The sequence below is a fragment of the Mustela nigripes genome, chromosome 7 (genome assembly GCF_022355385.1).
Source record: "Mustela nigripes isolate SB6536 chromosome 7, MUSNIG.SB6536, whole genome shotgun sequence".
NCBI classification, from domain to species: domain Eukaryota; kingdom Metazoa; phylum Chordata; class Mammalia; order Carnivora; family Mustelidae; genus Mustela; species Mustela nigripes.
In genome coordinates, this window is record NC_081563.1 from 137023807 (window position 1) to 137094442 (window position 70636).

The following is a 70636-nucleotide window of genomic DNA, read 5'->3' on the forward strand; positions in this document are numbered from 1 at the left end:
ATTACTCAGTGACTTTGCTAAATGTGCGGCCAGGTTGCCGACGGGCAGCCCAGCACCAGTATTGATTAGAGGACACAGTTTATTACCCGGTGGAGGCGAGGCTCGGGCACGTAAATCTCACGCTGGACGTAGCTTGTCGACAGCGTCCAGGTGGGGGGACGGAATTTTATTTGGATGAAGCATTCGGGCCATCAACCTCTTTCCAAACTTCCCCCGTGCCCTGCTTGTGTTTAATTGAATTGCTTTTCCTTTGCCAAGTCTCCCCGTGAATACAATCAGGGACTCCTCCTGCTCTAACGGCAGAAGTGGATGGAAGGTGATTTTCACCTTCCCTGCGTTCCAGAATGACACCATGCCTTGGGCTTGCCAAGCAGCATCTGGGGGCTCAGCCACAGGAGGATGTGGAGCCTCTTTAACTCTCGCTGGCTTCAGGTCGGGTCTGACGGCTGAGCCACCCTCTCTTCCCTTGTGTGGCACTGGGGAGAGGGGGTCTCGAACACTCGGTGAGAGAGAGAAGCCATAATCCAGGTCAGCCGGTGAACCCAGCGCCCCGGAAATTGCTTTTACAGTCATATTCGTAATCTCAAGGGGAGAGACTGTCCCCACTCCGTCGTGTCAAGGGTGCGCCTCCGTCCACCGTTTCCCTCACTTCTGTCACCCCTTCAGAGTTGGATCAGTCTGTTTTTTTGAGATGTGGGGGGCAACAGGAGAAAGTAAGAATAAAAGGGGGGAAAAGACACAATAATGGGGCTGTTTCCTTCCACACAAAAGCTAAGGAACACCAAGTACATGCCGGGCATTTTGCCTTTCCCATCTCTAGTCCTCAGCAACCGAGGAAGTGTTTGGGTTACCTTTTACTTTTTATTTTTAGATAATTTTAGAGTCCTAGGAGAGTTGCAAAAATAGTCTAGAGCGTTCCTGTCAAACCCTCACCCAGCTTCCCCTCGTGCTCACACCGGAGTGGATTTAATCGTCTCCGAGGAGAAAGCTGAGGCCCAGAGAGGTTAAGGAACCTGCACAAGGTCACAGAGCGTGGTGGGATTTGAACCTAGATCTGGCTGTTGCATCACCTGCAACACCCCAGCTCCCTGTAGAGAAGGAACAGGGGCTTGTCCTGGAACCGCAGCATCAGGAGCTGCTCTGGAGGTCTCCACGAAAGGACCAGAAGGAAGCCAGAACCGCACTTAGGTCCAGGAGGGACCCTGCCTTCCAAAGGTGCGGAGGAGCCAGGACCTCCTGGGGGGAGCAGGGAAAACAGGACAATGCTGAGCTCCTCGCCAGCCAGCAGCCCGGCCTCCCCCGTCCCCCTGCCCCTTCGGAGTCTCCTTGAGTCTGATGCTGCGGGCCTTCTTCCAGAGCCCGTCAGCTCCCCGCACGTGTGACGGGCCTCGTGTCGACACGTCTGCTGGCAAATTTGATGGTGCAATTAGCAACGCTTAACCTTGAGAATAATGAGCCATCACCAAAGAAAAAAAGTTTCTCATGCGCCAAGCTCAACAGCCGGCCTTCCGGCAAACACCGTTCGGATGTTCTGGGCTCCTAATGAGCGCGGAGCTGCGGCTGGTTTCAGTCCGTGGACGAACGGGTCAAAAACAAACGCCATCCATCACGCACGTCCCGCCGCTGGGCTCGGCGTTGGCTTTGCTCTCCGGGTCCTGTCCAAACCCCGGAGACACAGGCATCGCTGTGACCTTCAGAAAGTCAGTTCCACATTTTGATAGGGTTATGGATGCGCGGGAAACTGCGGAAGCAGCACAGAGAGGTCCCACCTACAGCTTCCCCCAAAGGGTGGCGTCTCCCGGGACACCGGTCCCACGTGTGTGTGCGTATTATGTGTGTGTGTGTGCGGTGTGTGTGTTGCACGCGCATAGAGTGTTCTATGCTGTGAGAAGACCAGACTCTGGACAGGCTGAAGGGACTGGCCCCACGGGACGCCGTGGGTAAGGGGCCAAGCTAAGACACATCAAAGTCAGGTTCCAAAACCACACCTGCCCCCCACACCGCACCCTGTGAGGCTTTCCAGGGCCGCCCCCCCCATCCCCGCCCTCCTGACTGCGAACAGAACCGGCTAGGGAAGACAACTTACTTGCGGATGAACTTAGCCCTTGAAAAACTACACAGCTCATGTGTGGCCAATGGTTAAAAAGTCTTTGTGCTAATTTATCTCCTTAAAGCTGGACACAAAGGGCAGAGCTTTAAAAAAAAAGCATGGTGCAAAATCTCTTCCTGCCTGTGAGTGGCTCCTGATGCGATGGGACAGGTGGAGGGTTTATGTGCATCTCCGGCGTGGTCGTGTGGACAGAAGCACGTGGCTGCCTGATCTGGGACTGCCAGGAGCCCGGACAGCGGCCGGGCCACGGGAAACCCAGTTTCCCACCGCGAGGGAGCGGCCCCCACACACAGGAGGGAAAGGGGTCGTTCGCATCCTAGGACTTCAAATTCATAGCAAATCGTGAAACGAATGCACGCTGGGGACTTGTCTTTGTTCTTGGAGCTGTTAGGGATTTAAGAGGTCATTGAGCTACCATAAATAATAATAAAGTTAATAATCTCCTGTTTTGTGCTGGGGAGATACGGATTTTTTTGGGGGGGAGGGTAGGGGGGGAGGTGTTTTAATGGCTCTGGGGAGGGAGCTTGAAATCATTTCCACCCAGCAGAGTAGGTGGAAACTTACTGCAAGTTAAATTAAAAAAAAAAAAAAAAATCAATAGCGTTTCAGGTGATTGTGAATTAAGGGTTATTTGCTGGGGCTTAAGGCGATTCAGGTTAAAGCCTGAAGATGATCGATGGACAATTACCATCACAGAGGGGGTCGCACACCAGCTTGCTGCCGTCATGGGGGCCGGCAGGGGTGGCGGGGGACGAGCAGGTGGCTCGGACGGCACCCCTCCGACACCCAAAGAGTACAGCGTGTGAGCACATGTCGAACCCGGAGAATCAGGACTCGAATGCGTTAGGAAATCTGTTGGCGGGCTCCTCTGCCCCTCGAAGACCCCAGCCCACTGCCCTCTCCCCTTCCCGCCCCCACCCCCCAGAGAGGAAATGAGCCTGCTCCCCTTTCAGACCAGAGCAGACAAAGACAGACGTGCGGACCCGAAGCTGCCTCCATGCCGATCAATCCTGGGGCTTTAATAACTACAATTTTCTGATTTGAAGGCGAAACCAAATAACCCAGAGGAGTAATTCAGGCCACATGCGGCCTTTTCCTGAGAAGGAGCACAAATTGATTTTTCTGTTATAAGCCCAATTTTGTGCTGCTCATCGACCCCCTCGTCACTTCTGAGCTCCCTTTCTTCCGCTCTGCTCGAGGTACAATTAACAGAGGAGCAGAAAGTTTCTTGCTTCCTCATTCTCGCCTTTGTTGGCACGGTTTTGCTTCCGTGCTAAGGACACACGGGAACGGCCGCAGCCCTGGCTGGCCTCGGGAATGTCACTGACCTTTTGGGGTCTTGGTTTCCCCACTGCCACGGTCAGGGGGCTGGAGGCTGCTGAGCTGTCCCGCTTTGCCCTAACGCCGGACCCTACAGAAACAGCCGCCCCTGCGTCGCCCCGGGCGGCGGACTCAGAATCTTCAGGGGTCAGTGCCTCTCCGGCCCCCCACTCTACTGTTCCTCAAAGAGGACTTGAGAGTATAAACCCAGCTCAGACTTCCCCAGGGACTGCCTTGGAGTGAAGCCAGAGTTGGGACTGTGGCCACACTGTCCTCCATTCTCTGTCTCTGCCTGTCCCCGAGTCCCTCTGTTCCTGCTTACTCTGCAGAGCCATCCTCGCCTTCTTTTAATTGGTGGTTCTCTCCTAGTTGGTTCCTGCCCCAGGGCCTTTGCCTGTCCATTTCTTCTGCCTCAAATACGCCCACGGCCAGCCCCATCGCGTTCTCGGCTCAGCTCGACTGTGCACTTCACTTTCTCCCCGGCCCTTCCCAGGGTCCACAGCTTTGTTCTTTTTGTTCACCTGCTGGTGACGGTCCTGCCTGATGGGGACCTGTTCCTGCATCCCCTCGCCGCCATGCCCAGCCCCCTGGCCGGCAGGCAGGAGGTCTCCCGGAGCGCCCTCTGGGTGGGTGGTTGGACGCGTCTGGGGATCAGCCCAGTCTGGGAGGTGCTGGAGCAGAGCCAGACGCTCTTGAAGGGCCTTTTGCTGCTATGACATTTTACAGGTCTGGGTTCGTCTCTCTCAAGCTCCTCATTTTGTACAGGAGGAAGTGGAGGGCCCGGCGGGGTTGATGATAATGAGAGGTTCCTCTCACAGCTATTAGTGGGGCCCTTGGGTTGCCCCCTCTCCACGCTGGGGGTGCCACCAGACGGCGCGGGATCTGAAAAGAAGAGGGCTGGGGGCAGGTGGCTCCTGAGGCGAGGGACAGGACCACCGGCCTTGGTGGGGACCACGGCCCCGAAGCGAGGAGCTGAACTCAGTGCGGGGAGCCTGGCCTCTGCAGCTGGGGCCACGCAGGTCCTGAGAGAGAAGGGGTCTGAGGCAGAGTGGCTCGTCTGTGGCTAAGAGCATCCCAGGCTCTTAGATGGGCCCCCAGCTCAGCTCTGCACATTGAAACATTCTGGAGGCACTCCGCCCCTCCCCTGGGGGCCCCGGTCAGGAGGGCTCCTCGCAAGGCACCGAACCCAACCCGGCCAAGCCCCTTGCCCCCGAGGCTGGGGTTAGGACAGGACGACTTGTGCATGTTCTCCGGGCCCCAGGGGTGACCCTTCTTCCCTCCTCTCCCTGCCGCTCAGCTCCCGAACACAGGGAAGAGGAGGAAGCCAGCAGGGGGTGGAGGACCACGATTCGTGCTCTCGTTTTCCTGCTCTGGAAGGTTCTCCTGCTGTCTGGCTATGGATGGGACAGCCGACTGGGGCCCCCACTCGGGGTCCAGGTGTGCTTTCTGGGACCGGCCACCCAGCCGCGAGCTCAGCCCTCATTTCCAGGCGGGGACAGGCTCAGGCCACTGGGGTTGGGGGGAGCCGTGCCGTTGCCGTGCAGGGACCACCATCCATACCGCTAGTGCCAGGAAAGCGCTGGCAAGGCCCAGCCGGGACGGAAGCCTGCTGGACCCCAGTTGGTCGTTATGGAAACTCTCTACCCCAAGAGGTCACTCAGCTGCAAGTACAAACAATTTCCCAAAAGGTTTTAGCAAAATTCAGGGGTGACAGGCATGATGGCACGGTTAGGGGACAGTGGGACGTGGCCAGCCCCGGGGCCAGTGAGGGCGGCGGCCACCCGTGCACCCGGCACCCCTGCCCGGCACACACAGCCCCCATCCTCCCCCAGCGTACGGGGCTCCGGACCAGAGAGAGTCGGGAGGCAGCACGCGGGCTTCCCCTGGGCTCACCGAGCACGTCCTTCCTGCCGGGCAGGATACCAGAAAACATCGCCGAAGAGGGGCTCTGTGTGATGACAATAGTCAGATAACAACAGCTGTGTGCTAGTAATGGACCGTCAGGTAGTAGTGCTTAACGGTATTTAACGACGTCACTCACAGTCGAGCGGCATTCCCCTTCGTCATGGCGAGTGACGTAGAAGACCGTTACGCCCCAGGCCATCTCAGTTTTGAGACCGATAATGCTTTTTTCTTTCTTCTGTTTTTTTAAAGACTTATTGATTTAAGGGTGAGCATGCAAGCAGCGGGGAGCAGAGGGAGTGGGAGAGAGACTCAATCAGATGCCACGTTGAGCGAGGAGCCCAGGGCGGGGCTGACTCCCCGATCCTGAGATCCGGCCCCGAGGCACAAGCAAGAGTCGGACCTTCACCGATCGCACCCGCAGATGCCCCTAATTCTAGTCAAAACCCCACAAGGCCGGCACTGTTATCAACCCCATTTAATGGGCGGGCCGAGCGTTGTGTTTCCTGATGTCCTTTCATTGCATCAAAAACGTGACCGGGACACAGTGCCGAGCAGGACCTCAGAGTTCCCGGGAAGCGGCGTCTCTTTCTTTCACGGAACATTCATTCAACAAGTATTTACTGAGCCCCTCCTGTGTGTTTCCTATTGCTCTAGAGAGCGGTGACGGTGGGGGGGTGGGCAGGCCAGCTTCCCCCTGAGATCGGTGCCGCTCCCCTCCAGGGCGCATCCCTCGTTTGCTCTGAGAAGCTTCCTGAACGTGCGGGACACAGCCAGGCGCCTCCTGGGGGTGCGCAGAGGCTCTGGACCTCCCCAGCATTTCGCGGCACCTGCTTGTTCTGCCTCTGTCTCTCCCTCCAGAGCTGGGAAGCCTCCACAGGCCGAGACTACGTCTTCTGTCTTGGTGTTTCCCAGGCACGATAGGCAAGTCACGGACTATCTGTTGGATTTTATCACTAAGAAGGAAGCTCCGGGAGGGTTGGGTCTGTGCTGGTCAGCGCCACAGCCCCTCACGTGCTGTCTGGTTCGTAATGGGTGCCAAGTGCGAATTTATCGGATGGATGACCGGACAGAAGCAGGGATGGGGGGGTGAGCGCACGGTCTAGGAGTCAGGGGATGGTCGGCTGTCGGGTGGATGGAAGGACGGAAGGACGGACGCACGGACAGACAGACAGGCGGATAGACGTCGACAGTTCAGCGGAGAAATGGACGAAGGTCCGGATCGTTGACCATACGGATAAACAAAATGCTGGTTAACAGGATAAAGGTTTCGATGATCAAACTGTCGGTTGAAAAAGTAAGCATGATGAACAGAATGCTTCCCACCGGCTTGTTTCTTGACAGAGAGAGACGGACCAGGCTGGCCATAGGAAGGACCCCCACCTCCCCCACAACCCCACCTCCGTCCGGCTCACTGACTTGGTCGTGCTGGGGCTCGGTCCCCATGTGGAGAAGCCCCGGCGTGCGGGAAAGTCTCCTGTCCTAGCTCCCCTCTCAGGACGCTGAGCCCTTGCCTCCTGTGCGTGCAGACCACTGATGACAAATCGTGACCGCCGGCCTGGATTTCCTGGGCTGGCTGGGGAGAAACGGGTTCTTGGAGTGCGAAACCCGATGGGCATTATCCCGAGACCTCACCTCCCAAGCTTGCTTGGCCAAAACAAGCCACGTTGTTTTGTCTCTAGGGCTCTTTCCTGGCTCTTTCCCAGGGAAGGGCTCCTGCAATGTGGCCGATTGCACAGGCCCAGCGTCCATGTCCTCTGTCTGTGTCCCGACGGCGTGGGTCTGTCCCGTTTTTAGGAAGAGAAAACAGGTGGTGAGGAAGGGACAGAGCACCAAGAGTCAAGCAGCCCTGTGGCCTGGAGGACGAACTGGGCTCGCCCTTGTTGGGTGGGCCTGGACAGCCACCGCCCTCGTGGGGTAGGCCTGGACAGCCACCCTCTTTTCCACATGTCCTCGGCAGCACTCACCCTGGCCTCTGCCTGGGAGGGGCTGCTCGGTGCGAGGCTGCGGGGCGTCGACAGGGGTGGGCCCGGCGGGGGGTGGGGGTGCTCTTGTCCCGCAAGGTCAGGGAGGAGCAGTCAGAGCCTCTCCCTGTGCAAACACGGTCCGTGGACTGGCTAAACCTGCCAGGGGGACGGGGACTCAGCGGGGGTCAGGACGAGGGTGTGGGACTTCTGCTAGCCCGGTGGCACGTGGAGGGCCTGTTTTCACTCATTCATCATTCACTGGACACACGTCTGTGGCGCGCGGGCCTGGGCTCCGGGCCTCCCCACTCTCTGAGGGGAGCTCCCGCCGCGCGCGGGGCCCCCGTCACCAGCCAGTCTGCCTCTGACCTCACTCCCTCCGGTCCCCTCACGCCCCTCACTGCGGCCACGCTGCCCCTCCGGCTCTTCCTCTCCTCCCCCCCACGCGCCCTCTCTCTCCACCCCTGCACTATGCTCTGAGCACTTGAGACACATTCCTCACTTGCTTAAAATCCCCCTCCACCCCGGGGTCTGGGATGTGTGAGGATGGCGGCTTTGCCTTGCCCCGGGCTGAGTCATGGGTGCCGGCCCTTGGTAGCTGTCGAGGGAGTGCGGGGACGAGGGCAGAGGGCGGCGCCGAGGGCTCTTCGAGGAGAGGCGGGCACAGGCCTTCCCGGAGGAGGGACGCTTGTCGGTGGATCTGGGAGGGGTTCCCTCGGGACCTGGCATTTAAATGGATCCTGAGTGATGAGCCCCAGCCAGCCTTCCGGGGCTGAGCGGAGATCTTCCCAGCTGCACGTGGGCCTCACCGATGGCCCAATGCCAAGGCCAGGACCACATACCCAACAGAAGTGCGTTCGTAAGTTCACCAAGGGTTGGGTATTGAATATTCATAGCAGCGTTTTCCGCAGGAGCTCAAATGGAGTTACCCGGATGCTGGGATGAAGGAGGTGCGGTCCATCCGCGGGACAGGACAGCGCTCAGACCGGCCGTCGCCGCCCACAGCTCCCACCACGGCCATCCCACAGACACGGTGAGTGAAAGCAGTGAGACTGACGTGGTCCAATGGTTCCACTCGACACATATGCAGAACAGGGAAGGCGAACCAGTGTGAGGGGTCAGGATGTGGCTGCCCGTCGTACGGGGCCGATGACCGGAGCAGGGACAAGTGCTTCTGAGATCTCTGTCGTTAGATTTTGTGATGTGGGGCTGGTGAGGTGGGGCTGTGCAGCGCGAGAACCATGGAGCCGGGTGTCGGGAAAGAGTTTCAAGAGGAAAGCCCCCACTTTGGGTACTCTGAGAGGCAGAGCCATTGTCCTCCGGGGTGGGAGCTGGGCTGCCCCTGCCCCGTGTCCCCCAGCACCTCAAGACCAGGGCAAGCCATCTGCCTTCATGGGACTGTCTCGCCCCTGGGCTAGCTCCCTCTTCTCTGCCCCCCTGTCCCCACCTACGACCGGCCAGGTCCGTCACCAGGGCTCCTGACCAAGCTGGTGGCCACCAGCGCTAAGCTTCGGAGCCTGGAGAGAAGGAAGCAGAATGGGGGGAGCCCCAGAGCTCCAGACACCTGCTTTCTGCTTTCCCTGCACACTGCAGATTGGAGACCCCGTGTAGACAGGGAAGAAATTCAAATGGAAGTTATTGAGGAAATCATTTTGGGCCCCCGGGAGCTCCCCAGGCTAATTTCTGAGCAAGAGGTCGCCACCCAGTGCCTGTGTTCAGCCCTGGGCAAGTGTGGGAGGGGACAGCTCATGAAGCCACCCTGGCCTGAGACTCGGGAAACCCTAATCAGGTGTCCCCCCGCCCCCCGCCTCTACCTAGCAGGTGCCTCCCGCTCCAGCCCAGAGTGGCACCCCAGGAAGATTACGTTCTCTACAGTCAGTTTCTATTGCGTCGCTGATATTATTAACTCTTCTGTTCAGTGTCAGAAATTTGCATGGTAAGGACTTTCTGGAGTGTTCTTCCAGCGTGGGGGAGGGGGTGGAGAGAGCGACTGCCTCCCGCTCACGGCTCAGCAGGTCCGGCCTCATGATAGCCTCTCCCTCGCGGTCCTGCCATGCATTTTAATGTAGTTTCGTATGTAGGGTTGGCATTGTGGAAAAAGAGCATAATTTTAAATTTATAATATCCAGAATCCAATTTACTCACCCGATCTCTTAATGCGGTTGGCTGCTCGAAGAGCACGCCGCCGTCATTCCTCTGCGGAGCTGGAAGCTCCGGCCCAGAGTGACGGCAGAGACAGGCCTGCTCGGAGGGAGAGCCGAGGCCGCGCTGGTCCACGGTCGAGGGGGGCTGGCGGGGAGGGCGAAGCTCTGAGGTCTCGTGGGCTGACAGTCAGCCGCCCGGCTTGTTTCCCGGGCAGAGGGCAGCTCCACTCGGCGGCACCAGGGTCCCCAAGCATGTGGATTTTTTTTTTAAGTACGTTTTAAGTACGAGGAAAGAGGGCACCTGGGGGGCTCAGTCAGCAAAGCGTCCGACTCTTGGTGTCGGCTCAGGTCATGATCTCGGGGGTCTTGGGACCGAGCCCTGTGGCCGGCTCTGTGCCCAGCGTGGAGTCTGCTTGTCTCTCTCGCTCCCTTCTGCTCCTCCCCCTGCTCATGTGCGTTCTCTCTCAAATAAAGAAAATCTTAAAAAATGGAGAAAGAAATTACCAAGAAAGAAAAATAATGACCAATGCGTCCCCAGGAGCCCAGCGTGGGTCCCCCCCTTGCCTGTGCAGACAGGCTCCCCTAGCTGGGGCACGTCTGCAGTCCAAGCTCGGTATGGTGAGCCAGGGGTCCTCGGCAGCCCTCCTCGGGGACAGCTGTCAGCCCCTGAACTTTAGAACCTGAGCGCCTGCTGGAAGCTTCCTGCTGAGGGTCAGGACCCGAGGAGCAATTCCAGAACCACCAGCTGCCTCTGCCCCGCCACTCCCCTCAGCATCACCCCCGGGGACAGCTGGGAGCCATACTCCAGTGATAAAGATATTTTACTGTGGCCTTCTTAGTCTGGTGACACATCTTCTTGTTTGATTCTGGGGATGGAAACAGTCGATAGATTGATGAAGGCCAAATGACCTTGCAGGTGAGCAGAATCCCCGTACCCCCATCACCCTCCGTGGTGCTGCCTTCACCCAAATGCTAATGATTGTCCTTTTGCATTGATTTATGGGGGCCCTCCCTGGTGTGTGTGCACCGCACGGCGTGTTTGACATTTCATGGTCTTGCCTCACCAGCCTGGGATCCAGGCCCAGCAAGCCTGCGTCCGGGGCAGACGCTAACCGTTATTTAGAGCTTGATCTTTAGCTGACACAGCGTGCTCACACACAGCGTCCTTAATTGACGGAGCAAAAATCTAATCAGGGAGAGCGTACGCCCCAGGAGTCTCATAAAACAGATCGCCAATGGGGTGCGAGCCAATCAATCCATCAGTCCCTAGTACCCAGCCTCCGTTCTCCCCCGCCCCGGTCACTCGGCCTGAGCTATGTGCTTGAAGCACTCACACAGAGGCCCCCGCGTCCGAAGAGCTGAGAATCTCGACGGGCTTCTGAGACCCGCTCACGTTGAATGGTGAGCGGTCCAGGGCACTGGGCAGGCCCAGCCGGTGGAGAGGGCAGGGGGGCAACGAGAAAGTCCGAGCACTGCTCTGGGAACGAAGAGCCATCTGCAGAGCCGGAGGGAGTGGGCCAGAGAGTGATGAGGGAGAAGGTGACGGGGGAAGGGGTCCACCCATGAACCCCAGAGTTCTTGCACAAGTATCTAGAACCTCGCCTTTCTTTCCTATGGGAGGGAGCTCATGACCCCCGTCTCCCTGGGCTATTGAGAGTTCCTACTAAGGCAAGGGTTGGGGGGGGGGTCACTTCTTTGGAATTGTCAGGAAGGAGGAGACACCACCCAGAGTTGGGGCAGATGGAGGGGGCAAAGGGTGAGTAACCATTCAGAAGCCGAAACGAGTGGCCAGGTGGGGACCCAACGCAACAGCTCCGCAGGGATGTCTGCATCTGGAGGCCCAGCCCCAGCACAGGGGCTGCGTGAGCCAGGCAGTGTCAGCCGTCGCCCAAGGGCTGCTCCCAACCTGAGACTACCAGGCGCGCTCTGGGCTACCTCTCTCTCCGCAAAGAAAGTTCCTCCTCTGATAACACAGACCTCCCTTGGCCGTGATGTGTCGCTCCTACAGGAATTCCAAGGCCAAGAAGCGGCACACGACTTTCACCTTATTAGGCAGTGCAACACCCACAAGAATGGAGCAGAATGGTTCCATGCACATCGGCCACATCGGCCAAGTGGCTGTGAGTCATTCTCAGTGTTCTCCTAAGGTTTAAGAGGCACTGATGGAGAAGCCGGCTAGGTCTGGCCTTGGGAAATGTGCAGTCGTGTCTCCCCACCACCCCCCTCCCCCGCCACGCCTCATGTTTCGAGCTCATTTGAGGTAGATTTACACTTAGGAAAACGTTCGGATTTTGAGTGTGCAGCTCTGTGACTCCTACTGGGTATGCACCCACCGAACCAGCTTCCCTATCCCGCCGTCGGGAGTTTCCTTCGCCCTAGAAAGTTCCTTTCTCTCGTTGCATCTCAACCTCCCTCCCCCATCTCAACCCTGGCGACCCAGAGGCAGTGGGTGTTCTAGTCTCTAGTACCGCCGGCGATTTTGCCCGTTCTTGAACTTCGTGTACGTGGGATGACACAGGTGTCCGCGTTTGCATCCGGCTTCTTTCACGAAGCATCATGCTTGCGGGGCCATCCGTGTTGTTGCGACTGTCAGCAGCGTGCTCTCTTTCCCTCGCACGGATTCCCGTGTTGTTTGGAGGTCCCTCGGTCTGCTCACCTCTCTCCTCTCGGGAGCTACTTGCGCTGCTTCCAGCGCGGGGCCGTTAGGAAGGAAGCCACTCGGAGCGCCGTTGTGCGTTTGTCTTGACTCTCCCGGGTAAATTCACAGAAGTGGAATTGCTGTGTCGTGGGATCCCGGTGTGTGAAACTTTACCAGGAGCTGTCAGAATCTCCAAAGTGCTGTGCCATTTTCCGCCTCCGTCAGTGGTTTCTTCCTGGGTGTTCCGTATCCTTGCCAGTGTCGAGCCAGTCGTGAGACAGAAAGGGAGGAACACTGGGACACGGCAGACGAGGGAGGGGTGTGGATGGGAGGTCCCTGAAGAGCTTGGGGGGGCGGCAGAGGGGAGTGGGAGGCCCCTGGGGTGCAGGCGGGGTCGTGCACGAGGGGGGACTGAATGTGGGAGATCGCGCGGGACACCTGGGCTGCCTGGGAGCGCTCGCGGGCGGGCAGAGAAGGTCACCCCTTGCTGTTCCAAAGGCAGCTGCCAACACCATGCCTCCCATGTGCTCCCTACGGACCTGGACCCCGTCTGGGCAGGCTTCTCGCGATCAGGGTTGCCCCCATTCTGCAGATGAGGAAACCAAGTCTCGGGCCCTAACAGTGCGGAGTGGGGAGCCGGCCCTGCAGCCAGGCCCGCTGGTTTAAGGCTGTGATGACCTTGCTGGGTTAGGCTGCGTCGACAGGAACAGGCTGCATCGACAGGCACGTGAGCCCGCCGGCGTGTGGGAGAAAGGCGCACGCGGGAGCGCAGCCCAGACAACAAAAGCGGAGCGAAGGGAAATCAGTCTCTGTCCTCTCTGGCTCTCCAGCGACCTCCTCCGAAACAACAGGAGGTAACACTTCCCCGGGTATCCTTGCGGGGATGTTGGACTCCTGCAGACGCCGCACGTATTTACGGGTAATGACCTTCTTTTCACTTTCTATGCAAAGAGCCGAGTCTCGCACGTGGTTTCCGTGTTTCGCTTTCCTCCTGTAGCTGGTGTTGGGGAGACAGTGCCACGTCTGAGCAGAGAGGACGGACCCACCGCTGGACGGCTCGCAGCTGCATGGGGGTGAGCTGCCCATCCGGACTCCGGGATCTCCTCAGCACTTCGGCGGGTGCGGGACAAGGTCTGTGGGATGGAGTCCTAGAAAGGGAGTTGCCGGACCACAAGGTGGGTCCATGTTGAATCTGCACGCACACTGCCAGCGGCTCTTGAGAAGTCGCGGCCTCTGAGGGTGCCAGGCAGAGCGGGATGTTGTCAAAGTCGGTGACCAGACCTGACGGATGCCTCGTTTGCTTCGTTCGGACCACGAGTGAGGCTGGACAACTTTTCATACACTTTCAACACCAACGGTCACATCCTTCCCTGTGACCTCGCTGGTACGGTCCTTCGAAGGGCGCAGCTGTGGCTTTCTCCTATCCTGCTCCTCAGGTCTCCTTGTGTGGGCGACGGGGGTGGATCCAGGGTCGGGTCGCATGAGGGGGAGCAGGGGTCTTGGACCCCCAAACCAGCATTGCACCCAGCTCTGTATGTGGTCTTACATAAGACGAGACGTTTGCCCACCGACACGTGCGGTTCCCGTCAGAAGGAGGGGTCTGGATCAGATAGTCCTGAAAAATCTATGAATCTCTGCTTATCAGAGACAGTTGTGGCTGGCAGTTTGCTATCTACTCAGAAGGAAATGGATCTGAGCTTCAGAAGAAAGAATTTAATTTAGATACTGTGGAAAGCTTCCTGATGTCTCAGGATATTAAACTCCAAAATGAATGATGACGGTCAGGGCAGAATGTCTTTCCAATACAAAGAGCTTCAAAAACAAGATGACTCACTTGTCCTCATACAAAAAGTTTCTCCCTGGCTCTGAGATGGGAGTTGGGAGCTACGCGGGGTCTTTGCAGGTCCCGGTGCACGGGGCTCTACCGTCCCTACCGCTGCGTGCCAAGTCGACTGCCGATGCTTGGCCAATTACCTGTTTCGCCGTGAGCTCATGCGTTACCTAACTCCACGATTTGGTTCATTACACGTGTTAGAAGCAGACACGCTGTCAGACCTAACTTAATGAATTACTAAAATTAGCATTATTGAGAGAACAAACCACGAGGGTACTGCTGGTTTTAATCAATAGTTCGAGGGAGCACGGTTAAAGAATGTCAAAACTCAGCGACACTGTCCCGGAGCTCTGCCTTCAACACTCTGTGTCTGGCGTTTTTAAGGTGCAAAGTGTTTTGGGTGAGGGCGCTTTCTAGTTAAGGGCAGCAGAAACCGCTTTGAACACCCATGCCCTCCCCGCGGCCTGACGGACGACGCGGCAGGGGATTCGCCGGGGCCTCCCGCTCTGGTTAACAGAACCCAATCCGCATCATCTCACTTCTTCTTAATGACTCGGGGTCACGCTCATCACATCCGTTATTAATGCAGAGGGCTGACCTCGCACTTTTCAGAATTCTAGAACATTAGTATGATTTGGGGGGACTGGGGGGTCTCCTCTTCCCTCTCGGCCTCCCCCCTCCACCTCTCTTTCTCTCTGCTCTTTACCAAGCCCCTCCTGGGCCCTGGGCACTGCTCTTCCCGTGGGAATTAGTGGTGATGGTCTAATGGGAGAGGTGAGAGAAAGTTCCAGAAAAGACGTTTCCTGGATGGAGAGACGCTCCCAGGGAAAAGTTGCCTGTGTTAAGTGTTGACTGTGGCCAAGGTCAGGTCAAGGGCTTCAGAGGTATCACCCACCTGGGTCTGCCCATCCCTGGGGGGAGGTTTCCAGTGTAACTCCATGGAGATTTTTTTTATTTTTGTGGCTGTGGGTTTCCTGACCTTAGCAGGTACGAGAAAATACTCCGCTCATCCAAGCTGGGTTTCACGGGCAGTGTTGCTCAGAACCAGGTTATGTTTCTGAAAGGAGCCGGAGCTGCTTTACAGGAACAGGCCCTGTGACCCGCCGCCCAGGAGGGCGAGGACGGGGTCCTGGAGGCGGCGCGCAGACAGCCAGGTGTGGGCAGTGCCCAGGCTCCGGCAGGCTCAGAGCGCACTGGCCCGAAGAGGCTGTTTTCCAGCCCAGCTCTCGGGCTGAGCCCAGAGCCGGGAGTTCTGTGTCCCTGAGCTTTTTTCCTTCCTTCCTGGGGGTCGGTACCAGTGCTCTGTTGAGAAGTCATGGCTGGTCCTTTCTTTGTGTCTCAGGCCCCCTGGACTTCCTTCATCCAACTCTGTGTACCCAACCTGGGCAGCTGGCGTCGCCAAGACGGGGTCCACGGGACACACTTGTCATTTGGGAAGACGGGCAGGACCCAGGAAGCACGAGGAGCGGCAGGCAGCTTGCATGGAGGCTGGGAGCCTGTGCTCTGGGCGGGGGCCTGGGTTTGTGTCCAGGCTTGCTGAGCCCTACCCAGGTGGTCTCTCGCCCCTCTGTGAAATGGGGGCAGGGGTCATGTTTGCCGCCTGCTCCCGGGGCAGCCTCGGGTCCAAGCGGAGTGGAGAGGGTACACTCTGAGCCGAGCACACGGCAGTGTCCACACGGCCCGAGGAAAGAGTCTGTTCTTCACCCATTGCTCTTGTCCCCTCCTGGTTCCTGGCCTGTGGGCCCCTCTTTTGCTTGGCCAAGGACCTGGAAACTGGAGATGGCTGAGTTTTTCGCTGGCCCTTTGGGTTTGGCCTGTGTCCGAGGCTAGAAAGACATTCCAGGGACAGGCGACGGGCCAGGGCTCCAAGGAGAGGCTCGCTGTGGGGTGAGCCCCGGGACAAGGTCCCCTGCGGGCAGAGCCAGGAGCAGGACTGGGACCTGAGAGCAGACACGGCCGCCTCCCACCTCTGTTCCCAGAGCCTCCTCTATCCTGTGCAAGGGTGGGGGCTCGGCAGGCGGGGTCATCCCCACCCCGACCCTGCTCCGGCCCTCGTTCTGACCGCTCAGGCATTACCTTCCCAAGGAGAATGAGCCTGCCAGCGGCCAAGTGCAATAAGAGAGTCAGTTATCGAGGCAAGTGATGAGTGATGGAGCTGCTCGCCCTGCCCCCGACCGGTGCCCGCCGGCTCCGCTGCAGCCCACAATTACACCCTAGGTTTGCAAGCTTTTCCGCTGTAAACGGTTTGTTCTTTTTGGGGGGCGGGGGGAATCCGTGCCTGTGTGTGTGTGTGTGCGCACGCTTATACATAGGGGGTGGTCTGGGACAGCTGCAAAGCACAGACCTCCAAACCCCCCATGCTTGCTTTGGCCGGCCGCTCTGCTCTGGTCCTTCTCCTGGGCAAGCAGCAGACTGTTCTGGGAAACCATCTTCTCCATGATTTACTGAGCGACGTTTTGGGAACAAGATTAATCGCTAAATGTTCTATCCACTGAACCGGCCCTCCGCGCCAAAAAGTCTGGCAGAAGGAGATGGGGGTTTGATGACCAAGGGCTTTCTCAGAAGTGGTCCTTTCTGGAAGCAGAGCGCATGCACGGGGCACTGGCTGATGGGCCAGACACCTGGGTTGCAGAAGTCAGCAGTTTAAGTTTCTGGAAAGAACGTGGTGATGGGGGTGGTGGGGGCGCTGGGCTGACCTTGCTGCTTATCGCATGTGCTCAGGGCAGCTGTGCCTGGGCTGAGGGCTTGGGTGTGTGTGTGTGTGTGTGTGTGTGTGTCTGAGTGTGGACAATTTGTCTCTATCCGCCCTCCCAGTGGACTTGGGATTTGTACCAACGCGGGTTTGAGAATCTGACCCAGCCACTGGGGGAGATTCTTCAGCCCCTCTGTCCCTGCCACACGCAGGGGCAGATCAGAAGATACAAGGGACTTCTCTGAGGCTGGAAGTGTGGCCATCTTCAGTCAGGATCTTGTCTCCAATCTGAAGACCACCCCACCCTTGGTGCCACGCCCACTCCCTTCCTGAGGCTGTTCCCCCGTCGCCCCCATTAGGAGCTCCTCCTTCTAGGCCTCTGGGCCTAGCTCTGGACCGAGCTCCTCCTGGGAAGGTGGGTGGGGCCGGTGAGGAGAGGGGACAGGGGGAGCGGGAGTGGCTGTGGCCAGTCTGGAACCAAGGGCAGGCTCCCTTTCCAGAAAGACTTGTGCGGACAGAGGGCAGAGGGCTGGGGGCAAGTTCCTAGGGCACCTACAGACCAAACCCAGCTTTCTTCCAAGAACCAGCAAGCAGTGCCGCTTGCTAGGTGACCGGCCCTGTCCTCGCCTGCCCGGAGCCCACGCCTGAGGTCCCTCTTTGAGGCTGGTGCCGTCACTTACTCCCTGTCTCATGTCCCTGTCGCGCATGTGATGCTCCTTCTTGACACTCTTTGGCTGGCCCCACCCTCACATTCAAACGCGTGGGGCTTGGGCTTTAAAACTCTCACCCATTATTCAACGTCACATGCTTGTCCCACACCTGGAACTGACTTCCGGAGCGGACACTAGGGAGGAAGGAGAAGGCCCGGCCCCGGCCCCGCGCTCGGGACACGCCCCCCACGCCCGCCTGACGGGTCGCCAGGGCTTGCGCCTTGGACTCCCAGGGACATGATTTCCTGATATTTGCTTCGAAATCGATTCACCTTTAAAAAGGAACTGGATAGATCTCTTCACCAACGAGTGGGAGTGGAAAATTGTTGCTCCTTGCCATATTAAATAGACGGTAACCATGAAAAGAAGGAAAATGGAAACAAAGTATTATTAAAGCTGGCTAGAGGCCTGGCCCGGAAAAGGCTCTGAGCCCAAGGCCTGCTGTGTTTCAAAGGGAGGTTTGGGAGGACTCGGGGGCCACAGACTTACTAGGTGGAGATTTTTCTGGATGTAATCCACAAGACGACAAGAGTTAGACAGGAAACAACTTCTCCTTATGTGATTTCTGGATACAACAGCACATGTTAGCAAACTCAGACCAAGTGCAGCCCTTTAAGTCCCGAGGGGAAACTGAGGCATCAAATGGCAAAGGGAGAAGCCCTGGGTCCGGGGGAGGGAGGGTCCACACTTTTCTGCTTCATTCCCCACCCCCCATGCCTCAATTTCTCTCTTTTCCCTGGACCCAGCCTCAGTGGGATCAGGTGTCAGAGAAGAGCATCGAGCCCCAAACTCAACCCCATGCAGGCCCCCTCGGAGCCCACCAGAACCCCCTCCAGGCTCTTCCTTTGCCTGACGGTGTCTCTCTTGTCTGCCGAAGAACCCCCGGCGGTCCTGTCCCTGGACACCTGATGTCAGCGGGAAAGAAACATGCATCTTCCAAAATCCCTCCGGAAAACCCAAAGGGGAGGTTTAAGCCGGAGCTGAGCGGGGTGCGGAGGGAGTGGCCACCCTCAGGAAGGCGAACCTCCTCGACCCCGACAAGTCATCTAGTTTGGCTTCTTGGCTGCATGGACAGTGCTCCTTTTCTCTCTCCCTCGTTCGAGTGTCCTCCTGTTTGTAGACTGTTCCAGGGCCGTTGCCTGGAGGCTCGTCACCACAGGGGGACTGCAAGGGGGTTCGGGGCTCCGGTTCCGGGGGGATGCTTTCTTGAAGATCACTCCAGCACCCGCTGTTTAGAGCCACTCCCCCCACCCTTCCAGCCCCGGGACACTGTGGGGAAAAGACATAGGTGCCTTTGTGGCCCGAAGGGGTCTTTGATGAGGGGATGGGAAAGTGGGAAGGGGAGGGTTGGGGGCCTCGATAAATGACCCCAAATGATTGATGCCCTGGAAGCAAGGGCACGAGCGCCCCCTCCTTTTCTTTCTCTTGTGAAAAACACAGAAGTTGGCTGTGGAAGGTACAGCTTCCAAACCTCCAAGGGCTTCGTCTGGGAGATAAAGGACCACAAAGAATCCAGTCTTGGCTGAAATAGTATAAGGATAAATGCGGGTTGGGGATGCCGCCTTGGTGGTCCCTGGAAGGGCCTACGTTCCAGGAAAGGACATTTGCCAGCATTGAAAAAACGCGCCCTCCTGCTCCCCGACCGTGTGCGTGGGCGCCCGACCCCAGGCTTTGACGTGTGGGGACAAGAATGGGGGTGACGGGGCATCATTTCTCAAATACCATCTGCGGGAAGCAGGACACCTTGGTGAGGAGGGAAGACATTACATTTCGGCTTCCGGTTTTCTGTCCCCGGGGCCCTTCTGCACAAAGCAGGTGCCGGGGTAGGTCACCTCCACGGCAGGAGTCCTCTAGGACTGCTCAGGGCCCTTGGGGGCTGACCCCCCAGATACCTGCTTCTTCCCTGCTTCTGGTTGGCTTGGAATAGGGGCAGTCAGGGGACACACATCATCAGAGCCTGCCCTCCTGAGCTGTGGCTGTGCCTGTGGGGCTAAGGGACATCAGGAATGGCTCCGGGCCCCCCAAGACCCTTCCATGCTCCTGGCTGGAGAGCCCGGCCCCAGCTCAGCCCCAGCCTATGTCCCGCACGGTGACCAGGGGCCCCTTCAAGGCCCAGATGGGCCGCAACACTCCTTGGCCAAAAATTTCTCAACGTCTCACCGGCTCCTGCTCGGTATGATGTGACCCCAGGACCCTTATCCCCGAAGGTGATGACGTAAGGCCCTCCTGCAACGCTAGTGGGTTCGTCTCCTGGGGCGGCTGCCACAGGACCCCAGGCTGAGGAGCTCGAAGCAACAGGTACTCATTCTCTCACAGTCTGGGGACCAGAAGACAAGTCAAGCTGTCACCAGGGCCCCACTCCTTCTGAAGGCTACAGCAGAGGAGCTCCCCACCTCCTCCAGCTTCTGGGGGCTCCAGGCGTCCCGCGTGCAGCTGTGTCCCTCTGGCGTCTGCACGTCCCCTTCTCTCTTCTCTGCCTCTCTCTCTAATGAGGACACTTGCCACTGAGTTTAAGGTTCGCTTGGACAATCTAGGATGAGCTCATGTCAAGATAATTAGTTTAATTACATTGGCAACATCCCTTTTCCCAAACAACGTCACGTTCCCAGATTCTGGAGATTCGAACGTGGGCTTATCTTTGGGGCACGTTCGGCTCGCTACAGCGGCCGTAGCTGGAGCGGGTGCTTCCCCCTGGGACCTCCCAGCAGCAGACCCAGAGACACGGCTTTGAGCTGAGCAGCGGGTGTGGGAGGGGCCCCCAGGAGATTCCCCCGAGGAGAGGGAGGAAGCCAGACAGACAAGTAATGGGGAGGAACACATGCCGGTCATGGCAATGAGCAACCAAAGCTCAGTTTCTGCAGGCTGATCTCCAGGAGGTGGTTGAAGCAGGCCCCCAGCGCTGCCCCCCAGAGGGACAAGGACACCGAGGGCTTCAGCTTTCAACTCCCACCACCCTCGGCTGAGAACTGTGTCTGGGCGTGACAGCTCCTTAGGACTTGGAGCCGGAAGAAAGCCCCGGGCAGAGCCCACGGACCCTAGAAGAGTAGTTTTCCCTGATCCCAGAACCGAGTAGGGGAAGCCAGAGGCTCCCGGGTCAGGGCCGCCTCGGCTCAGCAAGGTGACAGAACGCACAGCTCGGCTCTCCCACTGGCCCCCGCAGTCGCGCAGAGCAGGTCTCTCGCGGATGTTGAGAATGTGAGCTTCAGAGCTAAAGAGACAGGCCTGAGCCAGTACCTTGGCCGTCACTGGGACAACTGCTGGGCCGCAGGAAACAGTGGCCTCAACCCAAGGAGGGGTTCCCTTGGAGCATTTTGTGGGGACAAAGCAGTCACTCGCTATTGCTTCTTCATTGGGCCAAGCAGCACCCAGGCAACAGAGAGCCGGGTCCTCCCCAACTCGTGAACTCAGCCCTGGGCTGGGCAGTTTCTGGCGCCCACGTCTACTGTTCCTGCTTCCAACAAAGTTTCCTTAGTTTTCCTTTGGGATTTATTTCCCCGGGGAGGGGAGGGTCAGGGTGGGCCTGATGGCACCAGCTGCAACCAGGATGGGTACAAGACCCAGCAAACAGGGGAAGCCAGTACGCACGTCCCAACCCGGGTCACCAGGGCTCAATCTCTGCCCTCCCAGGGGAACCTTGCGTGAAAGAAGCCCTCTCTCTCTGGCCCCTCACTGCAGGGACCCAAGCCAGGTGCTCTGGAGGCCCTTGTGGTTTCCCAAGAAGAGCAAACCTGAGCACAGGGTCTTGGAGGGGACAGTGGCATTGTGCGGTGATAGGCACCGTTCTGATGACATTCGAGGCTGGACCTGGCACCTCCATCGTCATCCTAGGATGGTGAAAGCTCTCTTGGATCTGCTGGTTACGCCGATGTCAGGACTCCGCTGCTGGTGGCCCCCAGGGTCCCAGACTTCCAGGCTCCCAGCGGAAAAGAACATGCCCTCGTCCCCCCAGTGAGTCTGGGAATGAGCTCTGATGGGACCGCCTGGGTCACATGCTCATCCCTCAGCCATTCACAGTGATCAGGATTTTGCTGACTAATTTAGGGTAGAGATGTTGGCCTTCCTAAAGATCCCAGGTGTGAACTCCAGTCAAAACACCTGGGCTGAGAAGAGGGAATTAGATCCTCCAGGAACATCAGGAGATGGTTACGGGAAGAAGAAGGTCACTTGAAGGAAGATGATGTGTCCCCTGGGGTCCTTTTCATGCAAATCCCAACAGCACCTTCAAGAGGTGGGTCCTACTAGGACCCAATTTTCAGGTGAAGAAGAGAGGTACAGAGAGGTTAAGTAACTTGGGCAAAGACACACAGCTCATAAGTTTTAAGAAGATTCCAGCACAGCTACAAGGTTCTCTGCACCGCTCCCGACAGACTTCTTGCTATCATTGGTCATCTCCTCTCGTCCCTTTGTGGTCCCTCCACGCCAGACACACAGTAGCCCTAGGAATACTGCTCAGTTGTGTCTGCGGGTGTCTTCTTTTGGTATTTGTGTGACTGTTTATTTTTTAGAGCTTCCAAAGACTGCAGAGTGTGCCCAAAGGCAAAACACATCAATTTTTACTGCAAATTATTTTTGTTAATAAATGATATATAAGTTTATGCATCCTAATTAACCAAAAATTATTTATTGCTACAATTAAAACGAAGTCGTGTAAATGACTGCAATTTTAAGCTCTTGACAAAGCGATGAAGTCCATTAATGCTTCTCTGCCTCACTGAGGCTTCGTGAAACCCCGCCAGCAGCTGCCTTCCTGCACCTCCACCATGGAGCTTGCACGGGGCAAATTCAGAGAATCTATGGATCTGGGTCCAGTGGAGAATGAACTCCAGGCTGGAGGTTGTTCTAAACCCTCAGTGAGGCAATAATTGTCATCTTTGGACTTGGTATATCAAGGAGGGAACTATAAATCTCTAGCACCACCGATCCAACCAGAGCCAAGGTATGTGGAGGGAGTTAAGGGGCCCCTCCCTTTTGGCTGGCCAAGAAGAGCCAGATTCTTTCAGCTGCTGACCCTCACCACCCCTGCCTTGTCCTATGACTTCCTTGTCATGGGGAACCAACTTGTAATGTCCTCTCTTCCCCCCAGGCTATCATTTATCCATCCACGTATCCATCTGTCCATCCATCCATCTGTCCATCCATCCATCTGTCCATCCATCCATCCATATATCCATCCAATCATCCGTCCATCCGTCTACCCATCCAAGCATCCATCTATCCCATGAATATGCACTGCAACAGGATACCAGTAGCTATTTTCCTGGGCACAGAACCACATGGGATTTTGGGTCAAACCAACTCCTATTTATTGAGCACCTACACTGTGCAAGGTGGGTCCTCCTCTCCTGCAACACAAACCTTGTCCCTTGCTGTAGGTCTTCTCCTCTCTTCCACGGGGCTGCCTTTGCCCACTCAGCATACACTGCTGTGTCACTCCTTCAAACCCCCAGTTTCACCTCTTCCTATAGGTGAGACTCCACCACACGGCCCTCGACAGCCCTCTCATTTGATACATGCTGCTCTTGCTTCCTCTTCTAGATCCTAAGGGTCTTCCATGGAAGGAGTATCTTGGACACATCTTCTTTTGTCCCACAACACCTGGCACAACTATGGTGGCTTCCTGTGATGCTTAAAAAGCTCGGGAAGCTTGGACACCCCCAACAACAGGAAGCCGGAGTCATTCACTCACTCATTCATTCATTCAGTAGAAAAACTTGCAGGACACCCACCATGTGTCAGGGACCTGGGTTTTGTGAAGAGGGCTAAGACAGAGTTCCTCCCTTGTGGAGCTCAGGGGCTGCTTTAGGAGGGAAGGAGCTCAGTAGGATCCCAACTCAATATGGTAGATACTAGGATGGGGCAGAGAGACCATGGGAAGCAGAGGAGCCCTGGACCCCGGCTACAGGAGCTGGGGAAAAGACTGTCAGGTATCCATGGACCCACCAGTTTGCAGGGAGGGGAAAGGAGAGAGAAGAGGAAGGGACACATGCACGAGACCTATAGAAGCTGTCCTCACCCACACTTCGCCATCTCTCGCGCACACCCATGTGACTGTCAGCCCTGACCCAGAGCTACTGCCTCACTTTGCAGATGAAGAAACTGAGGCCAAGAGGAGCAGAGCCTTGTCCAAATGGCCAGTGACCAGAGGGGAAGCCTACCTCTCCTACCAGCCCAGGCCGTCTCTGTCCACGTGTCCCTCCAGCCTCTGCCACATCTTGGATGCGACTAGGCAATGGGGAACGCATGGCCTCTTCTGCATGTGTGGGGGATGCCCATGAACTTCTGGGAGGAGGCTGTCCTGTGCGGGCGGCATCGCGGGGTCCAGCATGCTTGTCTGCTGGGGGTGTCTGCAGGGTGACTCTGCATTCTCAGGGGTCCCTGATAGATGTTCCCATCAATGCACCGTGTCCTCCGTGTGTGTCTCCCACTTCGGCATACTCGGGAATTCAAGGGCAATCTGCAAACTGCAAAGGGAGCCATGTGCCATTGGCTTGCCAAGGAGCAGGGAAGCAAGGAGCCAGGACAGCGTCCTGTGGGGACACCCAGCTCCGCCCCGTCCCTGGTCCCATGAGAATTCCGGAGGTGTGAGGAGACAGAATGGTCTCCTCTGCTTGTGTCCAGGGAAAAGACACAGGCAGGAGATTGCAGTGAAAGAAAGAAAGGGCAGAGATGAATTAAAGATACTTTGAAGAAATTTGCGGCTGTAATTCACAGAAATAAACATGTTAAGGACCTTTGTTACCACCAAGCTCTGGCAGAGGAGCAGGTCAACCATGAGTGGGGCTGAGACGGAATGCAGGATGTCCAGTTCCATGAGAATGTCAGGAAAACCGTGATAATCGTATAGTGTTTCTCTAGTTCTCTTTCTCTCTGCTAGATACTACACGGGACATACTTATACTAAAAGCATTATCTGAAATTCTAATTGAACTGGATGTCCTGGTTTTCTTTTTCTTTTGTCTTTTTTTCTTCTGCTAAATCTGGGAACCCTGAGCCCAAGCTCACAGACAAATCTGGGTTCAGATCGTGATTCTGCCTGTTATGAACGGGGTGGCCTGGGGTGTGTCACTCTGCCTTTCTGAGCCACATTTCCCATCTGCAAAACAGGGAGCAGCTAGCACGGAGGCCACGTAGGCTGTGGAATGAGTGGAACAGAAGCATGGGAGGAACAAGCAGGGGCTCAAACAGCAGGAGGTGATAAATTGTGTTTAATGAGCAGCCTGGAGATGGGCAGCAGCACAGAGATGTCACCGGAAAGTCACATTCTGCCCCTCGTTCTGCTGTGCCATCCTCATGGTCACAATAGGGTTGCCATAGCTCCAAGCATTATGTTCTCACACAATGACATTCCAAACAGGACAGAAGGGGGTACGAGCCAAAGAATTTTCTCTTTAATGAATTTCTCTTTATTCTGGGGGCGGGTAGATCATCTCTTCCAGAAGCCCTTTAGGAGATTTTCATTTTGCATTTCATTGTCTGAAAGTGGGTCCTGTGCCCACGCCTACACCAATTGAGATGAAGGAGAATAGGATTTCAGTGGCTGCGATGAGTCAGCGCTCTCTGTGGAGCTGGGCGCACTGTCACACATAATCAGGGCTCTATTCACAAGGACAAAAACGAGCGCTGGGTGCATGGTCAGTCCTTCTGCAACTTGTAAAAGTAATGCGGACGAAGAGAGCCGCCGGTCCCTGAGTTCTCACTGTGAGCGGGTCACCGGGTTCGGCTCGTTCCTCCCTGCCCCTTCCAACCTCTGCCCCGCGGGGGAGCAGCAGGTGGGCGCCCCTGGGCTCAGCCCTGGGTTCACAGGCTGAGCCGCATCGGTCAGCCCCTGCTGGGATGACAACCGCGCAGCCCACGGGGGCTCCCACCCCACTTCCCGAGTTCCCTGCGCCCCAGCTCCACTCTGCTGGGAGGGGCTCTAAGCCGCCCCCCCCCCCCCCAGCCACCCGACCCTGCCATCGCACAGGGGTGGGAGGGAGCCGGGGGTGCGCGCTCTGTCCGGTGCCCGCGCCCTGCAAGGGAGGCGCAAATATTCTAGGCCAAAGCAACGATGTCCAGAGCTCGGATGGTGCCCTCTCCCTGCCCTCCAGGGGCACTTGATGGGACGGGTGACCGTGGGTCCTGTGGGTCCCCTTCAGGCTCCGTGCGTTTGGGACCTGTTGACTGGGGAGGGTTTCAGACATCGGACCTCAAGGACGTCCAGGCCCTTTGGTCACGGGGAGTGACCCCCCACACACACACACACAAAGGAGATCGGGCAGCTGAGGGACAGTCCGCCCGGGTCAGATGTGGAGCAAATGGGAAGGAGGGGCCGCGCAGTGGTGCTCGGACCTGCTTCCGACCCATGAAAAGGAAGCTTAAAAAGCCCTTGGGTGCCGAGACCAAGCCAGGCCCTGTGCCAGGAGGGGCTCAGCAGTGGGGCCCCCGCCCGACTTCCACCTGCTCCCAGCAGACCTCTGGGTCTGAGGTCTATTTCTGTCTGTGGGCGGCAGACCCTTCTCTGGCTGACTCTGTCCCCTTCTCTCTCGGTCTGTCTCTGCCTTTCTATCTCGTCTCTGTCTCTCTGCCTGTCTTCATGGCTCTGTCTCTCTGTCTCTTTCTCTATCTCTGTCTCTGTCTCTGTCTCTTTCTGTATTTTTGTGTTTCTGTCCGTCTCTGTCTCCATTTCTCTGTTTCTCTGTCTCTGTCTCTCTTTCTGCCTCTGTCTCTCTCATTCAGTCTCTGTCTCTCTGTCTTTCTGCCTCTTTCTCTATCTCTTTTTCTGTGTGTCTCTGGCTATCTCTGTCTCTGTATTTGTCTCTGTCATTCTCTTTGTCTCCATGTTTTTTTGTTTTTGTCTCTGTCTCTGTCTTTCTCTCTTACAGTCTCTTTCTATCTCTCTTTCTGTCTGTCTCTACCTCTGTCTCTCTGTCTCTCTTGTCTCTTTCTGTCTCTTTTTCTCTGTATTTTTCTGGTCTTATCTCTGTCTCTTTCTTTGTCTCTCTCTGTCTCTGTCTCTCTGTATTTCTGTTTTTGTTTCTCTCTTTGTCTCCTTCTTTCTGTCTCTGTCTCTAGTTTTTGTCTTTCTGTCTCTGTCTTTGTTTCTTTCTGTCTTTCTCTATTTCTGTTTTTATCTCTGTCTCTTTCTCTCTCTTTGTCTCTTTCTGTCTTTGTCTGTCTCTGAATGTCTCTGTCTTTCTGTCTCTGTCTTTCTATTTTTGTCTCTGTATTTCTGTCTCTGTCTCTGTCTGTCTTCCCAGATTTTTCTGTTTTTGTCTCTACCTCTGTCTCTTTCTCTATTTCTCTGTCTCTTTCAGTCTCTGTCTCTTGGTCTCTGTCTTTCTCTGCCTCTTTTTGTCTCTCTGTCTCTGTCTAGCTCTATCTCTGTCTCTTGTCTTTTTCTCTGTCTTCGCTTTTCTTCCATATTTTTCTATTTTTATCTCTTTCTGTCTCAGTCTCTGTCTCTCTGTCTCTCTCTGTCTCTATTTCTTTCTGTCTTTCTATCCTGTCTCTGTCTTGGTCTCTTTCTGTATTTTTCTGTTTTTGTCTCTATCGCTGTCTGTCTCTATTTCTCTGTCTCTGTCTCTTTCTGTCTCTGTCTATCTCTGTCTCTTTTTCTCTTTGTCTTTCCATATTTTTCTGTTTTTGTTTCTGTCTCTTTCTTTCTCTTTCTCCCTGTCTCTGTCTTTTTTTCTTTCTCTATGTCTCTCTCTGTCTCTATCTCTGTCTCTGTCTCTATCTCTGTCTCTGTCTCTTTCTGTCTTTCCCTCAGTATATTTCTGTTTTTGTCTCTCTCTCTCTTTTTCTGTCTCTTTCTCTCTGTCTCTACTTCTGTCTTTCTGTCTCTTTCTGTCTGTCTCTTTCTGTATTATTCTGTTTCTGTCTCTGTCTCTGCCCCTTTCTTTCTCTGTCTCTATATTCTCTGTTTCTGTCTCTTTCTGTCTCCGCCTTTCTCTTTCAGTCTGTCTCTCTGTCATTTTGCCTCTTTCTCTGTCTGTCTGTCTGTCTCTATCTGTCTCTTTCTCTTTCTCTCCGTATTTTTCTGTTTTTGTCTCAATCTCTGTCTCCTTGTCTTTCTCTTTTGTTGTCTCTCTGTCTCTATCTTTCTCTGTCTCTTTTAGTCTCTGTCTTTTTTTGTCTGTCTCTGTCTGTCTCTATCTCTGTCTCTTTGTCTCTTTCTCTCTGTATTTTTGGTTTTTGTCTCTATCCCTGTCTCTTTCTTTCTGTCTCTATTTCTCTGCGTCTCTGTCTCTTTTCATTCTCTTTCTTTCTCTGTCTCTGTCTTTGTCTCTTTCTGTCTCTGCCTTTCTGTATTTTTCTGTCTTTGTCTATCTCTGTCTTTGTCTCTGTCTACCTCTTTCTCTCTGTATTTTTCTGTTTGTCTCTGTTTCTTTCTTTGTCTCTGTCTCTTTGTCTCTATCTCTATTTCTTTGTCTTCCTGTGCCTCTCTCTGTCTCTGTCTCTTTTTCTCTCTTTCAGTCTCTGTCTTTCTCTTTCTCTTTGTCTCTGTCTCTTTGTCTCTTTCTGTCTCTGTCTCAAAATGTCTTTGTCTCTTTCTATCTCTGTAACTTTCTGTTTTTGTCTCTGTATTTCTGTCTCTGTCTCTTTCTGTCTCTGTCTCTATCTCTGTTTTTCTGTTTTTCCAGATTTTTCTGTTTTTGTCTCCATTTGTCTCTTTCTTTCTCTTTTACTCTTTGTCTCTATTTCTCTGTCTCTGTCTCTTTCTCTCAGTCTCTGTCTCTCTCTTTTTTCATTCTCTTTCTTTCTCTGTCTCTATCTCTGTCTCTTTCTGTCTCTGCCTTTCTGTATTTTTCTGTTTCTGTCTCTATCTCTATTTCTTTCTGTCTCCCTGTCTCTGTTGCTATCTCTGTCTTTGTCTCTATCTCTTTCTCTCTGTATTTTTCTGTTTGTCTCTGTTTCTTTCTTTGTCTCTTTCTCTTTGTCTCTGTCTCTTTCAGTCTCTGTCTTTCTCTTTGTCTCTGTCTCTTTGTCTCTGTCTGTCTCTGTCTCAAAATGTCTTTGTCTCTGTCTTTCTGTCTCTGTAACTTTCTGTTTTTGTCTCTGTCTTTCTGTCTCTGTCTCTTTCTGTCTCTGTCTCTCTGTCTCTATCTCTGTTTTTCTCCGGATTATTCTGTTTTTGTCTCTATCTGTCTCTTTCTCTGTCTTTTACTCTTTGTCTCTGTCTCTATTTCTCTGTCTCTGTCTCTCTTTCTCTCAGTCTCTGTTTTTCTCTGTCTCTTTCAGTCTCTGTCTCTTGGTCTGCGTATTTCTCTCTGCCTCTTTCTCTGTCTCTATCTGTCTCTGTCTCTATCTCTCTCTCTTTTTCTCTGTCTTTGTCTTTCTCTCCATATTTTTCTGGTTTTGTCTCTATCTCTGTCTCTTTCTTTCTCTGTCTCTCTGTTTCTGTCTCTCTTTCTCTCTTTCTCTGTCTCCCTGTCTCTGTCTCTCTTTCTCTGTCTCTTTCAGTCTCTGTCTCCCTGTCTCTCTCTTTCTGCCTCTTTCTCTGTCTCTGTCTGTCTCTACCTGTCTCAGTCTGTCTCTCTTTCTCTTTCTCTCCATATTTTTCTGTTTTTATCTCTGTCTCTTCCTCTCTCTGTCTCTGTCCCTATTTCTCTGTCTCTGTCTCTCTCTCCATCTCTTTTTTTCTGTCTTTCTGTTTCTCTCTCTTTCTGTCTTTCCCTCTGTATTTCTCTCTGTCTTTCTCTCTCTCTTTTTCTCTGTCTCTGTCTGTCTCTGTCTCTTTCAGTCTCTGTCTTTTTTTCTCTTTCTCTCTGTGTCAGTCTTTCTCTCTGTCTCTGTATATCTCTGTCTCTCTATCTCTGCCTTTGTCTCTGTCTCTTTCTCTCTGTACTTTTCTGGTTTTCTCTCTAGCTCTGTCTCTTTCTGTCTCTGTCTCTTTTCTGTGTCTGTCTTTCTCTTTCAGTCTCTGTCTCTCTGTCTTTCTGCCTCTTTTTCTATCTCTGTCTCTTTGTCTCTTTCTCTTCCTCTCTGTATTTTTCTGTTTTTATTTCTATCTTTGTCTCTTTGTCTCTGTCTTTCTCTGTCTCTATTTCTTTTTCTTTCAGTCTCTTTCTCTTTCTGTCTCTGTCTTTCTGTCTGTCTTTCTCTATCTCTGTCTTTATCTCTGTCTCTTTCTGTCTCTGTCTCTGCGTGTCTTTGTCTCTGTCTTTCTACCTCTGTAACTCTCTGGGTTTGGGCTCTGTGTTTCTGTCTCTGTGTCTCACACGTGCACACTTTCCATTTCTCAGCATGGGGAGAACTTTGTGTGTGTGAACACACAGGCACGCACATGAGTGTCTCTCTGGACGGAGCCCCCCGCGGTGTGAGCCACGCGAGTCCCCGTGTGCCCCAGGCCCCTGCGCGGACAGAGCGACCCGCGGGTCTTCCCCGGGGAGGGAAGGGCCGCGGCCCCGGCCCCGCTCCCACACACGGGTAGGAAGACGCCGGCCCAGCAGGGACACGTCCGTCCCGAGCCCCCTCGGTGGTTTCTCCTGCGTCCCCGACACGCGAGCTGCTGTGTTACGGTCGTGCGTTTCCCTGCAGGCTGCAAGCCGGCTGAAGACGCGCGCTCTGTCTCTCTCTGTCTCTGTCTCTCTCTGTCTCTCTGTCTCTGTCCTTCCTGTCTTTCTCTGAAGGTTTCTATCTCTAGGCTCGAACAAAACCGACCCCTGAGGAAAGCACGTGTGAGACAGAAACACCCAGAAAAGTGCTCCTGCCTGTTGGTCTTTTTCCCGGGAAGCTGACGGACGCATCTGTGGGGTTTTTCCGGGAAGAAAACAATGTCTGGCTGTCTCTGTCTCACGCGTTCGCAGAAAGTGCTCTCTACTGGGTTTCAGGCGAGACAGAAATGACTTCCCTTCTTTAGGGAAGTAGCATTTGCGGAAAAAACTGTTTCTCGGCGTGCAGAGAGCGGTGAGAGCGTGTGCGCGTGCGGCGCGGCCCGAGTCCCCGTCCGTCGGTCGGGAAGCCCGTCTCCGAGCCCGTCCTCGCCCGCACAGACGCTGCCTCCCTTGACAGAGTGCGCACCGGGCGGAAAACACACACATAAATTTTCGGTGCAAGAAGAAAACAGGAAGAGAATAGCGTGTGCGTGTGTGCAGGGGCACGTGCAGGGCCCGGGTGACCGCCTGTGTCTGCTTGTCCCTCCCTGCAGAGAAAAATACATGGGCTCTTTAGTCACAAAGAAAAACGCATCCGCCACACACACACACACACACACACACACACACGCACTCACTCTTCTCTCATGAATTGCGCGTTCCTGGAAAAACAAACCCTTTATTCCCCAGAACGCAGACGACTGTGTGTGCCCGCCGGGCTGAGATCCGACTGTGTCTGAGAGTCTTTCTCTGAGGCTTTCCTTCATGGGGCCCAGTGTGCACACACACACTCCACACACAGCAAGAAAGCACGCAGCGGCGGGGGAGGCTCAGGGACCACGCACACGCGTGTGCGCGCGCACGTGTGTGTGTCTCCCGGTCTTGGCCGGTGTGTGTCTGTGAAGAGCACAAATGCAGCACAAGTGTTGTTCCTCGTCCACACGCGCACACAGAGCTCGGGCTCCTTCCCGAGCTGCATCACGGCAGGGGAGAGACGGGGGGTGTCTCGCTTCTCACGAGGACGGCCCCGGCAAGCGACACCGGGGCGCCCCCCGACTGGCCAACGTGGTCTGGCCCCGGGTCTCGGCCGAGAGCCCCTCCCTCCCTGAGCTCCTTGACTGAGTGTCTGAGACCCCCTTGCTGGCCGGTGCCCCACAGGGAGGCCCGGCCCCCGCGACCCTGTGCCCACGGCCGGCTCCTCCTGCAGCAGCAAAACCCACACATGCCTTTCCTCCTGCATAAACACTGGTCCACACATGCACATGCGGGCACAGATGTGCACACACACATGTGCACGCACACACTCAGGGGTCGGGCCAGACGGGTCCCCGGGAAGCTAGCCCCCTCTCGGCTTGTGGCAACCTGCTGGCCGGCCTGTCTCCAGAGAGAACGTGTTCTTTGTTTTCTTTAACGAACACGTATTGTTTGCTGCAGGGGTACAGGTCCGTGATTCATCAGTTTTACACAATTCCCAGTGCTCACCCTCATGCGCTCCCTCCCCAGTATCCGTCCCCCTGCTGGCCCAGAGAAAACATTCTGTCCTGCTCGGAAGGTCATCCTCGGAGACCCCGAGTGCCCGGGAGAAGCCGACCCACGCTCAGGAGGCCGTGTGTGTCCGGGTGTGTGCGGGGAAACAACAGAAACAAATGAAAACCTTTGTCTGTTGCCTGAACGTCTCTCGGCGGGGGACGAGTGTGCATTTTCCAGGCAGAGAAAACAGTCTCGCACACGCACGCCCACACACGCACACGCGCGCACGCTCAGCACACTCAGCTGCTGGGGCCCCTGCCCCGGCCCCGGAGAGCCAGCCCTTTCCTCGGGCCGCCCGGCCCCACGCAGCCTCTGGACCCCGAGCTGTCTCTCACGGAGATGAGGCTCCCTGTGAAGGCCCCGGAACAGGACCGAAGTGACCCCCCCCTTAACAGCACGCCTGAGAGAAACAGCGCTCACGTCCCCCCCCCCTTTGTGGACCGAGAACATCGTGTTTGCGCAGAGTGAGAACAAACGTCTGGTCTGGGTCAGCTGCCTGCAGCCTCGGAGGGACGTGTTTGCTCTCGGAGAGAACAACAACTCTCCTCCTCTCTCCTAAACACACACACACACACACACACACACACGTTCGCGCATGAGTGGCGCCTGGGATAGATGTGTGCCCCCGCCTGCCCGCGTGTGCACCACCCTCCGTGCCCTGCTCTGCGTCTTGGTTCACAGAAAATTGCCGAAGCCTTTCGGGCACGAGGCGTTCTCTCTCGGAAAGGGCTCCTGCTGAAGGCTTGTTGCAAGCCAGAGACGCCCCCCCAGAAACACACACGTGCACAGGTGTGCACACACGCGCGTGTGGAACAAGGAGGGACTGGTCTGCACGTGCGTTTCTGCTTGTCCATGGGGTTCCCTGTCTGCACATCTGTCACACATGCGTGTGCATGTGCACACACACACACACACACACACACACTTCCCTCTCCACCTCTCCCTGAGCACTCACAGCCTGAAACACTACTTTTCTGCTCACAGAACACGTGTGTCGTGTGGAAGGAGCCCACGGACCGGCTCTGAAGTGCCGGTCCCTGCGGCTGCCTCACTGTCCCTCACACCCGAGAGAAGCCCGCCCCTTCCGTGGGTGTGGCACACACCTGTCTGTGTGTCTGTCTCTTCCCGCAGACAGAAAACGCAGGTGCTTTTGCCCCAGTGGAACACCCGTCTCCCTCTTGCACACATGCACGCAGAAATGTCTGCGCTTCTCCGCATGGGTTCGCGCCTCCGGAGAGAGCAGCAGGTCTCCGAGTTCCTGGCTCTCAAAGAAATCGTGTATCTCCAGTGAGAAAACACTCTTGCTTGCTGAGAAACAGCTCACGCTCTGTCACCAGGCAGAGATGCTGCCCCTCCACACACACACACACACACAGAGACACACGCATGCACACACGTGCTCATACTCACACTCCTGCTCCCAGAGGCTCGTGGAAGGGAGTAATGTGTGGGTGCTTCCACACACCCCTGTCACCCTTTCTACACACCCCCACACACCCCCAGGCAGAAACATGCCCCCGCCGACTGGGTGTGCGCCCCTGAGAAACAGCCTCTTTCCCTGCTAGTTCTCTGCTCACGAAAACTTGTCCCAACAGAAAATGATTTCTTCCCCTGAAAAGTCTTTCTCCAAAGCATTTACCCCTGGGACAGGAATGCCCCCTTTCCCCTTCTGTAAGGGCTCTCACTCCTAGTCCCACTCCTTTGCCATATTTGAAAACTGTGTGTGTGTGTGTGTGCACGTGTGTGTGCAGTGTGCAAAATCACTGTTTTTGGTTTGTCTTCTTGTAAGCCAAAAAATATGTCTCTTTTTCCAGGCAGAAATATTCACTGAGTTTCTGTCTGTCTGTCTGTCTCACACACACACACACACACACGCGCACACACGCGCGCACACACACTCCAGTAGGAGTGCTCTCCTTTTTTCACTAAAGCGAGGTGCAGTCTGGAAAGGCAGCCCTTCGCACTTGTCGGCACACACAAAAACGAGTGTGTTTCCAGGCAGAATGTGTTCTCTTTGTCTCTCAAAAAAGTCTCCCCCGAGCTCTTTGTCACTGGGCGGAGAAGACCACACACACACCCCCGCCAACACACAACACACAGCACTAATCAACACACGTGCACACACTTAGTGGGAAAAGATTTGCGTGTCCGTGTGTGGTTATCGGCAGAGAAAAGTCTCGGTTGAGCCGACTCCCTGCAAACAGAAAAAGAGATGCGTCGTTTTCCCAGAAAGGAACAATACTGCCCCCCGCCCCATGACGTGGCTCTTCCCTGTCTGTATACCTGGGAAATGAACAAAACAAGAAACAAACAAACATGCTTCTCGGCTTACAGAAAATGATATGTGGGCTTGTCTCCAAGCAAAACAAAATTCTGTATTTTCACTCAAAAAAAGGTCACTTTTTAAGAGTCACTGGGCAAAAGTACACCGTCTGCCATGAAGACCACACCAGATAAAACACACACGTTCACCCTCTTCACAGCAAACCTGGTGTGTGTGTGTGTGTGTGTGTGTAGGGGACAAACCCTCAATTTATTAGAATGTCTCTTGTAGCAGGCAGGAAAGTCAGTGTGTATCTATATATACATCTCTTTCTTTGTAACAAAAGGTCTCTCTCTCTCTCTTCTCTCTCTCTCTCTCTCTCACACACACACACACACACGCAGAATGTCTGGTTTTCTAAGTAGCCATCACTGGAACACCAGCATTTTGCAATTCTTGGTTCACAGAAACGTGTGTCTCTGGGCAGAGAATGTTCTATTTCCCTCTCTGAAAAGTCTCTCCCTTTCCTCCCGGGGCAACATCCCTCCCCTCTCCCCGAGAAAGCACGCAGCAGATGGGACAGACACACGTTGGGAAAGAAGGAAGGTGTGCGTGGCCGCGTGTGTGTGGTCACAAGCCGAAAGTGTCTGTCTCCGTGGATTTGTCTCTCTGCAAACAGAAAAATGCTGGTGCCGTGTTTCTAGCTGGAAAAGAAAAATCCTCTCTCATCCTGCCCGTCACTCTCCTACTTCCTCTCCTCTGTCTTTATCTCGCTCATATTCTGTCTCTCTCTGCGTTTCTTTGCGGGGCGGGGGGGGGGAGGCATTTTTAAGTTAAAGTATTTTGAACTGAGGTATCTTTGTCTCTGTGTCTCTCAGTCTCTCCATCTGTCTGTCCGTCTGTGCGTCTCTCATGCGCACCCACTCAGGCTCAGCAGGTGTCTATCAGGCCCCCCGTGAGGCAAACATGCCCCCCGTCTGTCATGAAGGGTGCAGCCCCTGAGAAACAGATACGGTTTCTCAGTTTGCAGAAAATAATGAGTGTTTGTGGCTGTGTGTAGGCAGAAAATGTCCTCTCTCTCCCTCTTTCCTTCCCTCCTGGAAATGTCTCCTCTGCCGCAGCCAAGAAACACACCGTGTTAGAAAAACACATGCACACACTCCCTCTCCAGAACCTTCCAGGGGGTAAGCCGGAAACCCCGGTGGCTGTCTCTCCCCCTCACAGGAGAACACACGTGTGCACGTGCGTGTGCGTGTGTGTGCGTGTGTGCTAGCGCGGCTTCTCACGGAGGCAGAAAATCAATCTCTCGGTCTCTCCCTCTGGTGGAAAAATCCTGGTTTATTGCTCTTTACCAGCGGCAGGAACGTCTCTAACCCCTGCAGGGGCTGGAGACCGCACGTGCGGAGCCCCAACCCCAGCCTGCCTCTCCCGGCCCCAACCAAGCTCTGGTCCATTCTCCCGCAGCTGGAGGTCCCAGCCTGCTCCCCTCTCTGCTGTCGGGCTGTCTGTCTGTCTGTCTGACACATGCGTACACACACACACACACACACACACACACACACACACACACTCTCTGCAGGCTGCAAAGTGGGCTTGTGCCGGTCCAGGCCCAGGGCCGGATTCACGCAGCACGCGGCCTGCTGACGGTGACCTTGAGGCTGACGAAGAGCAGCAGGGTGTGTGTCTGTCTCTGGGTCTGTCCGTGTCCCTGGGCCCCGGCCTCGCTGTTCCCCCGACATTCGTGCCCCTGGGCCGGTGGTCCCGGGGGCCTCTCTGCAGCAGGCGGCTCGGCCCCGCGCTCTGCTCCAGGGGCCCCGACGCCCCTCTGCCCCCGCCCCGACGCCCTTCCCCGGGGGGCCTGGGACCCCCACACCCACCTCTCTCCTCGTCGTTCCCAGCCCCAGCCAGCCCCCGCCAGCCCCCAGGGACCCCGGCCCAGGTGCAGGCGCTCTGGGGAGGGGTCTCCCTCCCTGCCTGGCCCAGGCTGAGCCACCCCCCCCACCCCGCGGGACCCTCTGGCCCGCTCTGCCCTCTCTGGCCCGCGCTCCCGGCCCGCGCTCCCGGCCCCCGCTCCCGGCCCCCGCTCCCGGCCCCCGCTCCAGGACCCGCGGGACCCGTGGGGGTGCTCAGCCCGCAGAAGCCCTGACCGCGGCCGCCGCCGCCGCCCCCACGCGCCGCGCTCACTCGCTGCCCAAGAGCGCAGCCACGCGGCCGAGCGCGGAACTGCAGGCGGCCGCCGGCCCAGCGGCCCAGCTCCTGGTCAGCGAGGGGGGAGGCACCGTGGGGGTCGCTCCCTGCAACGTTCCCTGCTCTCCTCGCCCATGCTCAGGCCAGGACTGTGAGGGAGTCGCTTCCAGAGACCTCCACCTGGCTTTCCTTTTGGGAGGGGGGAACCAAGAGGCTCTGACTTGGGACCCCAGGAAGAGGGGCTTGTCTCCTGTCGCCCCTCCTCAAATTTGATGACTTAAGGTATTCTCTACTCACTGATTTAACATGCATTTGTCCCCAGAGGACCCCCTTCAAAACAAAACAAAACAAAACAAAACAAAACAAAACAAACACCAAGATTGCAGGTGGCTGCTCCATGCCTCTGCACCAGAAGGAAACAGATTCAAGTTCAGGTCCCTGCTCTGCCACCTGCTAACTCGGGGGACCTGGGTAAGACCCGCTCCCTTTCTGAGCCTCAGTTTTCCCATGTGTAAATGGCTTTGATGTAGACCCACAGCCCCGTGTGGTTGCTGGGAAGATCCCAGGAAGCATGAAGCCTGGAGACCTGCCCGGCAGACGGCACAGATACGGCAGTCGGCACCGCCGTGCTGGTGGTGGTGTTACTTAGCAAACACAGCTCCCAGCGGAGGAATCTGGGGCTCAGGGAGGAGGCTTCTCACCATTCAAGCTGGGAAGCTCTTGGGAGGTGGGGAGTTTGTGCTCTGCTGGGAGTGGAAAGTCAGCGAATTTGTGTTCAGGGTGTCCTGGGGAGGATGATCTAGGCCAAGGGTGATCTCTCCTCATGATCCCCTTGTCTCCTCTTAGCAAGGATTAGCTCAGCCATGTAGATAGACTATAAAATGTGTCATCCTACCGAGATCCTCCTTGGGTCACTCAAGGACCCACTCTGGGCCAGGTCCACTGGAACTTCTCAGTCTCATGGGGGAGGTGAGGTAAAACCACCATCTTCCTCAGCCCCCGCTGTTGGCACCACACACAGCATCATCTTTCTACTCTAGCAACTTGCCTCTCTGCAGCTCGGAAGCATCCCCGTGTCTTACTCCCCCTTGGCCCTCAAAATCTGCCCGCGGAGGATGGTTACAAAGAAGCTACCTTTCTTTGATAGATGTTTCTTAAGGACCTGCGATCTTTCAGGAACCGTGCCCACTGTTGGGAATACTGCATGAAGAAGGCAAAAACCCCCTTCTCTCAAGGAGCTTACATTCTTTTGGGGGATAGGATTATGACAAGTAAATCAATAAGTAAACAGATAATTATAGATGATAAATCCTGTGAGTGAAGCAGAATACTGTAGAGATTAATTGGGAGGGGCTCCTTTAAACAAGGAGGGGTATGGGGAGGGCTTCTTTCAATAATAAGAGGCTGGTCATGTGCAGAATAGCAGTAAGAGTGTTCTAGGGAGACAGAATAGCACATGCAAAGGCCCTGGGGTGAGCATGAGCAGATGAGATTGAGGAAGCAGGAAGGAAGTGCTGGGTGTAAAGATGAGGTGAGGGACTGGGTTTTTAGTCTAAGTTTGGAGAAGCCAGTGGATTTCAAGCAGGGAAGGGCAGAATTTGGTTAATGGTTGTGAGGTCTCTCTGGAGCTGCATGGAAAACTGAGGACTGGGGAGCAAGGAGGCACATGGAGATCAATCCAAAGACATTTGCCATGGTTCAGGTGGGAAATGATGTTTGGAGGTGTTGGAGATTAGAAAAATGTCCAATTTGGGAGGTCAAGACTGTGGCATATGTCACTGAGTAATGCTCTACCATTTTGCAGCTGTTCAGACTGGAGTACGATGCAGAGTGGGGTGCTGGGCTGACGCAGAGCGGGGTGCTGGGCTGACGCGGAGCGGGGTGCTGGGCTGGAATCCCACCTCTTACTGTGGGAAGGGTCCATGCTTTTCAGCTCTCATTGGTCTACCATCTTCTCTGCCGATGCCTTGGATCAGATGTATATTTATTTCGCAGGAGCTTTTCTTAGGTTCATGTTGTGCTGCCTTCCAAAACAAGCAGCTCCTCGAGGACAGACTAGCAGCTTCCTTTTGCCTTCCTCATAGCCCTTGTAAGGTCTTCCCACAGCAGCTCTGATGAATAGTTCCTGAGACATCTGCTGTTCACATAGGTGTCTAGAATGTGCATGTCCTGTAGTTAACATTAAGGTAGATGTGCTGGATGAATGGGTGAAAGCACAATTTTGCCGGGCCACAAATGGTTGACCAGATGGCCAAAGCCTTTCCAAGTTGATTTCTCCCTTCTACTGTCTTCCATTTAGTGGTGTTGGCTTTCAAGGACCTCTTGCTTTGGCTTTTCCTTCAGAACCCCTCTTGCTGGTCCTCTGAGGACTGACTTGAACCCTGAGAAATCATTTCCTTGTGGGACTGGTGTTTCCCCAATATTTCAAAATGTTGACTTAAAGGTCTTCATAATTTCCTTGTGATGCGTCTGAGGGAGGGGCTGAGCTACAATGTGGACTCTTGGCAGCAAATTTGAAACAAAATATTCAACCTGTCTCATGACATTTACAATGATAGTCTAAAATGTATTCTGTAATAGTCATCGATCAAAATGCATAATTCCCAAATTACTACCTTCCAGAGTTCATAAGAAAAAACTATGGTTCCAAGTAACCGCCAACTCCAACATTTCCTGGTTGGCCCAGAACAATTGTTCTCACTGATTTCACTTGAGAATTACTTTCAAGAAGGAGACTTTTTCAATTTGCCATAAATCCGATGATTTTTTTTTTAGAAGTTTCATTTCCATAATAATTTGCAAACAAGAAGTGCTTTGAACCTAGGTCTGACTTGGCAGGAACTCCCCAAGAGGAGAGCTGATAGTATTAGGTGAAATGGAAACAATAACAGACTTTGGGGGGAACACTAACTTCCTTGTCACAAATTCTCCCATAGCATATGTGCCTCAGTTGTTAACCCTCATCTGCAATGTTCATGTACTGCAAATGGAATTATATTAACCCTTTACACTTTAGTTAGAATAAGAGGTACTTGTTCTAGCTCTCCACCATGAATCCATGTGAACCTCAAGTAATGAGGTTTTCATCCCACCTTTGCTATGAGCAATGAAGGAGCAGTCACCTTCTGATTGCTAAGACCCAAAGATAGCTTGGAAGGCAAGACATGCTCTGGGGCAGGAAGGGCTCCCAAGTTCTTTGAAGACCTTTGAGAAATTAAAAATTGGGATCCGAAAAGCCATCTGGTGAAAGTCAGGGGCTGGTCCTCACCAGTGAGGACTCCCCAAGAGAGAGGGAAGGCCTGCTAATGAAGCAGAGGTCCTAAATCTGAGACTTGGCTTTCTCTCTCCCTAACCATGTGACCTTGGCCACGTTCTAGGCCCACAGAGGGACAGTCTGGATGCCTGCTCCAAATCTCTCACTTTTCAGATGAGGACACCAAGTTGGTTTAAAAAATGGTAATAATAAAAAAAGGAGGGGGGGCCCTGGGAGGTTCACAGTGCGTGTTACCCTTTCTGAGCCTCAGTGCCAGCCCACATTTGTGTGAGCAAACCAAGTCATCCTTCTAATCCAAAGCCTTCTATCAAGCGAGGACGGAGGAGAAGAGCTTGATGAAACTTCGGACTGTTCATTGGGCCCTCAGGACCTCCTACCTGGATGTAGGATTTCCCCAGAAGTATGGCTCCCTGAGTTGCTCTACTCCAAGAAGGCCTGAAAAAATTGTATCTTCTCTCCAACAGGAGAAGGAAAGCAAGGAGAGACGAGCATTGTATTCAGGAGAGTTGAGCTGAGCTGAGTACAACCAAGCCAGAAAATGAGGGAGGATTTTTCCACGAGAGTCTGAGTCTCTCTGGCTCCTGTCCGACGTCCAAGCGGTTATCAGGTGCCTGCTAGGTACTAGGTACCATGCTGTGTCCTGAGGTTGCAAGGAGTAACAAGACGTGGCCCCTGTCCTCGAGGGGTCCCCAGTCTCCCGGAGAGACCGCACCCGGGGAGCGGGGCAGGCCGGGCCGTCCCTCTTCTGCGCGCCTGTGTTCGACTCTCCTTGTCTCCTGCTCCTGAGCTCCCCTCGGCTGCCCTGGCCCCGGCTCGGCGTCTCACTTTTTCCTTCCCAGCTCTGCTGTCTGATTTTGACCACAGCACGTATGCAAGCGTGTTTTTATTCATTGAATGTTGTGCTGAGTTTTTGCCCACGTGTTCTTCAAACTCTCGGTTGAGCAGCGCGTCGAACCTCTCTCTCCACTCACATCGTTCATAGGCTTTTTTGGCACATGGGAGTCTTGCCGGGAAAGATTCTTGGCCTCAACTTTAGGGGTGTACTTATCCTGCCTCCCAGAACAAGACTGAAAGCTCCACTGGACACATTTTGAGAGGCCCAAATCTAATCCTAAACAGCAGGCTTAGAAAACCACCTAGAAACGTAGGTTTTTTCCGGGGATCCAGGGATAGAGCTCGGTGTATAATTCAGACGCATTATGGCGCTCAGACTGTTTACTCAATGAATGAGTGATAGATGGTGGCAGACGCTGCCTCTAGGCTTTGCTGATTGCAAAAGGTCTCTCTCGCTTCCCGTCTCTCAAGCGGCATGAAATAGTCTCGGGATGTCTTATTTTCTGTTTAGGCAGATCCATCCCTCTGCTGTCAATAAGAACAGAACCAAAAAGGTCACGATTTTTCATTGTCAACAAGAAACAGAGAGTGGGTGCATTCCGGCTGCGGGCTGGAAAAAGGGGAAGAGGAACAGAGCGTTTGGCTTTTCGCTTTGCCCCTGACTCCAGTGAGCCCATCAGGCGCCCACACTCCAGGGGGAGGGCTTCTGGGTCTCAGGACCTTTGTGGTCTTGGGGCACTATTTCTTGGGAAGGGAGGAGGCTAAGACAGAGCAGGACAGAGATGGAAGCACCCCCTGCCTCGGAAGAGGAAAATGGAATTGCATTCATCGGAGGAGCCCACCCGACCACCCATAGTCTAGATCCTGACTGGGTTTCCTTGACACACGTTTGTAACTTGAACTGTAATGTGTTTTGTGCTCCGTGATGGGCTTGAGCAGTGGTAGTGTGGGACGTTCATTCATGCACACGACCAGTGATGTACGTGGTGGGTGAATTACCTCTACCTTTGATCGGTGTGGCTGTCGCAAGGGGGCATGCTCCCTCCTGGAGGGCAGGCCCATTGACTTCCCAGATGCACAGAGTCTGGGTTTGGTCAGCATGGAAGGTTTGCAAGCAACAGGCAGAGTCTTTTGGGATCACATGTATGTGGAGAGGCCTCAGGGCCTGGGCGGGGGGGGGGGGGGGGGGAACAGTCAATGGGTGCATTATTTTTTTTACTTTGTGAGAAACAAGCCAGTTAGCGGTGCCTTGAGTTAGGAAGGAGAAGGTCTGAGTGGTGATGATTACAGAATGAATCCAAGAAGGAAGGAAGGACATTTGGGGTTGTAAACCCCAAATGGTGTCTTCATGAAATGCTTAAGGGTTTCCTTTTCTTCTCCCCACAAAATCAGTCTCTTACCGTTGAGATATAGTCATTATTATAAAAAAGTGGCCAACCATTTGGCTTTTATTTTCAAATTCTTTTAAAGAGATTATTCCAGACAGCAGAGCAAGAGCGAGAGAACTTCGAAAGCCGATTTAAAGGCGGTGGCTTCAGAGGCCAGGAGAGTCTCCATCAAGAGTGATCTGGAAAAAATTGCCAAGAGAATTCATGTTGGCTCAGCAAATAAACTGGCCCTGGAGAAGCTGATTAATGTTTATTTACATCCATCCCAATGTTCGGGCTCTGGTGACCACAGCAGGCCCGCTGAGGTAAGCGGGCAGGGCTCACTCATTAAGGACCCGCCATCTTCCCCAGGGCCACTGTATTACCCCTGGTTCATTTATTCGCTTTGAAATTATGATGGTGAATTGACGCCTCAAAGTGTGTGTCTTGTCACGACTGATTTCTCCTTGTTTGTGGAGAAATCAGGTGCATATCCACGGTTGCCTGGATCGAGGGCCCCTGGCTGAGCCCCAGACCTGGGGCCGGAGCCGCAGCAGCTGCCATCGCCCCTCCCCGGCCCCTCCGCCACGGGGAGCAAGAAGGGACACGTGTCCCACCGTGGGCTCCATCCGGGGCCTCACAGCTCGGTGGCAACGTTGCGTTGCCAAGTGGATGCCCGACGTGACTGCCCTCCCCCGGAACGGCCCACAAAAGCCTTTCCCTACCTACGGCATTTACCAAACACACGGATGGTGCCTGGTGGCCCCACGTGAGGACCCACTGGCCCCGCTCAGAATCTTCTTCCCACTCCCCTCCCCCACTGCCGTGCCTCCCCCACGTCCCTCCTGGGTCCCATCTTTACCTGCCATCTTGGATCCTTCCAGTCAGGAAGCTCTCTGGGCCTGTTGCCACCAATGGCACCGCTTCCGAAGGCTTTGCAGGAAAGGCTTTGATGCTTCCAAGTCGGGAGAACCTTGTTCGGAGTAACCATGACCGCGAAGGCTTGCCGAGGAGATGGGGTTTCTGCCATCCCGCCGTCCGGGAGAATGTCACTTGCTCCCCTCAGGAAGCCGACGGGGACCCGGCAAACCAGCGTTGTGTGTCCTGAATGTAAATGAGCAAAGGGAGAGAAGATAGCCTAAGCCCAGAGCCCCCACCACATACTCAAAACCCAGTTTCTGCCTAGGACAGACGGCGCTGCGGTGGGGACCCAGGGAGAATGGCAAGGGTCTTGTGGCATGACGCCGTCCTCGCCAGACACGGTGGACACAGCACAATGCACAGCCCAGAGGGCCGCCGGGGCAGGACACCTTGGCAGCCACAGAAACGGGAGGAGCTTGCCCCAGGGAACCAGAGGGGTGTGCGGTCAGGTCCCGGGTGTCCTCCATGCCCACCTCCAAGGGCAGGTTTGAAGCCTGCACTTCCCACCTACGGCGCTGTTCCGAGGGCTCTGTGCGTGTTAACTTTCCAAATCCTTGTCGTGGCCCTTTAAGATTGCGCGGAAGTATCTGGCAATGTCTAGACACGTGTCTGGTTGTCACAGCAGGGGTGGGGATGCTCCCGGCCTCAGGGGGGTCGATACCCTACAGTGACCCAGGCAGCCCCCCGACTCAGAACGACCCCGAAGGACTCTAGCGCCAAAGCTGAGGACCCCTAAGGGGGGTTGAATCAATACCCCACTTCGCAGGAGAGAAAACAAAACACCCAGAGAGGGGCAGTGACCTGCTCCAGGACACACAGTGCAGAAATGAGCTGCGTGTGTGTCGCAAGTGTGAGGCCGGCCGCGTCTAGCCTCCCGCAGGGAGACACCACCGTTCACGCCGCCTGCAGGTGCACGTGTCTGCCGGAGTCGCCCCCATGTCTCCACATGGGCTGGAGTGGCCGACTCGGGAGCCCTCGTTCCAAAAAGTTGAAGGCACAGCACCTGGCGGTGTGACCTCTTGGTTCCTGAATCGAGCGGTTTGGGAAAACCATGAAAGGCAGCGGGCAGAGAAAACCCACCGCGCAGGACTAACGTCACGGGAGCCGGTGCCAAACCCAAGGAAGGCTCCTTGCCAAAACCTCTTGGATCCTCAAAAGAACAGCCTCTGAGTTTTCATATATTTTAGCATTTAATAATCCAAGAAGTCTGAGTAATAAACATGAGGCTAGAACAGAGTTCTTCCCGCTCCTTCCCCCAGAGAGGACCCAGGCCCCTGGCTCGGGGCGCCGGCGCTGCTGCGATCACACCGGGATGCTCCCGTGGGAACTAATGGTGCCCAGGAGCCCCGCGGGGGCTCGAGCCGGTGCCTGGGCAGGAGGTATGGATCGCAAAACTCTGTGCCAGGTTACCAAGGGTGCTGTTGGCATTGTAAGTGCGAGGGTCTGTTTTGTTTTCTCCTGATTCCGCTAAGCTGGGCAGTGACCACGGTCTGTTAGATACCCTTGCAAAAAGCCTTCTGAACAGCTGGGCTGTTCTGTACATTTAATCTCAGCCCGGAAAGGGGAGAGAGAGACGGCCTCACTGGTAAACACCAGCAAGCCGCCAGCTGCTGCCGACATACCCTGCGAGAGTCTGACCCCACACGCCCCTCCCCGGGGCTCCCTGTTCTCGAAGCCCCTTTGGAAGGATGGAATATTTTATTCCACTATTAGAGCTCAGGACCGCAGCGCCCTCCCCAGAACACGGTCAAGGGGATCACGGTTTTCTTGCAGCATTTTACGGACTTTCTGAGGTGTGTGAGGTCACCCCACCAAAAGAGAGGGGGGAGCGGGATCTCCCGAGTTCAGGGAGGATCTGGGGGTGTAGCCCCCTCTCTTCCCCACTCTGCTCAGACCTACACCCCCGGAAAACAGTGCCCTCCCAACCAGGGAGAGCCGTGGCTCACCCACAGCACTGGTCAGTGCAGCCTGAGAAAGAGATCTAGTGCCACCTTGAGATGCTTTTCAGGAAGCAGCCGAAACATCTAGAAACTGCTGGTCCCTGTTTACAAGAGCTGCCTCCCCAAGCGTTCAAGCTCGGGTCTGTCTCTTGTTTTCCAGGCTCTCGGTGTCTGCTTCCCCAGTTCTCAGGTGACCCCACTGACCCTGTCAAGTGGGAATGTGGCCCTGTGGAGGTGCTGGACGAGCCTAGCCCCCTTCCCTGCCCCCAGGACCTGGCGGCCACTCTCTCCAGCAAGGAGGTGGCCCTGGCAGGGCCAGCCCCCCGGCCCTGGGGCCTCCTTGAGCTCTTCAAATGTCACTTAGCAGAAATCAGTTAATCAGGGAAGAAAGATTTCCTGAAAATTAGTTCAAGGTTGGGGGTTAGAGGGAAATTGCCAGGCAGAGACTTCTTGTTTATGAAAGCTGTCCCTTCTCAGACCTGTTTTCCTTCCAACTAATCAGCCACCCAGCATTCTCCCCTTTCACCGCCGACTGGGGAGCCCCAACCCCCCATGCTCCTCACATGGGAGACCCGACCTCAACAGCCCCTCTCTGAAGGGCTCCATGCGGCAGCCCCAAGGCAGGTTTCTGTCTCACTCAGGAGAGTCCTGAGTTTCTTAATGCATCAGAAAGGACAGAGGGGACTCGGGGCCAAAGGGGGGGACCTCCATGACCGGTCCCTCCTCAGCTCCGCCTGGGCACCTGAGGCTGGTAGGGTGTGTCCTCGCCCAGTGCCACTGCCCCCCACCCTTCCCCACCCATGAGAAAACCAACTCTTGGGGAGCCTGCTCTGATCACCTCTGTTGAAACTTTCCTCTAAAGGGAAAGTCTTGTCTGTGCCGTGACTCAAGTGAGGGGTCCTGCAGTGGCTTGGGTCAGCACAAGACCAAGGCTTACTTTATTTTACAGGAGGTAGAGTGATTTTTTTTTTTTTTAACTGTTGAGAAATCATACTCAGCGCTTCCCAACCAAGGGGGGTTCTGCCCTGTAGGGACACTTGGCCACATCTGGGGTCATTTTGGGCGTAATGTCTGGGATGAGAGGACACTATTGGGGCCCAGGGGACAATGGCTCAACACCCGTGCACAGGACAGCCTCCTGTGACAAAGAATAACTTGCCCCCACACGTCACCTTGCGGAGGTGGAGATCTGAGCTGACCGTATAGCAAACCGGACAAATCCTGAGTGCACATGGCCACGACCTTCCACGGACAGACACACTGCATTACTTTCCTAATATCAGTGTAAAACTCACCACAACTAGCAGCTTAAAACAAGCCCCATGTGTTACGTTGCTGTTCCGGAGGCCAGAGGTTTTAGGAGAGAACCCACCTTCTTGCCTTTTCCTGTTCCCAGGAGCACCCACGGTCCTTGGCTCACGGCCCCATCCTCTGTCTCCTCTTTTCTGTGACCGCCTCGCCTGCGTGAGATGACCCTGGGCTCACCCAGTGATCTAGGAGAGTCTCCCTCACTTCAAGATCCATCCTGGCTGCAAAGTCCCCTTTACCATGTAAGGTAGCAAGTCCGTGGGTTTCCAGGATTTGGACGTTGACATCTTTGCGGGGGCGGGGGGGGCTGCATTATCCTGCCTGCTGCCGCGACTCAGACGGACCCGAAGACCGCTTCCACGATCGGGAAGGCTCCCATGGGCTCCTTCCACATGCAGTATCCCTGCCCGCCATTCGGACTTCTATCACCATAGGAAACTTGACTTGTTCTTGGGGCTGATAATTGAAAACTTGGACCCAGCTTGGAAGGGACCAGAACTTAATGAGGGTGGACAGTGGTTAGGCAGCAGGCAGAGACGGACATTAATAATAGAAGAGACGCAGGGAGGCAGGAGCCGAGGGGGAATCACACACACTCACAGAGCAGCAAATCATGGTGGAATTTTCAAGATGCTTAACATCGTCGTCGTGCTAATATACTAAGAGCTATCATGGATGAGAGGGCTGGCGCGCAGCTGCCGCACAGAATGACAGACTGCCGGGTGCCAAGTTGCAAACATTCGTGATTTTTCTCCTTTATCCAGCAGCACCGGGATGGGGCTTGGGGCCAAGCAGCGAGGCTCGGAGGCTGGGGTGGGGCTGGGGCAGGAACACGAGGGCCTTCTGGGGCTGGCGGGGCTTACTGCCTCTCCCCAACTCGGCACATGCTTCTTGAGAACAAGAAGGGCCCCTCACCGAGATGCCCTATGACTGGCACAGGACGGGCTCTGCCGACGTCCAAGCTCCAGCAGCCGTGCTTCGGGGTGTCTGTGGATGCAGGTCAGAGTCCAGCAACTGGGGGCCCTGGGGATCCGTCTGCCCTGCGGACTCGGGGAGCCATGGCCACCGCTCTGCCCGGGGCGGGTGCGACCCGGCCGTGGCGTGGTCTCCCCGATCCTTTCATTCTTCCGTGGCTGTGTCGGCAGCAGCGCCCTAGCCACCAGGTGGACGGGGCCAGGATTCCCGTTCACTGCTGGGAGCCCAAGACTCAAGAGGGACTGCTTGTTCCTCAGCCAAGGCCAGCCAGCCAGCCAGTGTCCAGGCGAGTCCCACCCAGGACCACGCCGTCCCGGGGCCCTGCGCCCCTCACCAGCCAGGACATCTCGGTCCTGAGGTCTGTGCTGGCCACTCTGCTTTGTGGGGACACAGGACCCCTGCACATGGAGGAAGTTCCCCCTTCCATTCTCAGACTTGGAACCAAGCCCTGCCCCATGAGTTACCCCGGCCCTGGAGACAAAGCCGCAGAGGTCAGAGGAAGGAGGGTCAGCACACGAGGCCAGCCTGCCTCACCGGGCCAGAGCCCGGCCGTCTCGGGGAGGTCCCACCTCGGGGCGAGCTTACACCCTGGGATGGAAGTCCCGGTCGTTTGGGCCGTACATTGGCTTTCCATCTTGCTCTGTCCAGTTGGCCCAGGGGGCACCCAGAAGGGCAGCCGTGGAAGGCCAGTGGGGAGGCAGGGCGTGTTCTAGAAGGAGGCGGTAGCAAAGGGAAGAGGAGTTTTGTCAGCCTGTGGAGGCTGTGGCCTGTGTCAGCTTTCAATTTTCCTAGCGTTCGGTTGTAATTGTCCCGCATCTTCCTGAAGACTGACTGACCCGTGGCTCGGACCAAGTGTCCCGGCTCCTTGGGAGAAGTTGTTCTGGTCAGCTCGGAGCGAAGGGAGCTGTTCCAGGCTCTCTCCGCACGTGATCTTCAAGAAGGCTCAGCAGCCGGAGAGCCCACAGGAAGACACCCCCTCCCGCCTGCTGGGGAGCCTGGCGCGTTATGAGAGGAGTTCTGTTTTGTTTTGTTTCTTTGGATCTTAGAGGAATTATGTGAAAGGGTGCTCAGAAGGAGCTGGGACGGTGCCTGGGCTGCACAGCTGGCCGGGACCCTAATGAAATTAAAGATGAAGAAGGAGAAACAATGGGAAATTATTGCAAAAGTATTTTCTCCGAATTGAGGAGGGGGACGGGCAGAAGAGAGAATATAATTGACTGGAGGTTGGGGAAAGGGCAGGACTCGCTCTAATAAACATCTCACAAGAAAACTAACTAAGGAGAGTCTTTCTTGGCCCCATAATGGATTGTGCACTCGGCAAGCTCCAGGGATATTCGAGGGGGAGCCGGATCCTCTCAGCAGATGGTGTGGCCCGAGCTAACGAGCACACGCCTGAAAACGAAGAGAATGGGACTTTGTCGGAGGGAAGAGCTGCTTCTGACGCTACGTTTCAGAGGTTTTGTAGGGTAACGATCATAACAGCTTCCTTTCTGCTCCTCCCAAAGCACCCCGGCTCCGTAAATAGGTCAGCACCAGGCAGATCCTCAGTCCCCAAGGCCCCGGACCAGAACCTCCAGGTTCGACCCATGAGGCTGGCGGGCGTGCCCAGGTGTAGAGAGGCAGGAGCCGGGACGGAGCCAAGAGCTTCCAAGCTCCCTAGAAGAAGGCTTTTCTCTGCTTCCACGAGGGGATTCCTCGTCCCTGCTCCCCTCCGGAGGCTGGAAGCAGGGACCAGATCCTTCCACGGCACGCTGCAGTGGTCCCTCCCGCCCTTTGTGCCGCTGACCTGGTTGCATTGAAAAGTGGGAGCCTTTACGTTGCAACCCGGATGCAAACTTGTCTCGAGGAGTGGGGAGATCGGGCAGCTGTGGCCCCGTTCCCCTGTGGTGCTGGCAGTCAGGCGGGGCACCCCCAGCCCATGTCCCTTGTTTAGGGTCTGGCCTCAGGCCACGTCTCTGGCCTGCCCTCCCTCCGTGTCTGAGAGTGTGATACCTGTTCCCCATCCCCATTTGGGGCGAGCTCTCTCCCAAGTCCCCAAGGCAAATGGAATAAGGGACAAACACTGTAGCGATACTTAAAAGGCCAAAGTTTCTGTTCGTGCCAGAATCCTGTGGGTGCGACGCTGTGATGTGCACAGAAGCTCAAGCTAATCCTGTCCGCACCGCGCCCTCCGGAACCCAAACTCACCACCAGAGTCCAAGGAGCTTAGCTCCAGCTGGACAGTCCGAGCCAGCCCGCCGGTTTGACGGCGTGGAGAGCCTCTAAGAGACCGGGCGCCGGTCAGTGGAAGCCCGGCTGAACGAAACGAGACACTGCGTGTGATGGAATTCTAATCAGCAGTTACAATGAGTGAACTGCAGCCCTGTCAATGTGTCTTCAAATATACACACAACGCAATACTGTATAGCTGGACCTGGCAAAGGGCCCGCCCACTGCCTGTTTTTGTAAATAAAGTTTTATTGGCACACATCCATGCCGGTTTGTTACAGATGGCCTGTGGTTGCTTTCACACTGCAGCAGCAGAGCCGAGGAGCCACTGCGGAGACCATATGGTGCACCGAGCCGGAAATCTCTATTAGCTGGCCATTTACAGGAAGCGTTAGCCATCCCTTGCTCTACATTATTTTGGGAGATATGCACATATCTATATTTCATGCATGGGTATTTGGTTGGAAAGATTTTGAAGTTCATGGTCGAGGTTGTCTGTGAGAGGGCATTCAAGGTGTCAGGACTAAGTGGTGCAAGATGTCCTTAATCCTAAAATGCCATCTCTCTAGTTGAAAAAGTATATATTCGGAGCAGTACCAATAAATGCCAACAGCTGTCAGAGTCCAGTTGCGGTTCATGCGTGTTTGTTTTTTTAGTATTTGAGCTTTTCTGTATTTAAAATGTTTTAAATAAAAATGATGTCATCAAAGAACAAAATAAAGTTTTAGGAATAGAACAATTACCCCTACATTATAAAACTCTCGGAGTGACACTATAATTACGTGTTTACAATGATCTACCATAGCCATCTTCTTAAATATTTAATATTACGCAGGGTTTTCATCCACACTATTTGGGAAGAAAGGATTTAAGTTTCAGGTTTTCTTTAACTTGTATATTTTACAAGTTCCCTACTCTATCTTTATAAATAGTTCCTAGGTACGACCGACAAATTCACTTAATCCAGGCCCCCCTCGCCCCCGCCTTGTGCTCCTGCGTGATTTTCCTTCCACACGGGAGCAGCGTGTGGACTCATCCAAGAGCAACAGCCTAATTATGCAACCAGCGGCTTCTAGCATGTGAATAGCCCCGTCGGAGAATCCAGGAAAAATAACCAGCTGGGGCCTTGTCCCACTTTACTCAAATCACATGGACAATTGACGTCCATGAATTGGAATTTCAACTTGATCTCAGAGTTTACGTGGAGGGGCCAAGGCACATTACAGGGGTGGAAAGGGAGGGGAGCCGACAAAGTTAGGAATTAGAGGAACATAAAACAGACACGGGCACTTCGCCAGGTGCCCCCTTGAGCCAGGGGCTGGGTTGGGGCAGGTGACTTGGGCTGCATGGGTCCTGCACCAGGCCAGGGGAGCCTGCGGCCACGTGAGGGATGATGGGTGGGCAGCGGGCAGCTTTCGGCTCTGCAGTCTCTCCCTCTCTGGCTCTTTGCACCCAAGGAGCTGAGCACGGGGTCTGGCAATTTCAGAACATGCCCCCTTCCATACCTGAATGAGGGGTTCTGCCCAAAATGCTAGGCGGCCAGATGGGCGTCTTTTGAAAACAGACTTCTGGAATTTCCCAGACTTCTTGCAAATAATTCACAGTACTTTGTCAGGGTGGAAAACCCTGAATTTCTTCCTACTCTGTCTGGAATATATACAGTAAAGTCTTTGTGACTTGGCAGAGAGCTCCTGGCCACGAAGATCTCTGCTCTTGGCCGCACTGTGCTGCCATGAATGTGGTGACCTTCACAGACTCAGACACTTCTGAGGTCCTCTATCCACTGGTCAGGGGCACTGGGGATCTGGGGAAGGGCCAGAGTTTCTGAAAATCACAGGGTCACTGCATGGTGGTGAGCTGGGTGGGCAGCTCGCTGCTGTAAGGCCCTGGACGGAGAGCAAAGAGGGTCCAGAGAGAGAGAGGCGGAGCAAGCATCCTGGAGACTGGGGCAGGGAGTGTGGCCTCTCCCCAGACTTGCTGCAGACACATGGTCCCATCGTCGCATGGCCATCTGTCCTGGTTGCAAACGGGGTGCCTGCTCTCCTGGACCTCTCTTTTCACGGTCTTTTGTGTCAATCCCTAGTTGTAAACCGCCTGTGGGCTCCCAGACCCAGCCTCCCACAGGAGCTCCTGGGTCTGTTCCCCTTCCCGCAGGAGGTTTTAGGAGCATGGACCCAGGTCAGACATGAGCCGCGGCTCGAGATGCAACCTTGGAGTGTCCTCAACGTCTCCAAAGCTCATCTGGGAAATGGGAGCGATCACAGGGTCTGTCTTGGGGAAGATTCAGGGAGAGCAGGACCAGAACTCTGAAGGGGAGCTCAGAGGATTGTTCCGTTCCCCGCCTCCCCTCCGCCAGACAGCCCTCCATCTTCCTCCTCATAAAGCAGCCCTCTCTTGCAGCTTTGCCTTTTTCCTCAATTCTGGTCACTACCCATAATCCCTCATGCCAGGAATCCTGACCCCAACCCAAATATGGTCCCTTCTATGCACAAAGCATGTCACCTCTTGTGCCGTGGGGCTGCCATGCCCTGCAGCGGCTCCTTTCTCCAGCACTCAGAGAACCTTCTCTGTACGGGGCATGGTCCTCTTGCTGGGGCAGTGGACTTGGCCGAGGAGGCAAGAACTTCTCCCTGTTGGTGGGACAGAAAAAAATAGAAAGAAAACACAGGCAATGATTAGGGCCTGCCTTGCCATGATGAGAGTGATGTGAGGGTCTGGTGAGGGGCTGCTTTCGGCGGGCAGGTCAGTGGAGGTGACTGGCCAACTAGACGGAGGCAGGCAGCTGTGCGAACAGGACACACAGCAGGCCGGCGGCAGATTGGTGAGCGCAAAGGCCCAACGGCAAAGACTTGGGCCCCCTGGGACCAAGCTGTGGTCTGCCATGAAGAAGGGGAGGATGTGACCTGAGTACCCGGGACCTAAGGGGCCGCAGCCCAAAGTTGGGGGGAATGTCCTTTCCATTTGAAAAAGCTGCAGGCCACCGCTGGGCAGGGCGGGAGTGGGGGGGAGCAGACCGTGGGGCTCAGTGGGGTGGGAGAGTCCCCACTTCTGCTGCCCTTCATTGGAGAGAACCGGGCACGTTTTCTAATTTAAGCTCCAGCTCAGTTAAACTAATTTAACTTCACGGAACCTAGGAATTAATGGCCGGTCCGATGACCCCACTGCCGCAGGAACGTGGAAGAATCACAAAGCCTCACCCACAGAGAGGTTAATGAAAAATGCTTATGGGTCTGACCTGCACGGCCACAGCTGGGTTTTAATAAAATTAATACATTTGGGAACTCTGTTGTTCTTCCCTTTCTCAAAACAAAACAAAAATGAAACACACCACCCCAATTCCTATTGAAAAGTACATGGTCTTTCAGAGCTGTGCTGAATACCTACTACCATATTATCAGGATTTCTCCTAAACAATCCCCCCCTCCTAAAACAAAGCCACAGCTCTTTGGGAGAAGGTTGGCCTTAATTTAATTATTGAGAATTACTTTAAGATTCATGTTTTTTCCTCGTATTACTGAAAAGTAATCATCGTCATAATGAAGACCGCATGTGTCCTGGTTCTAATTATTAAATCGTTATATTGTTTTATAATTCCTATTAGCGGCTTTGGCTGAAGGGTCAGATGAAAAAAGTCAGAAGTGTTTTTTCTTTTTCGAACTGACATTTTAGTTTCCATCCATATGATTCCGGGCAGCGCGCTGGATGGCTGGGTAGGAAGACGGGGTTGGCCGTCATGGCAGTTGGGTGCCCAGAAGGATGCAGGTAGGGTTCCTGAGGCACAGGAACAGGATCAAGGGTCTTCAGTCCCGGAGCCGGCCCCTAAAGGCAGGCAGGAGGCACTCCATGAGCCAAGTCTAGGTGCCTTTTCTGCTGGGTCCTTCTTGGAGTGGCTTTAATCCTTCAGACCCTGAGGGCTGTCCCTGAGGCTACCTGCCTTTCTCAAAGTCCTCTGAAAGGTAAAGACAGTGCAGCAAACACAGATGAGTGCATGTGCAATTAGCACCTAAAGGTGAAATTGTGTCAGCTGCCAATCTCTTACATACAGTCGCCCGAGCAAGAGGAGCAAAATCCATGCATCTTCCACTACAAAATAGAACACAAGAAAATTTGTAAGGACACATGCAGATAAGGCATGACTTTTGGGGATACAGTAAAATTCTAAATAATGGGAAAAGCCACATTAGCAAAATCTTTCCAAACATTTCTTCAGCCAGAAATCTTTTGTGAAGCAGTACATGCCGTGGTGGGGCTGGGAGCAGCACCTCCTGCCTGGACCAGGACCTGTAGTAGTTGCTCATTAAGCCCTTCTCAGAGGATCTCTGGCACAGTCTGAGTTTGTCCCTGGGAACCATGATAGGCTCCAGACAGAAGGAACCTAAGGCAGTTGTGGCCCCGTGTCAGCACTCATGAAGGCCACTGCATAGTGAATTAGTGGAGTCCAACCATCGTGGAAAAGAGCAAATACTGCTCTGCTACCCAGTGCGCTCCAAGGGACATGGCCACCTGGGCCACTCATCTGCAAGGATCATGGAGGGCACAGGGGCTTGAGGGGATTAAACCACTGCAGCCTAGAGATGGAGTCATAGGGCCTTCAGCAGAGGTCGGAACCTCTTGCTCAATGCCAAGGATCCTGTTCAGACTTGCCCTTTGTTCAGACCCATGGGCTGCCCTTCGCTGAGCAGTCAGAAAAGGAGGTACTTAACAGGTGCTTGCCGACTTTCCCTCTGTGAAAGCAAGTCTCTGGCAAAGAAATGTCAGCAGGTGTTCCCAGGAAGATTCTGGAGATGCTTCAGGGAAAGCTGCATGTGAGAGACCTGTTTCTCAAAGCCCGGAGCTCCAGCGTGTTATGGCTGTGTGTTATGATGCCAGGAGGGTCTCGGCAGCCAGGACAGCAGCGAAAGTTAGAAAGGCAGGGCTAGATGACACCCTCCTGCCCACCCCTCTCTGGCCTCTGCACAGACAGACCCCTGCAGGTCCTTGAAAACTAAGGGATGGCTCCGTATGGAGGTTAATTTGCATTTAATAGAGGCATAAATTGCAGCAATGACTTAACCATGGCAACGAGCAATTATATCAGGCTGAAATTTTAAAATGGGGGAGAAAAAAAGGAACACCTGAAGGATCCAGCAGTCCCTTCTTGGACATGGGGACCCAAGACAGACAGTGAGGACTTCACTGGGGGTACAGGGCCCTGAGCTCAGAAGAACACACACTTAGTTTAATTCGGGGCCGTTGCCATCTTGAAATTTTTGACAATTGTCGAACGAGAGGGCTATCTTTTCATGGCACCAGGCCCCACAATTTGTATGGCTGGACCTAATTATAGAATGTGGCTGCTGTACCTCGCCCGTCTCTCCATGTCTTCATCCCAGTTTCTCAGGCAAAGGACTTTGTGCCAGCGTTTCCTGTTTTTCTCTTATTATTTATCTGCCCTTTTAAAGGAATGTATGATGTGCAAAGAGCAAAGCTCGAAAATCTTAATCACTGATTTATTGATTGATTGATTGTTGGATGTATGGATGAGTCCTTGTCCTGCGCTAAGTGTTCCCATCCCCCAGAAGGTTCTTTGGTCCAGCGTCGCAGTTACTCCCCAGGTACCTGCCATCTGACGCTAAGTATCAGAGCTGCATTTACAGCAGCATCCTATCCCAGAAACATTTTCTCATTTAACCTCCTCACTTCTCTTGGAGATTATTCAGGTCCATGGGAACCCAGAAAATCATAGGGGAGGAAGAAATAAAAGAACTATTTTAAATAATACTGGCTATGGCACAAACACCCCAAGCGGGAAGAAGCTTGGAGTCCTTCGAATACTGGGAGACGTAATTCTATTTGGACAGTCCATTTCTGCAATGAGATCCTTGGGTTTTTTACGAGATGCTTTCAGGGATCTGGAATCATATATTTTTGAAATGATGTATTACCTTAGATTATCTTAATTGGTTCATTAATGTGAACTTGATACAAAGTAGCCTCTCGCAGTACATCGCTAAGGAAGGGAAGCAGGTTAATAACCTCGTCAGGCATTTGGCAACAACTGACACGCCTCCTGGAAAGGGTACTCAAAAAATTTCATTTAAAAATGATGAGAAAGACGTAGTCCTTTGTTTTAGGGAGCAGATCTTATAGTTTAAGAGCATTTAGCTGAACTGATAGAATTATATTTAAAATGCCATCTTCTTAATTGTATAAAATGTAATTTCCAGGCTTTTACTGCAGAAAGACTAGGGTTTCTGGAGTCTTCTGTCTTCCTAATGTTGATTTGGGGGTGACCCCTGGTGTTACTGGAAATGAAAACAAAAATGAAGTAGGATTTTATGCACGGCGTCTTCATGCCAGAGCCCGCCTGGTGGCGGGAAAGGTGGCTGCGGCGGTACCGACAGGTGTGAGCAGTCGGAACGGGTGGGCAAGAAGGGGGCTCCCAGGGTGGACGGGGGCTCTTTGGGAAGTGCGTCCCCAGTGCCCGCTGCCAGGGGCCCGAGCCTCATCCCCCAGGGCCCAGCTTTCCTCTTGGGAGCCAAGAACCTTGACATAATTTTTCGGTCTTCTTTGCAGTAACATACTTACCTTCTTTGAGAGAGGGCTGGCTATTTTGAAACAAGTCATTAAAGCTAAAACGAGCTCGTGATCAGCCCGGGGAGATGATGTTCTGAGATTAAATTCTGGACAACGAGGCAAATCACCAAAGTCCTGAGGCTGATTTTCTCGGGAGCCTTCAAAAGCTCCCCCATCCTTTGATCCTGGGGGTCCTCTTTCTCCGGGTCCCTTATCTGAAGGGAAGCATACCTAGGAAGGGAAAACCGTGCTGCCTGCATGTGGGTCTGCGCGGGCGTGTTTATAGTAGCGGCTGGGTAAATAAACAAGCAGGCCAAGTCGAAAATAACCTCCATGCCCCCGAGAGCTTGGAGGCCTCCTGGGCCCAGGCCCCCCACGCGGACGTCGTAGGGACGGACGGCCCCAGCACACAGACACTCTGAAGAGGGAGTGTGGGAGGAAGCCGAGACCCCGAGGGGCACCTGGCTGGCCCAGTCTCAGGAGCTGGTGACTGTTGATCTCGGGGTCATGGATTCGAGCCCCACGTTGTGGGTAGAGATTACTTAAGTAAATACATATTTTTTAAAAAGAACCCGAGACCTCCAAATTGTAGGTGCCTCTACCTTTGAGGGAAAATAGCTGTTAGTTCAGGCTTGTGGGGTTCTGAGGGAAGGACGTGTCCCTTTGTTTTGGCTTCAAACTGCATCTTTTTTTTTTTAATTTTACTTATTTATTTGACAGAGATCACAAGCAGGCAGAGAGGCAGGCAGAGAGAGAGAAGGAAGCAGGCTCCTTGCCGAGCAGAGAGCCCGATGTGGGGCTCGATCCCAGGACCCTGAGATCATGACCCGAGCCGAAGGCAGAGGCTTTGACCCACTGAGCCACCCAGGCGCCCCTCAAACTGCATCTTTATGGCAAAAACGCACGGGACAAAGAAGGGAAGCCAACGAAAACAGCAGCCTCCCCCTTGGTGGCACGATTCTGAGAGGGAAGCATGTTGAGCAATGACGCCGTCTCTAGAACGTGTGATAACCCCTGAAGGCAAATGTGACGGAAGGGACAGGGGTATCTGGACATAAGTTCATAGAAAAATCTTCATGTAAATTCGTTCACTTTGCTCAGTACCAGCCAATGAGGATATTGTTCTTATCACCAAGGGACGGGGTGGGAGGTGACACTGGGTCCAAGACGGCCACCGGTGATCTCGCGGACGGTCCAAGGCTACATAACGGACTTCAGAGAAGGAGGCTTGTCCCTGGATCTGAGGCCCTCGTCAGACAAAAGGGGACTCGGGCAGACGGGTCTGTTCTGTCCTGTGAGACGAGGCGGGTGTCCCAGCCACACAGCCCGTGGCCTCCCCCAGGACTTTCCCGCCATCTTGGTTGTGCTCAGTCGCAATGGCATCCCTCAGAGGACCTTCTGCCTACCTGACCTGATAATCCCTGGAGGCGGAAGGTGAAGTCTCAGCTCCAGGCCCCGAGGAAACCAACTCAAAGTCCCTCGGAGGCCAGAGCTGGGCGGGGCGAGCCTTGGTTCTCGTGGGACCCGTGGGCGGACTCTTCCCGTCTAGGTAGAGATGTGTCTTCTATCATCTTTGACTCAGATCATGCAGCTCTCCTGGTTTATCTGTTCTCATTTTGACAGAAATTAGGATGAAAGGAACTATTGCTCTAATGCGACGAAAAACCCTGTCCTTGAGGGCTCACGGGCAAGGAGCACCGCCTCGGGAAAGCAGTAGGGCATTGGGGAGGATGTGGCAAAATTGGGAAGACCCACCCCGAGGGGGCTCCCTTATGGCTGCTTGTGGCTTCAGACTTTCTGTGGCACACAATTCTTTTGTCTTGCCAAGACTCAAACAACTGGTGTATTTGTAGAGCCCAGTAAAAATGGCAACAAAGGGGCACCTGGGTGGCTCAGTGGGTTAAGCCGCTGCCTTCGGCTCAGGTCATGATCTCAGGGTTCTGGGATTGAGTCCCGCATCGGGCTCTCTGCTCAGCAGGGGGCCTGCTTCCCTTCCTCTCTCTCTGTGATCCCTTCCCTTCCTCTCTCCTACTGTGATCTCTCTCTGTCAAATAAATAAATAAACTCTTTAAAAAAATGGCAACAAAGACATATAAAATACAATCCCCATTTAAAAAAATTATTAGCTCCAGCAGCCATAAAATTAATGTATGACATTGCTGTAGAAGTTTCTAAATGCTCGCGTGTCAGTCCTTGGCCCATCAGAGACAGCTATCAAGCCGCTCAGGGACCCCGGCAGCCCTGTGGCCAGGACCACCTCCAGAGCAGGACCGCTCAGAATGACCCCATCCAAGAAGCAGGGACCCCGGCGTGTTTATGAACCATCGGGTCGCCTACAGTCGCTAAGGGCTGTAACCCGGGCAATTAGCTCTCTGTCCTCGCGTCCCTCCCCCGCGGACCTGTCATGTCCAGCAGTGGTAAGCCGCAGGGATACTGTACCAACCCGCGGGCACTGACGTGATGCCAGGGGAATGCGGACAGGCCACCGACAGCAGCTGCTCCACGAGAATCTTTCAGCAGCTGCTCTATGAGAATCTTTCTTTCGTGTGTGCTCCACTGTCACGGTTCTCAGACCTCCAAGTGTGGTCGCCGGGCCAGCAACATCAGCACCACCTGGAAACATGCTCGGAAATGCCCATTCTCAGGCTCCATCTGACACACGCTGAGTTAGAAAGTCTAGGAGTGAGACCTGCCAGGGGACTGCTCACGAACCCTCCAGGGGTCGTGATAAAATCCCCCCAAGATATCCCCCCCAAGTTAGAGAACCTCTGCTTCATTGCGTTTTAAAGCAATCAGGCCCACCCACAGTTAAGAAATACCTTTTCCCTCACATACAACTTATTCAAACTTGACTGGTTTTGGCATCCTTCTTTCAAAGCACTCAGAGTGAAAATATTTTCCTAACAATTGCATTATATTAAATAATGCAATGCCTTCAGCTCTCTATTTCCTTTTCTGTAAACCCTGCCAGTAAGTGCAATGCAGAGAAATGGCTTTAAAATCCAGCTGTGAAGATCTGTATTCAGAAATGTTTCTCAAGTCACTCTTCTGTTAGATGTCAGCAGTGGCAATGATAAACTCCCTTCTGCAATGTGACACCTTCTTTACTCCAAGACCATTAAGTTGTCTGAAGCAGAGTTCTCTCCGATTAAACAGGAAATGCCATCTGCGGAGTCTGGTGTCCATCCAGGGTCTGTGAAGAGTGGGGCCCAGACAAAGAATAATAAAATGCCTTTCATTTGCTCCTAGTGCTCTATTCAAGGTACCTTCATGTAAATATGCAGAGAGCCTGGCCGCGACCAGGTGGGACAGACTGACGAGGAGTAGTGACATCTCCACTGGGGGACAAGGAAATTGAAGTGCGGGTGGGAAGGGGGGCTGCCTGGACGCGTGTTGTGTGCTGAGTGCGGGACGCTCTTCTTCTCCTGAATTAGACCCGGAGCTTGAATGGATTTGTCCCCCCTCAGTCTGGCTGGGCGTCCCAGGCCTCATAGCTCACCCTGGAAGGACAATGAACTTACTTGGCTATTTACATACCTTGATGCACTCTAAGCGGATAGTCCAAATTAATCTGAAGGCTTCAGTCCTTGGCATTTGTAGCCAAGTGGTAGCCGGCTGGCACGGTTTGGCCATCTCCCACAGCCCAGTGACGACATCTGGAGACGTGTCGGGTTGCCGCAGCTAGGGCAAGGGGTGCTGGGGGTGCATCGTGGGCAGAGGCCAGAGACGCTGCCGAACAGTGTGCGGAGAGCCCCCAGCGTGGCGGGGGGGGGGGGGTCTGGCTCAAGGCAGAGAAGTGCTGCTCGAAGGCACTAGGGCCCTTCCCCACTCAGCCACACCTTGCACAACACCATAAACCAAGCAGTGCCCTAGAAACAGAGCAGGAGGGCTGGTTCGGAGAGTATAGATTTGGTGTTCAAAGTACAGGTTTGCTGGTCAGTGAAACTGGGGTCTGAGTTTCAACCCTCTTTGCTGAAAGGGAAGATCTTTCCTACTGAGGGTTCATTAGTTAGTATCTTTTGGCTCTGTTTTAGGCAAACAAACCACCGATTTATTTTTGTTTAATGGAAGTTGAAATGCTAACCTTAGGCAAACTGTATTGAAATATGGATCGGGTGAGCGGGTCCCAGCACCTCCTGCCTTGGATGCCCACAGGCTGGCCGCCAGGCCCGAGGAGGCTCACCTTTCCTCCTCGAACAGTTGAGTTCCATCTGATGGATTTTTAGCGAGCGGCTGCTCCAGTAGCCACCACGGGGTCACCCCTGGCTGGAGGAGGTCTGGCGGGCAAGAGTTTCAGGCAACCCACAAGGTGGGGTGTCGGAAGGAGGCAGGTAAGGCGCCAAGGCACGGGGCTCAGAGCTGGGGGCTGCTGAGGAGAAAGAGGGGAGGGGCCTGGGCTCCACGAGTTCTCCTCACAGCCTGAGATCCGCAGCCCCCAGGACCCCGCTAACAGCTAAATCCGTGCCCTGGAGGAAATTCTCTGACATCACATGGGGTAGAAGTTTCCTTGGACCCCGGAAGCGGGCGGGTTCATCCATTCTCCCTCCCTCTGCGCCCCACCATCCACCTGCCCCCAGAGACGCCGGCACCAGGAAGACAGCGCGAGCTCCCCCAGAGCCCTGCACCGAGGTTCCCAGTTTCTCCACCGGCAAGATCTGAGCCGTCAGGCCTGCCTCCTGCCTTCTGTGTCTATAAACACATTTCGGTAAACGATATGAAGATGCAGCGGAAGACGCCATCGTTCCTGGAGGAAACGGAGCGGCCCGGACTCCCCTCACGAAGCACATCTGCCTTTCTCCTTCTCGTAATCGTGTTTCCTGCACTAACTTTATTTACGTGAAGATGGGGTCCGAGCCTGGCGGGCAGACGTCTAGGAGCATGAATGAGATTTGCTATGTGCCTCCCCGAGTGCCTCCCCTGGGTCCGGGGCTCCGGAGGAAGGTCAGGGTGGCTGGGAAGTAACCCTCCCCGCGGAGGCAGAGATCCCTCGGGGAGCGGACACCCCGAGTCAGAAAAACGCCCTCCGGGGAGTTCACGAGGGGCGGAACCAGCTACCCCCACTCCCGAGCCCCAGGTCGCGGCTGCTGCTAGGATGGGTTTGAGCCCCTCGGTCAGACGGGACGGGGGGCAAGACACTGGTCGCGTCAGTCATTACCATCCTGGAGAGGACTTCATGCAAAGGCAGCTAGACAGGAGATTGGAATTTCTCCTCTCTCAAATTGTTCATTATCTGCAACAACATCTTAATAATACAGACAAAGGGTCAGTAATTAGAACTTGATAATTAAACTAAAAAGGAACCGCGGAGCTCCACGGCACACGCAGTGATATCCCCTGACATATGGTGACCTACAGACGGTGCGAAGGGGCACGGGAGGGGTGGCTCAGTGGCCGAGACACCAGGCAGCGGCCCTGAGCTGCCTCTGCACGGCGGGTGTGGACGGAGGGGCTCGAGCACAGGTGCAGCGGCTCTTGTTGGCTGGGGCCACCTCTGGGGCCACCGCTGGGGCCGCTGACGGGCAGGCTCGAGCTTCATTTAACCAGACTGCAAGACAAAGAAATGAAAATGGAACGTCTGTGTATTTCCTTTCCGTATGGCAGATGTGAAGTTTCCTGAGAAGCTTGCCTGGAAAAAGAAATGAGTCTCCGCTTTCCAAGGGGAGAGAGCTTGGGAAGCTCTAGGAAAACACCCGGTGTGAGTTCGGTGCTGGAAGGTGGAGAACCAAGGAACGCCGTGGGGGACTAAGAGAGGGTAAAACAAAACAAAACAAAAAAACCAGGAAAGCAAAAAAAACAGAACAAAAAACAGCCCACCACCTCGGGCTGTCACTTTTCCCGCATGCTTATCTCCTGGCGAATTTTGCAACCTTGAGGACTTTGCCCCGGGCGGGGGAGGGCTTGGTTCCAGACCCTGCAAAGATCTGGGTTTATCTAAATTGTGGTCTTTGTCTGAGGTCTCGGGAGGGCGTGAGCTGTGGTTCTGAGACGCTCTTCCTCCCTCAGCCCTGCTCTGTCCTCCATCGGCCCACCTGAAGCTCCGCCACTTCCCGGAAGGGTCCTTGGGAGGGCCTCTCTGGTCCGTAGCTAGAGCCCAAGGCGAAGGCCCTTGCACCGGTCAGGCTTGCTCTCTCGGGGATAATCATCCAAAAAAATCTCCTTTGTCTTTTGAGCAGGGAGAGGGTCACAGGGTCTAACAGGGCTGAGCAGGACCTGTGGTTTCCTGGGCTCCTCCTCTGCGCGGGGGGCCCCGAGTTCAGATCTCCCGCGGAGTCCCAGTTGCTCCCGTTCGTGGGGACACCGCGCCACCCCCACCCCACTTCCTTTCAGTCTGTGTTTGACTCCTCTTCTGCCTCTGCCTCTGTCCTGATCCCAACTGGCTCCCAGGGTCCTTTTTCCTTCCAAGGTTGGAAAATACCTTTGCCTCCAATTTTCCAAACCATGAGCACATTAATGTCTTGTTCCCAACTTGCTGGTTGAATTGCAGACCACCAACACGGAGCTCCGCCCAGGGTCAGGCGGCAGACGTCCAGAGAGGCCCGTCGGCTGGGAGAACCTGGTGCAGCTCAGCACTCGGGGACCACGGAGTCCTGGCAAAGGCACCTGCCCCACAACCAGCTGACAATTCTGTCAGACTGCCCTGTGTGTCCCGTCACCCGCGGGGCTGCAGGCGACACTTGAGTTATACCGTCTTGTGGACGTTGGAGTTGGTGCTCGGTGACCGTGGCCGTCTCCGCATGGTTTCCTTCAGGGCGGGGAGGGGATAGGCATCCCTGATCATAAGAGGAGTCCCGGCCAGACTCTGGTCTATCATGGGTCTACTGGGCCTATGGACCTATGCAGGGGGCGGCTCCCTGATTCCCAGATGCCCATTTAGGGCGGACATGGGAGGCACATCGGATAATCTCAGTGGAGAAGGTCAAGAGAGAACTCTGAAACTTTGTGCCTTGCAGCCCACGTACCACATCCCGGGATGGGGGTGGTGATCAGGGCCGCTTTCCAAGAGCTGAAGGATCCAGCCATAGGGGGTCCCATCGCATCTCCATGTGATGTTTCTCTCTGGTCCTGGTAGACCACCAGAAGCCCACCCAGTAGTACAGCAGTGCCCCATCAGTTTTGATGCTAGAGTACTACTACCTTCGCTAGAGCAAACTAGCTCAGTCCCAGGCCCAAGGTACGCAGCCACCACAGGGGCAAACACATTCTTTTCAGTCCCATCAGAAAAGAAGCCTAGACATGGTTTGCACCGATCGGGACGGAAGGCTGTGTGCACTGGCAGGTTGGCCCGGGGCTAGCTCACCGTCCAACCCAGTATCATCACGAAATCAGCGCCACCCAGATACCAGCAGGACATCAGCCCGTTCTCCTGTACCGATGACATCGTGGTGCCAGGCCAACGCGCAGGGGGCAGCAGGCTGCGGGCAGCCTTTAGCAGACACACACTTCGGGGGAGCTGAGAGAGACCCTGTGACGATTCTGGGCCTCGTTCCCCCGACGGGGGCTCCGGCAGTTTGGAGACGTGCCCAGACCTTCCCTCCGGATAGAAGACCCAGTGCAGCGTCTTGCACCTCTGACCGTGAAGCGGGCGTGTGCGGGTCTGGCAGGGAGCGTATTCTGCACCTGGGCATGGCGGCAGCACACCACGGAGAGCCTCGAGGGGGGCCCAGAGCAGGGGCTGGCCAGGGGACATCACGTGACCCCGAGATCACGACCGTCCCTCTGAGCTTCATCCTTTCCCTACCAAGCCATGGGGATGGGCTGGCCTGACAGCAGCTCCCGCTGAGTGGAAAGGGCCCAGGACGGAGCCCGGGAGGGACCGGAGGGTGCCAGCCAGCTGCCCCCAGGAGGTGGCACGTGCGGAAGGGAATCCCGCAGGAGCCCCCTCCGGGAAGCCCTTGCTCCCAGCTGCTCTGAAGGCGGTTCGCAGGTGCCTCGGGCTGTCCATCCCAGGGGCGGGGGCGCCCTCGGCTGCTTTCCCAGGGCAACATCCGGGGAACAGCCCGGCAAGGACACAGAGGCCCAGCCCTTCTGGATGGACGTGGAACGTCCCGACCGCACCAGTCCCGCCCGCATCCCTGCAGCCAGCCAGAGCTTCAGGCCCGAGACCCAGGCCTCGCTCTCCCCCGCTCAATGCCGCCTCGGCCTTGCAGGGCGCCCGGCTGCTAAATGGCTCCTGTTCAGCTCCCGACCCAGCGCCTGCTTCTGGAGAACGAAGCCTGCGGCTCAGACCCAGCACCAAGCAGTGACATGGACCCCTACACGCTTGCTTCTCGCGCAGGTGAGGCTCCCCCCGGGGGCTGTCGAGTGGGACGGTGTGTGCCCACGCCGGGCCGTGTACACGCGAGTTCCAGCGCCCGCGCCGTCATTCAGCCTCTGGCTCGCGGGGGTAGAGGGTGGTGGGGATGAGGAGGCACAGCCGCTCCGGGGAGTTTGGGCCCCAGACGGATACCCATCGTGCGCCCCCATCCAGCGGCACGGGGGGCTGGGCAGGCGACACTTGGACCATGTCGTCTGAGGTTGGGTCTCACGCCGGGTCCTGCCAGAAGCTAGTGTCCTCGACGCTAGGAACCAAATGCTAGTGGTTTATTTGTTTGCCTTGTTCTTCAAGTTTTTATTTAAATTTAACTTAGGTCACATACAGCGCAGTCTTGGTTTCTGGAGTAGACTTCAGGGATTCGTCACCCACGTACAACACCCGGGGCTGATCCAGACAAGTGCCGCCCTTGATCCCCGTCGCCCACCCAGGCCTCCCCCGCGACGCGGCCCGCCAGCGACCCTCGGTTCATCCTCTGTCATTAAGAGTGTTGTGTGGTTTGTTTCCCTCTCACTCTCTTATGCCCGCTCCCGTACGCTCGTCTGTGTTGTTTCTTAAATTTCACATATGAGTGAAATCATATGGTTTTTGTCTTTCTATGACTTATTTCACTTGGCGTAATGCCCTCTAGTTCATCCACATTGTTGCAAATGCCTAGATTTCATTCTTCTCAGTGGCTGAGTAGTAGTCCACTGTGTGTGTATAAGAGAGCACATATAATACAGACATCATCTGTAATATCATATATTACACACTCACACACACACACACGAATATCACTTCTTCTTTATCCGTTCATCAGTCAGTGGCCACTTGGGTTTTTCCCATAATTTGGCTATTGCTGATAATGCTGCTATTAACATAGCGGTGCCCCTCTGAATGTATTTTGTGTCCTTTGGATAAATACCCCATAGCAGTGTGATTGCTGGGTTGTGGGGTAGCTCTATTTGCAACTTTTTGAGGAGCCTCCATGCTGTTTTCCAGAACGGCCGCCTCAGGGTGTGTCCCCTTCAGCAGTGCACAAGCATTCCCCTTTCTCTGCGTCCACAGGAGTGGTTTATTCAGAACCTGGTCTCAGGAAACGCTGGGGGCAGGGGCGGGGTATCGGAGGTAGACCAGGAAAGGAAGGCGGACCCTGCACGCTGTGTGGGCGGGCGAGGTGCCCCTGCTGTAAACCGTAGACCCCAAAGTAATTCTGGGAGACCAGGCAGCCCATGAGGTCATCATTCCTGAGATGGAAGATACGAGTTCTGCCCGAGACTGGGAGAGGACTGATTCCAGGGGCGCTGACCCTCTGGTACCGGACATCCCCCCCCACGGGGAGAGCTGCAGTCCTCCCCTGGGCTGTGGAAGCGAGCAGTCAGACAAACGGGTCTGCTCAGACAAACTTGCGATGGAAGGGCAGCTCGAACCATACACTTAGTGCTGTCCTTCACCGCTGCTCACTGAAGACATGCAAAAGATGGACTCTCAGAAGGAATCGGCACCCTTTCCTGTCTCTCCCTCCACCTCTCCACGCCGCTACTGCCCAGGTCCTGTGCCAGTGCCTGCGACCGGCAGGAACAAGCCTCAGCTCCCACCTTCATAAATTCTCAGCTTGGCGCAGGATGACGGCTGGGTTGGTGTGACTGGCAGATTGCGCCGAGGTGAGAGAATCCTGCTGACCACCCTATGAATTTTAAAAATACACATTTTCATTTTCAACAAGGCATCTCCAAGTATTGTTTTTGTCGCTCATCCAGAAAGGTGCACACGCACGGGTGGAAATCCCTTGTATGTCCGGGTCCACGTGTGCGTGCGTGTACGTGGCACCACTTTTTAGTCCTGTGGAAACCCAGACCTCTTAGGGTGACCGGAGGAGTGATTTTCTTTGCCTTTCAAGAGACCTTCCGCCTCTCAAATGCAAACACAGCCAATCTACCTTTCCTCCAGCTTTAATAATAGTTTTGCGAAAGCCCCAGGGACTCTGCCTTGCCTAACCTTCAAACCAGATTTACAAGTCAAGGGATGTTAGAAATGAATTAATTACCCCGCGAAATGCAAGCGGGACACAAGTGCACATAAAAGGGAAGAGAGAGGCTCTTATTTCCCATGCAGAAAAGGTTACCAGAGAAATGATCCTGAATTATTCTTCCTTCCATCACATCTCCAACATGTTTGAAAGCCGTATGCACCAACTCATTTGCATATTCCCTGAGAAGCTGGGCTGCCCCTGCCTCTCCTCTCCACTCAGATGCCCACACAGGACCCTGCAGCAGAGACGTACTCTTCTCCATCTGTTCCAAGGGTACAAAGGGAAAGCCCCGTCTTTCTCTTCTGCAATGGGCTTTTAATTGCCTTCTCGATGCAGGTGTGAAGTTCCGCTGTTCCAACGTCGAGAAAGTAAATGTTTATGTGCACGTGCCAGCGACGACACACTTGGTCTCCAGGTCTCCTTCCCCTGGCTCAGCCCTGACCTCACCAACCCCATCACAACCACCCCTGGAAACTTGTCCACAAAATTAAAAAAAAAAAAAAAAAAAAAAAAGGAGCCAGGTTCTCATCGTCCATCTCCCTATGAACTGACCCGGCTTGGGGGGTTGGGGAGGTGGCCTTGATTTCATGGGAAGACTCTAGAGAAAAAAGAAACAAGAAAAAGAAAAGCCTCATCCCTCTCTTTTCAAGCATTTCACTTAAAGTTTAGTGATAGGAAAAAAGAGAAGTTTTAAGGACGCACAGGCACAGAGAGTTGGGTACTAAATCTTTTCAACAGCAGACTGTACTTTTATTAAAGTTCTGCTGGCAAATAAATGCTAGAAAAGTAAATTCAGGTCTAAGGGCAATGTTACGACAATCCTGTAGACTTTGCCACTTTAGAATGAAAGTTTCAAGCTGTAAAAGGAAAAAAAAAGCCTCTGGAGCCACAGTTTATCCAATATATTGATTGAAGCCAAGGGCAGGTGGTGATCTTTTAGGGGGGCATGAGTGTGAGCCGCCAGCAGCTGGGACATGTGTGCATCCGCCAGGAAGAGGGGACATGGGTGGGTTCTACTATCTTTGCTTCCATGATTCTCAGGCCACGAAAGAGAAGGCATCCCCTGTATATTTGCAGAGGTTTCTTCAAGTGAAGGTGTCTTTTGATCCCTTCTAGAACATACTGACGTCCTTGAGACAGCTGCTGCTGTGTCTTCCCCAGGAAGAAATGAAGCCGTTGGGTTTTGTGTCGAGTCAGTCCTGCCGTCATAAATGGCAGCTCAAAGGTTTCAGGCAGCACAGACAGAGTGGAAAAGTCGCCTCATTAACAGAGTGAGGCCCTGAATGTTCTGAAGCCATCGATCCCAAAGGGGGCTGCATTAATTAGAACTATTTCCATTCAACACAAGAACATTTGGCCATCTGGAAGCAGGAAAGAGACACTCAGTTGCCCAGTTCACCAATGTGCTTTGCAAAGCCTTGGTATTTCCGTGTCCCTAAAAGACAAAGGCCCACAAAGGCAGAGCATTTGGCTTGATGCAAGCTTCACTGACTTTCTAACAGGGAACGCTTGCCCCGTACATGCAATACTTTTCTAATTAGTCCGGGTGTTCCTCCTAATAAGGCAAGGCAGTCTGGGAGGTTGGAAAAAATTATTTTCCTGCCAGACTAGAAAGAAAGGCGACGTTTTGAAAGACCGACTCTCGGTCTTTCATGGTCTGAGTAGACTCAAGTCTGTGTCTTCGCATCTGAAGCCTCTGGCTTCAGCTTTCCCGTCCATCCGGCCTCAGATGTCTCCAACAGTCTTGCAGCAGCCAAATTAAATATGACGAAAGTATGAGGGTGCTTAGGAATGTCACAGCGCGTGCCTCCGCCTCATACGCCGCCGGAGGGGGCGGCTGGCCCTGGTTTCTCAAGCCTGAGACCCGGATCCATTGGAAATGCTGCTGGAAACAGCATAGAAGGTCAAGGCGGGGGGAGAGCAGATGCACCTGAAATCCAAAATCCCAAAGGCTGTGGGGCTTTGGGTGGTGGTCCCCGAGGTGAGCAGTGCTTAACCTACCCGCCGCAGGGTCCTCCACTGTAATGGGAATAATACCAGACTCGTGGTTGTGTTGTGAGAACAGCAGGTGTGTGGGGGGAGCCCTGCCTGCATGTCGGTCTGTGTCATGGTTAACCACAGTGACATTCCTGGCCTGGGATTCCTGCGTGGGGTGCAAAAGCGAAGACCTGGAAAGAGGGTCTTTCTTCCTGGGGAGCAATTTATTTTACATGCATTTTCTGGAAGTTTCTCATCAGAAGGTGTTGACGTTTTAGCTTCTGGTCTCAACCGGAGCAGAGCCCTCTGCAGAGCTATGGCTGGAAAGACCCCACCTGGGAGCTGGGTTGTCGTGTCTCTTCCTTGGGAGGCTTTGGCTGAGAGTGGGGGGTGGGGCAGCCCAGCTTTCTGCACAAAGGCGCCTCTCTCCCCGGAGTTGAGCAGCTCAGAGCAGCACACCCGTTCCAAGAGCTTCCATGACCTTTCCCAGAAGGCAGAAAGGTTAAGAATGTAGGAGTGTAGGTCAGTGGGTGACCCCGGAGCTAAGAATTCTTGGACTCTGATCCTCCCACTGATAAGATGTACGTGGATGTAAAAAAAATTCCTCGAGAGAGGGGCCCACGAGGGCTCCCACGCTGAAAATAACTTTGCCTTTTCTCTTCCTTGGGTTCAGTTTCTTTCCTCTTTGGACCCGTTTCTACCTCGTTTCTCAGCTCACATATGTTTGCATGGGTTTAATTAGGATGAAACGTCCGTGATTCACCATGCTCTTTGGCAAACGAAGAGAATAAGCACAGAGAAGAAGGCAGGAAAACATGCTCACTGTGTGTCCCGGTCACCCAGGATTCACGCAAATCTGTTCCCCGGGGCTCCCGGAGGCTGCGTGGGATACCCAAAAGAGCAAAACGGGGGAGACGGCCTCCTGGGGTGCCATTCTGGGCACTAGAAGGCATTCTTCTGCCAGTAGAAGAGCTTTGGCAGGAGAACCGTGGTTAGTAACAGTGTACGGCACACTTCGATCTTAAGTGTTCTCCCCGCACGACAAATTAAACAGGTGGATGTGTGAGGCGGTGCATGGGCCAGCCAGCACGGTTGGAGAAATTGGCTCACAGTGTGTCCGTCTACGCAAAGCATGCCCTTGTACCCTTCAGTCCGTGCCATGTTACTCACCAGTTGTGCCTCAATAAATGCGGGGACAAAGAGCTTCTCTTCCCTCTCCAGAAGCCCGCCCCTGTGCCCCACACTTCCATCTTGCTGACCCATTTGATTCTTTTTGCAGGAAGGAATAGGCCATTAAAAAATACTTCCAGGCACCAACCTAATGGACCAAACGGTTAAAGCCAACCACGAGCCTCTCCAGCTCCGCTATCTTGTCGAAACGTGGCAAAACGAGCATTTGTCTCTTATTGTAAATGAAATATTTTCAAGGGCTGCTCTAATTTGGAGAACAAGATTGATTGTGAACTTTCCGATTTAGCCAGGCGCGCGGTTCTGTAGCTGTTGGGTGACGGACGAACTAAGCAGAGGCTCCAGCAAGACATGGAGTCATGGAAAGCTGACCCAGAGCCTGGCTGGAAATAGAGGAGGTGCCCTTCGAATTTCTAAATGTGGGAACACAACACTGAAAGGGGGTCTTTTTTGTTTTTGTTTTTTTGTTTTTGTTTTTGTTTAAGTAGGGCTCCAACCTCAGCATAGAGCCCAACACGGAGCCTGAACTCATGACCCTGACACGAAGACCCGTGTGGAAATCAGGAGTCAGACACCCAGCCTACGGAGCCATCCCGGGGCCCCGAACAGGGGGCCTTTTTGAATTTATTAAGTTCAAGTTAGTTAATATATAGTGCCATTTTTTCAACCAGATCCTTCTCTTTTCCTGGAGTTAGAAAGTTTCTAGAGGATTCTGAAATTAACAGAGGCATAACATCAGAATGATACAGTTTACAGGAAATAGGCACTTTCTCTTCTCTGTGGGTTTAGGGGAAAGATCACCTCAGCACTCTTTATTCCTTATTCCTGCCTTCTCGGGAATGGACCTCATGCTTTTCAGATTCCCTCCTGTGGATACGTGACTCCCTGCATCTGGGGGGAGCCGTGGTAGTATCCGAGCTTGGAGTTCCGGGAGCGTGTTCACGGGTACGCCTCCGCCCCATGGCGAGGCCATTCCCAGATGCAGAGGCAAAGCTGTCCAGACGTATAATGCTTTGGGCATGAAAAGGCTCCCAGATAAATAAACATGACCCAGGCCTCAAGTTCTCCCTTGAGCACCATGATGCAGAGTTCGTGTCTGGAAGGGGCAAAGCTATAGAAAGGAAGCCCTTCGGAATACGTCCGATCCAAATAAAGGGAAGGTCCGACAGAGACAAGATTGCAACTGTTCCTCCGAGTCCAGACCAGTGGCTGGATCCGCTCGATGGGTTTCTCCTTCTCCCCCCCCTTCCCTCCTCACTCCCCCCCCCCCCAACAACCCCTTCCTGCCCTTTTCCGTCTTTCCTCCGTTTCTCAGCTGGAATATTCCAGTTTGGCTGTTTACAGAGCTGAAATCCACGGGCTAATTGTCCGTTTTTCTCTCTTCCTCGTCACCGGCGGTGTCTTACCTGAGCTAAATGCTTACTCACGCAAGATAATAAGAAATACCAAAAGCCACAGAAGCATTTAGAAGACAAACAGGTTATAAAATTGCCTATTAGGGATCTAATTTAAAATCATTTCCGAAAGGTTCTGCATTCTTTCCCTCCGCCGCCAGCTGCCACCCCCTCTTTAAAATTTCCGGCACTACATGCAAAATGTAGGTGTTTGCAAAGGTCAGTCCCACAAGGCTCACTTGGAACCTCAATTACTGTCTCATGAAAGGAAAAGCGGGTGAAAAAAAAAAAAAAAGGCACCATGACAGTCTGCGGAAATTTTAATTAGGTACCAAAAGGCAAATGCAAATCTTGGATTTTTCCAAAAGCCAAGATAAAATTACTTACCCAGAACACCTGTTGCTGATCATACTTCCTGAGGTTAACTGGGTGAGCCTTGTGTATGCGTATGAAGAGACACCCACCTCTGCGGTCTAAGTCTGTGTACCTAAACGTGCTATT